This window comes from Erpetoichthys calabaricus, chromosome 16 (assembly GCF_900747795.2).
Source record: "Erpetoichthys calabaricus chromosome 16, fErpCal1.3, whole genome shotgun sequence".
Classification (NCBI taxonomy): Eukaryota; Metazoa; Chordata; class Cladistia; order Polypteriformes; family Polypteridae; genus Erpetoichthys; species Erpetoichthys calabaricus.
Window position 1 is genome coordinate 67408268 of NC_041409.2, and position 72089 is coordinate 67480356.

General features: G+C 37.3%; 3 protein-coding genes across 4 annotated transcripts in view; 1 reads left to right on the top strand and 2 right to left on the bottom strand.

Moving 5' to 3' along the window:
• Window positions 1–6339: 6339 nt before the first annotated feature.
• On the bottom strand, window positions 6340–36535 carry LOC127526039 (tubulin polyglutamylase TTLL5-like). Its single transcript, XM_051919981.1, has 5 exons — window positions 36321–36535; window positions 29467–29653; window positions 25025–25131; window positions 19082–19164; window positions 6340–6450 (listed from the first exon to the last, which is right to left on the bottom strand). Exons 2-5 carry the CDS (start codon window positions 29526–29528, stop codon window positions 6340–6342), a joined length of 363 nt encoding a protein of 120 aa, XP_051775941.1. The 5' UTR covers window positions 29529–29653; window positions 36321–36535.
• Window positions 36536–36728: 193 nt separating this feature from the next.
• Window positions 36729–46223, top strand: erg28 (ergosterol biosynthesis 28 homolog). Its single transcript, XM_028821844.2, has 5 exons — window positions 36729–36800; window positions 37311–37466; window positions 40125–40215; window positions 41777–41895; window positions 43858–46223. The coding sequence occupies exons 2-5, from the start codon at window positions 37334–37336 to the stop codon at window positions 43944–43946; spliced, it is 432 nt and encodes a 143-aa protein (XP_028677677.1). The 5' UTR covers window positions 36729–36800; window positions 37311–37333; the 3' UTR covers window positions 43947–46223.
• Window positions 46224–69873: 23650 nt separating this feature from the next.
• The window catches only part of LOC114666543 (feline leukemia virus subgroup C receptor-related protein 2-like), an 84415-nt gene continuing 82199 nt past the window's right edge, over window positions 69874–72089 (bottom strand). For both annotated transcript variants that reach the window (XM_028821442.2, XM_028821443.2), the window contains one exon: window positions 69874–71694. Coding sequence is in view for 1 of the 2 variants with exons in the window: in XM_028821443.2 (XP_028677276.1) it covers window positions 71632–71694 (63 nt within the window). In the remaining variant the exon portion in view is untranslated. The remainder of the gene's footprint in view (window positions 71695–72089) is intronic.

The window sequence follows — 72089 nt, forward strand, 5'->3', positions numbered from 1 at the left end:
CCGGAGCTTGTCAGTTCAAATCCTGGTACTGACACCACTGTGTGACCCTGAGGAAGTCACTTCACCTGCCTGTGCTGCAAAAAACAAAAGTAATGTAACAAATTGTACCTCAGATGTTGCAAGTTGCTGGAATAAAGGCATAAGTCAAATAGATAAATATGTATTATACACATAGGAACTATACCTCAGATGTTGCAAGTTGCTGGAATAAAGGCATAAGTCAAATAGATAAATATGTATTATACACATAGGAACTATTCATTTATTTTCAGTTAAGTCTTCTGCAGCAAACCTTTATAAATGAGGGTTTCTCCTTTTTAGATAGTGCAAACTGTTTCTTCTTCATTGAGGTTTTCTCTTGGAGAGCTTTTTTCATTTCATTGAAAATTAAAGCAGCAGCTGTCAAAATATATAGCTTTCTTATTCATTTTTCAACATTGTGTAAAATAACTTTATAAAGTAACATAAAAGGTTTAAATACTGGTTATCCTTTTACACTAAAATATTACTAAAGAGATACAAAAAAAGTAAAATGCATATGTTCTTTTTCTTTAAGGAGATTAAATATTACTGAAGAAAGAAAAAAAAAAACCTAAAACAGCCAAATGGGGCTATGCATACGAACTTAAAAGGTTTAAATAAAACAGAAATATATACCTTTATTTTTACTTCCTTAACTTGTGGAGGGTGTATCCTGTAGCAAAGCCCTAACTTTTTTCGTGAAAGCCCGTTTCAGTCAATAAGTCTTAAAAACAGGTGTAAAGATATTGACAATAAGCTACGCAAACCCACCAAGACATGGAATCATTTAAATCAAGGCGCTGCGCTACCTTCTTCCAGATCGGCCCCAAGGCGTTCATATTTTTCCAAAGCAGTTCTGGTCTCCATCGGCATCTGTAGCTGAGTTGAAAAACAGCATCCCATACTATTAGTTAACGATTAACACATTTCTATATGTATTGTAAGCATACAATACAACTGATAATATGTTGCGCTTATTTATCTGGTGTACCGACATTTTTGCGCGTTTAACGGCTGAAATCCAACGTTGTTTGTGCCCTTCAGAATGAAAACAGTTTGCATTTACCTTTTTAATAAAAGGCGAGCTTTTAAGCCTGAGAAATCACCCCATAAATGCACACGTTTAATTGCACATGTGTTAATATGTATGCTTACACAGTATTAAAAGACACTCAACAATTAAAGTCATTTACCTTCGTTCCCGCGTTCGAGTCGTGCTGTAAATTCTTACTGTGAAATATAAATGACAAATAATTTGGTGAATGAACTTGTGAAGAAGGTGGAGCTGGAGTATTATGTCACTTCATTAACGAAAATGCCGCGATGTGCGGAAGGGCGGGGGGAGTGTGGGGGTTGACGGAGAATGTTTTCTTCAGCGCTCTTTGGGGCTCTTCCTTGTTTTCAGTTCACGTGATTATGTAGGAGGCGTGATGACGCGATACGCGACTCCGCCTCCTCCATTACAGTATATGGACAAAAAAGAGGTTCCAGTTATGACCATTACACGTAGAATCTCGAAATGAAACCTGCCTAACTTTTGTAAGTAAGCTGTAAGGAATGAGCCTGCCAAATTTCAGCCTTCCACCTACACGGGAAGTTAGAGAATTAGTGATGAGTGAGTGAGTGAGGGCTTTGCCTTTTATTAGTATAGATTGTCATGCTGCATTCCTCAAAGCTGACTGCCAGTTACTTACAAGAGTATGAAAAGGTCCCATATCCACATCTTTATTGCTGAGTCCCAGCACATCTCCATTCACAATATATTATATGACAATACTATAAATTAATAATTACCAAACAGTCAATCATATGGTTTGAAACATGGTGTGCATTTCTGGAGCTTTTTGACAGAAACTCCATAAGACACAAAAAAAAAAACACATAAAAATGAAAGTGTAATTCTATTGTGCAATTCATAATGCCACTTTATGCATCTATACAGAAGGAATGTATTCACAAGCTCCTAGAAAGTACCTGCACATTATCACAATTCAGAAAACTAAAGGTAACAACAATCACCTTGCAGGGGAAACATTTTCACATTTTTGCCCGCATACACTAAAATAAATTCCATTACCTGAATGCATTTGCCACCACTTCTTTTAGTCATTACTGTTTTGTCAGTGTGTCAAGTAAAACTTGTTTTTCATTATTTGCCTATATAATACAGCAACCATGAAATTTTCACTTTTATGCCCTTTTCTCAGTTGCTGTTGTAAAAGGAGGTCTGGGCTTCATTTGCGAGTGATGTGGTCATTCAGAGGAGGCTGCACAATGAGACTGTGTGTGATGATTAATGTGCTAAATTTTTAGGGCGGAATTTGATTTCTCTTTACCATAACACTTCACTCACTTTTGAAACAGAAAATTTGTTTTATACACCTTAATACTGGCTTGTTTGCAATAATGTACAAAAAGGAGCAAGAACACTGAACTGTTGCAAGGTAAGGCAGCATATCTGCCAATATTTCATCTCTTTAATACCACTTCCATTTTTCAAAACAACAAAAAAAATAAAAAGTGCCACATATATTTAAAATTTGAAGGAGAAAAGCATTGTAACAATGTATAATTTTTGCAATTAGTAAAGTAAAACAGACCTTCAGAATGTTTGCATTTAAATAAGAAACCTGAAAGTTTGTACTGAGGGCACTACCAAACAGTCATTACTCTGACCTACCTATTAGAATACACATGTAGTTATGTAACCTGTCTCTACTTCTCATGGTTCATGGCAATATGGTTACAATTTTTCATGTCAAAAAAATCTAACATTATACGGGTACAGTATCAGGGCCTGTCCCTATATCACACAGCTCCATTACTGCTATCTACAGTTACACCTAATACATTCCCTCAACCATCTCGCATACGGCTTACAAAATAAAGGTTGTACTTGCTTCCTGCAGACTACTATTCACTCCTCTACCCCTTTTCTTTGAGTAGTTTCACCTTAGTGAAGAGTTAGATTTCTCATAGTTTGAGTATATGATTGTGCTGTTCAACAATGAAAAAATGTTTTATCACATTTTCTATTTACCTTTATGCCAACAGTTCTGAAATGTACTCTAGATAAGTGAATAGTAATGTCTGCTGTAAAACAATTTTACTCTCGTTTACTTCAATATTTCTTTATAACACTTGCATTTATAAAGATAACCAAGGCTACTGGACAACTGAAGTCTAAGATCAACTAACCTAGCCTTTTTATTAAATATCTGAGCTTTTATTTATTTCATTTCCTGTGGAGGAAATTGAAGGTAGAAAATCTGGAAAAGCACAAATAAAAATGGTTGCAACTTAGCAAAGCTTCTCAAAAGGAAAAAATCGAACTATGGTAGTGTTATGGGTCACTGACTCTACATGACTATTCCAAACAGAGTTGCATATATTTTTAATCAGCTAATTTTTATCTCCAATGTTTTCAACAAAAGATTACCCAGCTCAAAATGGACAGATAGATGATTGAGATCAGGATAACATTCAGCATTATTTGCATTTACTAATACAATGAAACCTTTGCACAGAACTGAAAACTGCATTTTTTATCCTTCTACTTTTTTTACATTTGTAATTCAAATTGTCCAGTTCCAGGTGGCATAATTGAGAGACTTTTCTAAAACATATGCAACATTGCCATTGAATTATTTATTAAATTGATTGACATTTACTATATTCTACATATACGGTAAACAAAACACAGTTGACTGACAAAGACAACTGAAATAACTTACCAATGGTTTCCGGCTCTAGCTTTTCTGCCAGGACATGATAAAATGGAAAAAACTCCCTTTTATGAACCATACCTTTAACTGACTGAATGGAGCTTATGAAAATGAACTTAAAAGTTAAAAGCATTAGACTGTGAAAATACATACTAAAAAACAAAAACTAGATAGTAAACATGTTTGTATAGAAAAAATATCTGCAAATTAAAAAAAAAACCTTAAAAAAAATCTGAAATTACAGTATGTGCCTATTAGTATTGATCTATTAATGTATGCATTCTATCAAATAAAACTGCTTAAAATAAACGTTTGAGAAAGACCAAAAATGAAGCATTTGTGTCTGTCTTTGAGTTGTACACATCACCTAAATTCCTGTGGTCATTTATTGTGTCCCAACATTTTCAGCTTATTATAATACTAGATTTTAGAGGAAAATATATTGATTCACACTTCTGCTGTGAATCAGTATTTTTCATGTCTATTGCAAAACCAACAGTGTAACTCAAGTCTTTACCAGCATGACCACATACTCAAAAGTGTAAAAAATTTTTTTTTTAAAAAGTCCAACCAATCAGAACTTGAGCATGAAAGAGGCTCTCCTTATTTGTTTCATAACACTGGCAAAATCTCAGCCTTTTAAGACTGACTGTTAATACTGATACTAACCTCTGACTAGTCAACTGATACATCACTCACTGAAAAGGATATTAAATATCATATTCAGAATAAGCTTTATTCTGTTATTCAATTTCATTTGGAATTGCCTTTTCTTCAAGATCGCATTGAATTTTGATTCCGTTTTTGGAGATACATTGTGACAACACAATGTATAACTGCCCATGAGTAAATATTGTTTCTTTTTCTCTAATAAATAATCCGACTTTTTCTAATGTTTGTCCCTGTGATTTGTTAATTGTCATAGCAAAAGCTATTCTCATGGGAAGCTGTAAATATTTTAATACGAATGGCATATCAAGGTCTCCTTTGGTGTCTAATGTTATTTGTGGAATTTATACTACATTACCTTTCTTGTCACCTGTTAAAAATTGCATCGCTTCTCCGTGATCATAAATATACGCCTGACCGAATTGTGTTTTCTTCTAAATTAAACTTGTTGTTTTAATTGTTGCAGGACCACAGATTCTCATAGCATATGGTCCATTATTGTGTAAATCTATGTTTTGAGAATTGAATGATACAAAGGCGAAAAGGTTATTGTAGACTTGTATATTTTGCCTGTAGTATTTGTGGATTCTGCTGTGGGCTGGCGCCCTGCCCAGGGTTTGTTCCTGACTTGCACCCTGTGCTGGCTGGGATTGGCTCCAGCAGACCCCCTTGACCCTGTTTTCAGATATAGCGGGTTGGGAAATGACTGACTGACTGTTTGTGGATTTCACTTCCCCAAACATCAAATCTTTCAATTCTCTTGGATACGCCTCCTCATTGTGTATAAACAATACTTTTCCCTGATGGCAACTCAAATTAAACGATCTACAAGTCTCTGACTTAAACTTCAAAGCCTTACAATATTTCCGTACTTCTGACATATCACCTATGTCCATACATTCGATCTCTATTCACCTTTCCGTTATTTCACAGAGTAATAGTTTCTCTGTTATCTTTTTTTGATATTTTCGAATTTTTCTGCTTTTATATGCTGTAACTTGTTCTGCATGTATATTATGCCTACGATTTTTTTGTGTCTTTTGAATTCCACTGTTTTCATTATCTATAACCTGCTCTGCATGTGTTTGGCCCCCTCATTTCTGAACCTCTTTATGACGTTTTTCTTTGTTTTCTACTCTGTCTTTTATTTCTGACCTCACTTTGTACTGATATTTTTTCAATTATACCTGGTCTATGATGATTATTTTCCCTTTTTTCGAGTAACAATTTCCGTTTGTTTGCGCCATTGCGATCTTTACTATCGTTTTTTTTGATACTTTTGAATTTTTCTGCTTTCATATTCTTTATCTTTTCTGCATGTGTATCGTGCCATCGTTTTTTTGAGCCTTTCGAATTCCACTGCTTTCATAATCTCTTACCTGCATTTTTTTTCTCTCCAACGCTTTTGGGTCTCTCTTCTCAGTGCCGCTCTTTCTTCTTCGCTTAGTCTTTGACGTTTCATCTAGAATGTATTGTCCTTATACGCTTTATATGACCTGAGAGCACAGGATCTGTGTCTGTTAAAAGCCTTTACACGACTGAGAGTTTTGATGACCATGGTCTTATTTGAAAATGGTTGTAAGTAGTGCGTGACTTGCAAGAATCTCATGTTCCACGTCCCCGCAAGACGGTCTTGGGACAATCTCTTGGTACCAAGTCTCATGTTTAAGGTCCCCGCGAGACACTTTGTGGCCAATCTCTTTCGTCTCGCGGGTCTTTTAAGTATCTTCAGAGAAGATCACGTCTCGTCTCCCTTCCAAGATTTTTTTTTTTTTTTTTATAATTCTGTATATTGCTTAAGAAGAAATATACAGAATTATCTCTAGTATGTAAGATCATTTGATGCACACATCAGAACTTTCTTGGCTCTTTTTGTTTTTTTATATAAACTTTTTTGGTACATTCATTCCAACATCAAGCATACCTACCTAGGAAAATGGTTCACCTTCTGAAATTCCAGGAGACCACGTAATATAAAAGGCTTGGGATGTGATCCTGTCCACATCAGATTGAAGTCATTACTATTTGGATGCACCTGCATTTAAAGCAAAATAAAAATCACAGATTTCTTTATTGCTAAACACATTTTTATCTGATAATATCACAGACATCTCTTTATTCATTTACCTAAGACCTGTTTTAACAGTACATCCCTGTTATTCTGCTCACTTAAAATTAATGCAATATGAGATTTGCTTGAAAAGTTAAATCGATAGACAACCACTTAAACACCCCCATATTTCGCTACAGATATTATGAAAGAAATCTGTACAGAGATTTTTCTGATTTTATATACATTTGTAGTGCACCTTTATAGGGAATTATCTTTACAAAACAGAGCAATATTATTGTTTGGGGTATCCTTCAAACGCCTTCAACACTATCCAACCTCTGCTCCTTAGGGACAAGCTGACAGAGATGGGAGTAGATTCATACCTAGTGGCATGGATCGTGGACTATCTTACAAACAGACCTCAGTATGTGCGTCTCGGGAACTGCAGGTCTGACAATGTGGTCAGCAACACAGGAGCGCCGCAGGGAACTGTACTTTCTCTGGTCCTGTTCTGCCTATATACATCGGACTTCCAATACAACTCGGAGTCCTGCCACATGCAAAAGTTCGCTGACGACACTGCTATCGTGGGCTGCATCAGGAGTGGGCAAGAGGAGGAGTATAGGAACCTAATCAAGGACTTTGTTAAATGGTACGACTCAAACCACCTACACCTGAACACCAGCAAAACCAAGGAGCTGGTGGTGGATTTTAGGAGGCCCAGGCCCCTCCTGGACCCCGTGATCATCAGATGTGTGCAGAGGGTACAGACCTATAAATACCTGGGAGTGCAGCTGGATGATAAATTAGACTGGACTGCCAATACGGATTCTCTGTGCAAGAGAGGACAGAGCCGGCTATACTTCCTAAGAAGATTGGCGTCCTTCAACATCTGCAATAAGATGCTGCAGATATTCTATCAGACGGTTGAGGCGAGCACCCTCTTCTACGTGGTGGTGTGCTGGGGAGGCAGCATTAAGAAGAAGGACGCCTCACGCCTGGACAAACTGGTGAGGAAGGCAGGCTCTATTGCAGGCATGGAGCTGGACAGTTTGACATCTGTGGCGGAGCGACGGGCGCTCAGCAGGCTCCTATCAATTATGGAGAATCCACTGCATCCACTAAACAGTATCATGTCCAGACAGAGGAGCAGCTTCAGCAACAGACTGCTGTCACTGTCCTGCTCCACTGACAGATTGAGGAGATTGTTCCTCCCCCAAACTATGCGACTCTTCAATTCCACCTAGGGGGTAAACGTTAACATTATTCAAAGTTATCGTCTGTTTTTACCTGCATTTTTATTGCTCTTTAATTTAATATTGTTCTTTGTATCAGTATGCTGCTGCTGGAGTATGTGAATTTCCCCTTGGGATTAATAAAGTATCTATCTATCTAAGCATATGAAAATCCTAGTTATCTCAACATGATTTTCAACAGACATAACAGGGCCTAGGCCTCATTTTCTTTTAAAGCAACAATAAATGATTTGTTTTGCCAGCATTAACAGTGATGGTAATACTAGGTTTAACACATTATTCAACACTACTCATCAGAATGTTTGATCTTTGTTTGTGGCCAATTTTACAATGTTAGTGTTGACAGGAATTCTGAAGACAGAGTATAAGCTGTGCCTAGCCACACAGATATAAGTAAAAAGGTAATAAAGCAGGGGCCACCAACACTTCCCATGCTATACCTATGTCAAAAAACAATAATGATATACTGCAACCAGTTATCACCCGTTATCTGACCTGATGGTCAGAAAACCAAACATCCAATTAGGGTAGCTGTAGCCAAGACCCAGACTGATAAGCTTCAAGATCAGTTTACAAATGACTGTGATAAATGATGATAAGTAATCAGCAATATGTATATTTTATTGTCTAAGTAAGACAGAGCATTGTGCATTACAAGGGAAATTTCATCCTCCTTGGACCTTTTGAATTAATAATCAAATTGGTGATGACCTAAACCAGGGCTTAACCTAACTTTATAAGCCAATGCAGTCCTCCAAAATGTTGGGCCACCTGGTCAAGGTCCACCCTTCCCCTAATATAAATCCAATGCTCGATATGATCCTGAATCATGGTTTCTGCTATTAGCAGCCTCACGGCTTAGACAACAGTAGACATATTATTCTTAACAATAGCATGTTATTGACAAATATGTGATTCCATGGTATTCAAACTTTTATCTTGGCAAGCTACCTCCATTAATTGATTTTTTTAATTAAAGTACCACTTTTTTTTTTATTTAAATTAAGTACTAGGCACAACTAAAAGTGAAATTTCTTTAATCCCTTCACTTATATTACATTTGCAAATTTAAACATAGGAGTATTCAAAGTTTTATGTGTGGCTCTATGCCAAATACTTTAATTATTTTACTGTAAAAACAAAAGTGTGATTTGATACAGAATAAAAAAAGCCTTTAAATAATTTACTTTTATAAAACGTAAACAGTACAGCTAAACATCAATCTAGATTAAAAATAGATCACAGCGCAAACAAACAAATTATTATCCGGTGAAATAACGGAACAGAGAAAAGAGATTGAATATATTGTTCGGAGTTAAACTAAATCAGAGACTTGTAGATCGTCTAATTTGTGTTGCCATCAGGGAAAAGTAGTGTTTCTTCCCAATGAAGAGGTATATCTGCAAGAAATAAAAGATTTGTTGTTTGATGAAAGTGAAATCCACATACGCGAGTGGCAGAGATGTGAAGCGGCTTAGGCGTAGCGCAGGCCGGGGGTTGGCAAGTGAATCGCAGAGGGCGATTTAATAAAAAAAAAAAAAAAAAAAAAAGTCGACACAAAAAACGCTTTGCCTCATGGCTGCCCAACTCTGCCCAAACTTCAGCCTTTTCCTGTTGTTAATAATTTTTAAATGTGTTAAACTTGCCTGAAACAAAAGTTTCTTGCTGTTAGTTAGTTAGATATCATCAATTTTATCCACCTGTAGTTTCTTCAGTCCTGCATATCCCCCTTATTCTTAAATATCAGCACCAGTACACTACTTCTCCACTCCTCAGGCATTCTCTCACTTTCCAAGATTCCATTAAATCATTAATCTGGTTAAAAACTCCACTGCCATCTCTCCTAAACACCTCCATGCTTCCACAGGTATGTCATCTGGACCAACGGCTTTTCCACTTTTCATATTAATAACACTAAAATGAAATATTAAATATGTGCATTATTAATAATTGTTAACATTTTTCTCTCCTCATTGTGTATTCTTACACACTCATCTGCCAATTTCTAAACCTACTGTAAAAATGATAATACAGCAAACAAGTTTACCAAAACTAAGAATACTGTGATGTTTGCAGACTGGACTAGAGAGACAGAAAGCAAAAAACAGGTTGAGAAACAGAGCACTCACATGTTACAATGCTCTCCTTTGCAAATATCTCTCAGTGTGCCTCAAAGAGGTGGAGAGTGGTACAGAGCTGCTACCTAGGACCCCAAGGGCAAGAACTGGCATAGGCAGTTCACATGGAGTAAGATTAAAGAGGTCAGGTGAATGACCCGCTGCATGAGATGGACCAATGAAAGTGTAACACAGTCTAGAACAGAGACTTGGGTCAAGCCACTGTGTAACCAACGGTCCTTATGAAGGCCCCTCCTCTGCTCACCTTATATTTTTGGTGTTTCCTAAGAAATCACCTGACAGCTGCATGCATACAGCTCCATTTGTGAATTGCAGCCCTTGTTCTGCTAAGTAGTACTGTATCAGTGCAGAGACATTTCCTTGTTTATTTAAAAACTATCCGGAAATATTTAAAGACAATCGTGGAACTTTGATGTTCTTAAAAAAATTCAATCTCACCATATGTGCCAGAGCCACACAAGCACAACCTGGCAGATAATACATTCCATCAGAATGCACTTTGTATAACTTGTTTAAATGCTACTGTGTGAATTGACTGATCAACATTAACTACCTATCCTAAGCATGAAAATAGCAGTTTCATTTAAGCAGAAGGCAAAATGATCTATTTACATGCAGCAGACATCTAGCCTATATAGACTTTAACAATACAGCTAACAACACCACCCTACCAGCAACTTTGCAACTACTTACTCTATAGTCTCCATATTAGACTCTAACAGTGAGAGATGAAGCACCAGGGGCTGGCAGCAAATGTGTGGTAGGTTTACAGCTCAAAGTGAGCATAAAAAAAGAATTCATGTCATCAGGGAGAAAGGTGTTGATGGCATCAACTGCCACCTCATTAGTTTCATAATTCGTACACCTGCTACATCAGGTACAGGTTGTATGTACTATAAATACTTTTTGGCTGTATGATACTCTGAAATTGCCCTTTAGGTAGATTATTGGCTTTTTATAGCTTATACCTTCCATTCTTTTTATAAAATCTGCTACTAAAGAACCTATAATCTGTGCTACAGACTCTCTGCACAGGATGTGCATCACAACAGATTCAGGATTTCAGTAATTACTCTCACAGCTACAAACTGATGTATGCATTTCTTGATGAAGTCTGGAATCACTTCTGCATTCAGGCTTAATGGGCAATCTTTGGAAACAAATTAGTCCACATTCTCCCTGCTGACTTCTCAGCCTTCTAAGTTTAGCAGTACTGTACATGCTTTTCATAACAGACATTTTACACTATAGCTTCTGCTTGCAAACAGAGAGAAGGAATACAGACAATTGATTTTATTCAGCAAAATGAGGACAATATATCAAGTACTAAACACATATAATGCTTGTGCAGAAGTTGCTATGGATGTCAGCACTGCTGGTGTCAGGAAATAAGCCGATTTTTAAAATTAAATTGGCCTAACTGAAAACACCATATAAGAATAAGTAGTACATCATGACTGACAGTTTCATACAGGATGATAGTGTTATACAGTTAGGTCCATAAATATTTGGACAGAGACAACTTTTTTCTAATTTTGGTTCTGTACATTACCACAATGAATTTTAAATGAAACAACTCAGATACAGTTGAAGTGCAGACTTTCAGCTTTAATTCAGTGGGGTGAACAAAACGATTGCATAAAAATGTGAGGCAACTAAAGCATTTTTTAACAAAATCCCTTCATTTCAGGGGCTCAAAAGTAATTGGACAATTGACTCAAAGGCTATTTCATGGGCAGGTGTGGGCAAGTCTGTCGTTATGTCATTATCAATTAAACAGATAAAAGGCCTGGAGTTGATTTGAGGAGTGGTGCTTGTATATGGAAGATTTTGCTGTGAACAGACAACATGCGGTCAAAGGAGCTCTCCATGCAGGTGAAAGAAGCCATCCTTAAGCTGCGAAAACAGAAAAAACCCATCCGAGAAATTGCTACAATATTACGAGTGGCAAAATCTACAGTTTGGTACATCCTGAGAAAGAAAGCAAGCACTGGTGAACTCAGCAATGCAAAAAGACCTGGACGTCCATGGAAGACAACAGTGGTGGATGATCGCAGAATCATTTCCGTGGTGAAGAGAAACCCCTTCACAACAGCCAACCAAGTGAACAACACTCTCCAGGGGGTAGGCGTATCAATATCCAAGTCTACCATAAAGAGAAGACTGCATGAAAGTAAATACAGAGGGTGCACTGCAAGGTGCAAGCCACTCATAAGCCTCAAGAATAGAAAGGCTAGATTGGAGTTTGCTAAAGAACATCTAAAAAAGCTAGCACAGTTCTGGAAAAACATTCTTTGGACAGATGAAACCAAGATCGACTTCTACCAGAATGATGGCAAGAAAAAAGTATGGAGAAGGCGTGGAACAGCTCATTATCCAAAGCATGCCACAACATCTGTAAAACACGGTGGAGGCAGTGAGATGGCTTGGGCATGCATGGCTGCCAGTGGCACTGGTACACTAGTGTTTATTGACGATGTGACACAGGACAGAAGCAGCCGAATGAATTCTGAGGTGTTCAGAGACATACTGTCTGCTCAAATCCAGCTAAATGCAGTCAAATTGATTGGGCAGCATTTCATGATACAGATGGACAATGACCCAAAACATATAGCCAAAGCAACCCAGGAGTTTATTAAAGCAAAGAAGTGGAAAATTCCTGAATGGCCAAGTCAGTCACCTGATCTTAACCCAATTGAGCATGCATTTCACTTGTTGAAGACTAAACTTCAGACAGAAAGGCCCACAAACAAACAGCAACGGAAAGCCGTTTCAGTAAAGGCCTGGCAGAGCATTAAAAAAGGAGGAAACCCAGCATCTGGTGATGTCCATGAGTTCAAGACTTCAGGCTGTCATTGCCAGCAAAGGGTTTTCAACCAAGTATTAGAAATGAACATTTCATTTACTTTACTTACTTACTTTTGAGACCCTGAAATGAAGGGATTGTGTTAAAAAATGCTTTAGTTGCCTCACATTTTTATGCAATCGTTTTGTTCACCCCACTGAATTAAAGCTGAAAGTCTGCACTTTAACTGCATCTGAGTTGATTCATTTAAAATTCATTGTGATAATATACAGAACCAAAATTAGAAAATAGTTGTCTCTGTCCAAATATTTATGGACCTAACTGTATAATACAATACATTATGCTGTCTTAAGAGTCTGCTTGTGGCCGTTTTTTTTTTTTTTTTTTTATTTAAACTAGAACATGTACAGTGGATATAAAAAAAGATATATAAAGACTTTTTATATTCACTTTATGCAGTTGTGTCTTCACACAGATGTAGAATACACCAGAAAGACTGGCAGAGGTAAGCTTATTTTGTGTGACTAAACACTGGCCAAAAAATACTAAGTAAAGTTTGCTGAAAGCTACAACATTTAATCTCACTTGCAGGTCTCCTCGTCTTACTCACTTTTGAGAACTGCATTAATGTCCAGATGTGGCAGTTAAATGGTTTGTCACACAAAGACCAGGGGCCTCATGTATAAAAGGTGCATACGCACAGAAATGTTGCGTAAGAACGTTTCCACATTCAAATCGCGATGTATAAAACCTACACTTGGCGTAAAGCCACGCACTTTTCCACAGTACCTCATACCCTGTCGTATGCAAGTTCTCCACTCGGTTTTGCAGACTGGCGGCACCCAGCGTCAAAGCAGCGCTACTGTTCCTGTGTGGTTACCCTTTCTTAGATCCATATCCACGACGGCGGCTTTATCAAATACACTGAAATTAACCGCATATCGTTAATAAATTTAATGCATCTGATTGTAATTAACCTGTAACAATATAATGGTCCACAGAATGGTCAAACTATTCTAAATACCATAACTGCTGTAGCTTTGTTACTCTCACTGCACCTTCTTCTTCTTCTTCTTTCAGCTGCTCCCGTTAGGTGTTGCCACAGCGGATCATCTTTCTCCATATTACTCTCAATGCATCACTCAGAGTATTTATATCACTGTATCCAAGTGTGAATCACAGATCTACAGCGATTGGAAAGAGAATTATCGGTATACAGCATCAAGCACTCGCTGCCTCAGCTTCACAGCCTTTCCTGTTCAGACCTCGCGGTTCACAAACAGTTTCATCCCAAGAACTATACACGCACTCAATCAGTCCATCAAGTGCTCCTTGTAGAACTGTTTGCACTTGCAAGTTACCATGAGGTAATTGTACTTATGATACAGTTATAATATTGCACAACCTGAGCCACTTTATAAAGCATGTATTTACATATGATGACGATATCATTTTTAAGATGAAATGCAGCAAAATATGTTGATTATATTATACAGATAAAACTTTAACTACACGGTGCCGCAGCGCTAGCGAGCTTGACCTTTGTTCACGGTTTGTTCCTGCCTCGCGCTGTTTTCATGCTGTGGCTGGAGCGACACTGGAAGTATAGATGGATAGAATAATTAAACATTACGAAGATATTTCGATGTTCCTTAAAAGTTTTGAAGAATCGGCATTCCAAGCTTACAGATGGCTTAACGTCTATTACAGAGCTGATTGTGTGGCGATTGGGTATTTGGAAAAAGAAAAGTAAGGACAGGAATTGGGGGTTAGTACGTTTGAAAAAGACAGTACTTCTGTAATAAAGCATGTCATTGAAGGTTGCACATGGCGCAGCAAGCATCTTGCTGTAAGACACTGAACAATCACTGTGCCACCGTGTTCCCATGTTTAATAACATGCTTTAACTTATATCATCATGAAAATGATATCACGTATACTTCTCAGTATTTTACTTACTCAGAGAGCTGTAGTATTACGAACGTAACGGATTCTGTGTCCTGTCGGAGGAAAAGCACGTAGTGATTCAGGCACACAGAGCACATATAAGATCAAATACACAACAAAGCATTTAATGTGCTACTTTAGTTACGATGGGATTTGAGAAACTAGTAAATTAAACGATTTTAAGATGAAGTTTATGATGTTCTACTTTAATGACAAAATACGTGATTAAAGTGGAAATTTCGAGATTAAAGTTGACATTTCGTGCTTTTTTCACACGTGTGTGCCTATTTTTTTTCACTGTACCCTAATAAGCTTTCATATGACACTCAGACGGTGGGCTACGAGTCGCCTTTTCACGCCGACTTTGATATGTGACAACTTTTTTATTTCGGGCACTGTGTGACTTTGTGAACTTGAGCTTTCGAGTTTCTCCGACACACTGTCACTCGATCAACTTCCTTTTGTTGCTTATATAATTGTTTAAACCAACAAATAGTAAGTTTTTCTTTGCCTCCATTTAGTATTCGCTGATATTCTTCTATTTTTCCTCGTACTTTTGCCATTGCCTTTTCACAGAACGCTGGGTTTAAGGGCTATTTATATTGATTTGTATTCAAAGAGGCATAATTCTGGCAGGAGTTGGGGCGGGACAGTAAGTGCGTGCACGTGCGTTTATTTCCACACTGAGCGGGATTTATGTAGCGGAAGAACGTGGAAGTTGGCGAACACACAGATTCCTGCATCTGGATTTTTTTCTGCGTAAGCACATTTCGGCTTTTGTGCTTATGTCATGTTATAGTGTGAATTCTACACACGGCGTTATGCATGAGGCCCCAGAAGAGTCATATAGGTCCTAAATACTAGCATACATTTCCAACTTTTACTCTCAGCTCCAAAAGCACTTTTCCATTTAATGTAATTATAAAAAAAATAATTTGAAAGTACAGCAAATGCAGTAATAAAAAAACTCAAATGTTATGTTTATTTTACATTAGTTTAGTTTTTCATAATGCTTATTGAACAGGGTTATGCAATTTATTGCACCAACGGGGTATTGCTTTTCACTCCTAAACGGACAAAAGAGCTACTTGATCAGACTTGTAGAGAAAAAGAATTTCAACTCTCTGTTTAACACCAATATGTACAGTCAGGTACTTCATAGTACACTAGGAGAGGGTTTAGATCACTAGTCACATGGGGGTCTTTAACGGCAGGTTCTCCATGAACTTTAAATAAAAAGCTCTAGACAAATGTATTACTAAGCAGTTTCATAAATGAAATGCTTTGCAGAAGTGATGTCAAAATTTTTTGGAACAAGGAGTATTTTGCCAATATCAATGATATGAAAGACATCCTATAGCCTAAAATCACTTGCATAATTCCATACTGCAGCTGTCATATTTAATTTTACTATGTGCACTTACGAGAAAGACACTAACATTCAAATTCAGTGTTGCTGTATTTCACTCTCAAAGCTCCAGATTTCAGGAAGTGATCCAAAATAAACCCACTGACATATCTGAAATGGGACACATCACCAACTACAAGGAATTAAGGGGTTGCCTTTATCAAAGCTATGTTGTTCAGGATGATATTAACATGGATTTCAGATAGGGTCGCTAACATTGGCTGAGACGTGATGGAAAATTGAATTTTGAATGAGTGAGTGTCAGGAAAAACAATAATTGGAGAAGTTTAAAGGAAACAGACAGTGAAGGAGGAGGATAGAAATAAAGATCTGTATAGTTCCAATTCAAGTCGGAAGGGGCATCATATAGTGAATATAGTACAACGGATCCCTGTGGCCCCAGCTGCAATAAGGTCAGGCAAAAGTCTAACTTTTATAAATAAATATGCCTGAGTACAGGAAGGGTAAATTTAAAGTTTGATGAGGTGCCATCATTTTCTTTTCTGTTGCTCAGTTACATTATTGCTCAGTTACATAAACTTCTAAAATCAAATATTACAACAGCATTAATGAAAAGTGGACTCTAAATTAAATTCAGTTGTGACATGGCTATAGCAGATTAATGAAAAACATAAAATTATTAACTATACTGTTGCAGCAAGAAAAATAATAAAATATAAACTGGAACGGACTGCAATCTTTCAGCTAAAATGACCTTCAGGAATGTTCTTTTCTAAAACGATCAATGATTGCTTTAGGAGCTGCTGGAAAAGGGATGGAATAGGAACAGTAGTCCTTAGAGCTACAAGCCATCAAAGGTAGCTGAGACAGGAGTTAATGAACATTACTCTCGGCACTATATAATAGAAATGTAGCTGCTAAGTGACTGAAAGTATAATAACTCAGTCAGTCATCGCTACAATAAGATTAGCTTAATTAGAATGCATTTTCTAAGAAAAAAAAAGTCATCCTGTCAGTGGAAATCCAAAATCTGGTTACAGCAATTCCATTCAGAAAATATTGATTGATTACCTACTGCTGGCAAAGGGAATGAAACATATGGGGGAAAAAAAGTTTGCAAAAGTGCTCTCGGCTGCACCATGGTCTGCAGGTTGAGAGCATTCGCATCAGATTCTTGGAACATGATAGAAGCAAAAACAGTGTACCAGGGTAGAGGCATTCACTCGCATTAAGTATATCATGCTAAGAATATCTCTATGTGTAAAACAACCCACATAAATTTTATAACAACGGTGTAGTAAAGGCCAGATGTGCATAAGAGTAGGTATTAGAAGAGGACACAGACAGATATTTGCAAACACCGAAGCATGTCACATCCAATCCATAGGGAAGGAACAATTCTCCTTCTGTTGGTCTGGGAGATGCAAGCTATACATTTAATCTGCAACCCGAATGTCACCGGTGTGCAATGCTTAGTCGGCAAAACCACTGTGCACTATTCTGAGATTGGTACAAATGGTGCTGTGACCCAGATTTTCAATATGGCCATGGAAAGTAGTAGTCCAAGCATACATATTAACAGGGGAGCTAGCAGAGAGCTCAGCCTAAAAATGCACACTTTGAAGCATGTATCATAGTGCTTAGAAAATGTCCCATCCACTGAGTGGGAGGAATTCACCTATTGCTAAGGGAGATGCTAGAGGATCTATGTAATGAGCAAAGCTTAGCTAGTGTGGGATATGGCCGGCCTGTCATCTCGGCGGGCGGCACGGTGGCGCAGTGGGTAGCGCTGCTGCCTCGCAGTTGGGAGACCTGGGGACCTGGGTTCGCTTCCCGGGTCCTCCCTGCGTGGAGTTTGCATGTTCTTCCCATGTCTGCGTGGGTTTCCTCCGGGCGCTCCAGTTTCCTCCCACAGTCCAAAGACATGCAGGTTAGGTTCATTGGCGATTCTAAATTGGCCCTAGTGTATGCTTTGTGTGTGGGTGTGTTTGTGTGTGTCCTGCGGTGGGTTGGCACCCTGCCCAGGATTGGTTCCTGCCTTGTGCCCTGTGTTGGCTGGGATTGGCTCCAGCAGACCCCCGTGACCCTGTGTTCGGATTCAGCGGGTTGGAAAATGGATGGATGGATGGTATCTTGAAATTAACATTATTTTTGTTTTTGTTTATGGGGTTGTGTTAAACAAGATATGTGGAATGTTGCTCATGAGGCATCAAAGATATGCAATTACTAGCACTAGAACCAAAGCAATTTTTAAATTATTTTTTGTAAGCTGTTTTTTGTTAGCTGGGGAAGGGAGTTTCTGAGAAATAAATCTTATCTAATTATTTATACTTTTTAATTGACTGAAAAATTGATGAAAGGTCTAATGTAAGGGCTTTAGCTTGAGCAACCCTAAGAAAAAACAAAACAGTTAAATGTGAAGCAACCAAGAGTCTCAATTTACTTGGGCTTTTATGCCTAGCTTGAAGATTTCCACTGTGACTGGTGATGAGCTGTTTGCAAGGTTCTTGGTGGCATACAGTAGGAAAGATATTTTCTCTAAAGCAGCCTGTCTGCTGGTAAAGCTGGTTTGCTTATCTCTGTTCTACACTACTGAAAAGGTAAGAGCTGTGGAGAACCTTTCTGGTGATTAAATCTTAATCAACCTCTGCTTCCCTCCCTCTATCTGAATGATTGTGTTTTCCCCATCATTTATTTACCCACTGTGGTGTCTCTCCAACTGTTTTTTCGCTATTGTTCTTGGCGGAATATGACATCACCTACAGTCTTCATCAAAACAACAGATATTACCCAGGGTCTTAGTTTGCTTAAATTTTGCAACAAATCAAAAATTTAAGAAGTTTTAAATCATTTTTGAACAGTATTTAAACAGCATTATATCATTACAGATCATAAGCTTAACCCCACTACCCCAGATAGGAGTTTAGCTCAGTTGAAGGCTTCCATATTTCTCAGCAGGAACTATGGCCAGGTCACATAGGTTATTAGATATATTTACAACTTCCAGCATAGAAAATTTGATCATAATTAGCAAGATGCCGGATCATTTTCTTAACATCTCTCTAAAATACTCTACACTGGGAGAGTGAATACTTACCTCATGAAATCCATGAACCGTCAATATGCTGCGAACCAGCCTACTCTCAGTACGAACAATTTTGTAGGCTAAATGATAGCGAGCTATAGAAAAATAACATGAAAGGAAACAGTTAGGATTACAAGAATAATTAACATTTACTTTGGTCAAAATAAGTTGTTTTTATTAATGAGTAAAAGCTTAAGTTCAATAAGTTCATGATTTCAAACAGAGTTAAAACATAAATGGAAAGAATTTTATAAGTGTATTTGTTAATGTTGCTAACACAATGCATTTACAAACATTATACATTAATAAAAGCAGCAATATATGAAGAAAGAGAATAGGCAAGGATGAAAAAAAAAATTCTATACTGTAAAAGCTAAGTTTGTTCTATAATTTACAGGTCCATTCAAAGCTGGTAGAGAGTGTATACTGAATGCTGCAAATATTAGTGTAAGGACTGTAAGTACCCTAAGTTCTTGTCAATAAGCCGCGGCTTATCTAAGGAAAAAAGTTGTGAAAATGAAAAAATAGAATATCGGCTTATACATAAGTCCGGCTTATACATCCATCGCGGGGGTTGCGTTCCAGAGCCACCCGCGAAATAAGAATATCCGCGAAGTAGAAACCATATGTTTATATGGTTATTTTTATATTGTCATGCTTGGGTCACAGATTTGCGCAGAAACACAGGAGGTTGTAGAGAGACAGGAACGTTATTCAAACACTGCAAACAAACATTTGTCTCTTTTTCAAAAGTTTAAACTGTGCTCCATGACAAGACAGAGATGACAGTTCTGTCTCACAATTAAAAGAATGCAAACATATCTTCCTTTTCAAAGGAGTGCAAAGCAAGCAGTCAAAAAAAAAATCAATAGGGTTTTTTGGCTTTTAAGTATGCGAAGCACCGCCGGTACAAAGCTGTTGAAGGCGGCAGCTCACACCCCCTCTGTCAGGAGCAGGAAGAGAGAGGAAGAGAGAGAGAGAGAGAGAGACAGATAAAAAAAATCAATACGTGCCCTTTGAGCTTTTAAGTATGCGAAGCTCCGTGCAGCATTTCTTTCAGGAAGCAGCTGCACACAGCCCCCCTGCTCACACCCCCCTACGTCAGCGCAAGAGAGAGAGAGAGAGAGAGAGAGAGAAAGTAAGCTGGATAGCTTCTCAGCCATCTGCCAATAGCGTCCCTTGTATGAAATCAACTGGGCAAACCAACTGAGGAAGCATGTACCAGAAATTAAAAGACCCATTGTCCGCAGAAATCCGCGATATATATTTAAATATGCTTACATATAAAATCACAATTTAAATGACCGCTACGCGCTCGTGTTGACTCGGCGACGCCCAGAGCAGAAAGAACGCGCTCCGGCCGCTCCAACCGCGCCATGCGGGGAGTGAGAGAGACGGCAATATCTCACACTCTCTCCCCCCTTAAAGAAATTAAATGGGCGCGAGTGAGACCACTGACCTCCCTCCCTTCTATTAGTTATAGGTTATAGTACGTTCGGCTTATCCATGAGTCCGGCTTATCTATGATACGATTTTATTTTAAAAATTCGTATGATTTTTGGTCTCTGGCTAATACATGAGTCCGGCTTATAGACAAGAACTTAGGGTATATCTGTTAAAAAATTACATTAAATTTAAATCTGACTGCGAATGTGACAAGGGACACAGTTGAAAGGAGAAGGAAGAGAGAGAGATTATACCAGAGGAAATGGGCAATTCTTGTTAGTGTGCAGAAACAAAGGGTTATGTAAAAACAAAGAGAGAGAGAAAGATAGAAATAAGCTACTGACGTCTGCCATAAAATCAAACAAACTATACCTGAGCATACTGCCCCCAAGTAGAAACTGATTGATCATGCTGTGGGTTTAGGAAAGGTAGTATGGCGTATGCCTTAAAGACCTGTCCCTATAAGGACTACTAAAGGCTTATAGGTACATGGGTATAATGGGTTACTTGAGCACTAGCCTGTTGTTCCCATAGCCAAATAAGGCCCAGAAGTAATTGCACAGCTTGGCCACAGGAGATCCAGGAAACTACCTCAAATGAAAGGTCAAACTGAATCCATAGTTAGAAGGAGAGTTTGGGTGAGCTCATTAGTGGGGTTGAAGACAGGAGTTCATAAGCTAGGGAAATGGTAAATGAGAAGGGACTGCTTTTTTGAATCGGAAACTGTGCAGATAGGATTTCAATTGGATCCTGCTTTACTTTCTGCTCTACCTCTGTGTGACCTTCCCTTGTATGTTGTAAAATAAATGCACTATTACAGCCTGTGTCTCTTTTGAAAAGAAGATGTCAGAAATGTGCTCTTCACTGACACCTGTTATATTTAAATTTGAATTTTAGCACTAACTGCACTTATATATAGAAAAGCAACAACAATAACCTCTTTATTTTACATAAACATTATAATTAATTCTAACTTCTGCAGACTAGTTGATACAAACCAACAGACAAGAAACACAAAGTAAACAGTCAGACAATATGCTCAAGTAGCACTCATGCACTTTGTCAGTATAAATAACTGTTTATGAGCCTGAGATTAGTAGGTCAAATACATACTATTAGTGCAACTGTTTATTTAAAGAAAAGACTGCCTAAGAAATGAAACTGCCTCAGAATTAAATGGTTTCTGTTTTGATATTACAACATCATCATCATCAGCCTAACTCAGGGGTCCTCAATCACAGTCCTGGAGGGCCACAGTGGCTGCAGGTTTTTGTTCTAACCTGGTTGCTTAATTAGAAAGCAATTCTTGCCAATAATTTAATTTCATGACTTGTTAGTGCTTTAACTCTGCTATGTCAGTTAATTCTTATATCCTGGATTTTCTTTCCCTTTCTAATGATATCATCCAAATGATTTGAATGCTAAAATGGATGAGTAATTCTCAGTCCTTCACTTTTTCCTCTTCAATTTCCTTCCAAATATTTAATTTAACTCAACAGTGCATGATTACACACAGGTGTAAATGGTAACAAGCTAAATGGAGAAATCTCTTCTCTCTTTTGTCATTTGCATGTTATTGCTAATTAGGAGCAATTAAAAGCCAAGAATATGGCTGTTTAAGACTAAAATAAGCAATAAGGGTTCAAAATCTTAACTAGCGAGACAACTAAAGTGAAACAGAAGTGTTACTTGAGCAATAAGTGCTTCTTATTAAGCAATTGGGTTGGAGCAAAAACCTGCAGCCACTGCGGCCCTCCAGGACTGTGATTGAGGACCCCTGGCCTAACTGAAGAGAAAGGAACAGACCAGGGGCCTCATGTATAAACGGTGCGTACGCACAGAAATGTTGCGTACGAACGTTTCCACGCTCAAATCGCGATGTATAAAACCTAAACTTGGCGTAAAGCCACGCACATTTCCACGGTAACTCATACCTTGGCGTACGCAATTTCTCCGCTCGATTTTGCAGACTGGCGGCACCCAGCGTCAAAGCAGTGCTACTGTTCCTGTGTGCTCATCCTTTCTTTCTTAGCTCCACATTCCTGACGTGACTTTATAAATACACTGAAATTAACTGCATATTGTTTATTAGTGTAATGCATCTGATTGTAATTAACCTGTAGCAATATAATGTGCCAGGGAATAGCCATAGTATTCCAAATACCATAACTGCTTTAGCGTTGTTACGCTCACTGCATCTTGTTCTTCTTTTTGCTGCTCCCGTTAAGGGTTGCCACTGCCGATCATCTTTTTCCATATTACTCTCACTGCACCACTCGGAGTATTTATATCACTGTATCTGAGTGTGAATCACAGCAGCAGCTGATCGGAAAGAGAATTATCGGTATACAGTTTCAAGTACACACTACCTCAACCACGGCAAAAAGTGTCAAAGCCTTTCCTGTATGGACCTTGCGTTTCAGAAACAGTTTCATCCCAAGAACTATAAACGCACTCAATCAGTCCATCAAGTGCTCCTTGTAGAACTGTTTGTACTTATAAGTACAATCACCTCACTGTAAACTTTCACTACAGTTATAATATTGCACAACCTCTGCTACTTTATAAAGCGCGTATGATGACAGTATCATTTTTAAGATGAAATGCAGCAAAATATGTTGATTATAGTATACAGATAAAACTTTAACTTCATTTAAATAATCTGTATTGTTAATAATTAAACATGTGAGGACACGGTGCCGCAGCACTAGCTAGTTCACGGATAGCTCCTGCCTTGCCCTGTATTATTGCTGGTGCTGACGCGACACTGGAAGGATAGACGAACAGAATTAAACATGTACTACGAAGATATTTCAATGTTCCTTAAAAGTTTTGAAGAATCAGTGTTCTAAGCTTACAAATGGCTTAACGTCTATTACAGAGCTGATTGTGTGGCGATTGGGTTTTTGGAGAAAGAAAAGTAAGGACAGGAATTGGAGGTTAGTACGTTTGAAAGAGACAGTACTTCGGTAATAAATTATTTCATCGAAGGTCACACATGGCGCAGCAAGCCTCTTGCGTGAGATATGAACAAGCACTGCGCCACCGTGTTCCCATGTTTAATAACATGCATTCATTCCTATCATCATGAAAATGATATCACGTATACATCTCAGTATTTTAATTATTCAGAGCGCTGTAATATCTCGAATGTAATGGATTCTGTGTCCTGTCGGAGAAAGAGAAAGAACAGAAGCATGTAGTGATTCACACACATAGAGCACATAGAAGATCAAACACAGAACAAAGCATTTAACGTGCTACTTGAGAAACTAGTAAAATAAACGATTTTAAGATGAAGTTTATGATGTTCTACTTTAATGGCAAATAAACTACGTGATTAAAGTGGAAATTTCGAGATTAAAGTTGACATTTCATGCTTTTTTCCCAATGTGTGCCTATTTTTTTTGTCTGTACCCTAATAACCTTTCATATGACACTCAGACGGTGGGCTACGAGTCGCCTTTTCACGGCAACTTTGATATGTGATTTCTTTTTTATTTCGGGCACTGTGCGACTTTGTGAACTCGATCTTTCGAGTTTCTCTGACACTCTGTCACTCGATCAACTTTCTTTTGTTGATTATACCACTGTTTAAACCAACAAATAGTACGTTTTTCCTTTGCCTCCACTTGGTATTCGCTGAAATTCTTGTATTTTCCCCTGTGCTTTTCCCATTGTCTTTTCACAGAAGGCTATTTATATTGATTTGCATATTCAAAGAGGCGTAATTCTGGGAGGAGTTGGGGCGGGACAGCAGGCACGTGCACGTGCGTTACTTTTCACGCTGATCGGGATTTATGTAGTGGAAGAACGTGAAAGTCTGCGTGCGCACAGATTCCTACATCTGGATTTTTCTGTGCGTACGCACAATCCCGCTTTTGTGCTTACGCCATGTTATAGTGTGAGTTCTACGCACGGCGTTATACATGAGGCCCCAGGACAGGGGATCTTGACAATTCTAAGAGCTTTCATGCTACAAAATGTTGATGCAATTCTAAAAATAAATCAAATGTATAGCCTATTTCTCCTTGATGATAACTTTCATGGCCAAGATGCCACATCAAACCTTACAATGAAATCTTAATTTCCCCCACAAAATCTGACATACTAATCAACATGATTAAATTTCTAACCAAATATACTGTATACCTTAAACACAGGGTAATTTTCCATAAAAAACACATTGCGAAACAGATAACACTGTGGCTAATTAAAAAGAAAAAAAAATCTAGTCCTTTAACCATAAAATTGCAAACATGTATTTCTTCAAATCAGATAGTAGTGCTAACAAACGTATTGTGGTTCATAATGAGAAGTGCAACATAATGAAGTGATCTGTAGTGTTTCTTTATCTATAAAGTATCCAGTCACCAGTTGTCCTAGCTACTCAAAGTTATTTGGTTGCTTTGAGAATGAAAGTTTTACTTTTTATAATCCTTGCTGCACCATTTTCCAACATTTCTGAATCTACCACCTCTTACCAGTACTAACAAACACTTTCCTTACCTCCAATTGAACGAACATCATTGTCTTTGGTCATGAGAGCCTCAGCATGGAAAATGAGAATAGGAACTTTCCGGTTGTTACCACTCCAAGCAATGCAATGATGAGCCCTGAAAGAAAAAGAAAAATACACAGGCCTGAAAATACCACATTTGTACTGCATTTTGTGAAAAGACAGAATTAAAGAAAGTTATCTTTATCATATTAAATCCGCCCTTCATCTTTTTACAGACCCCAAAAAAAAACCTGCACCAGATATTGCTAGATGAGGTGCCAGACCTTTGAAACCTTTTACTGGAAAAGGCAGGTTCCAAAAAATGAATAAATGCGTAATTCAAGTGAACTGGTATCTGTATACTGTGAATCAAGAAATATAAATGCTTCCACGATTGACTCCCATCCTTAAGGGGGGGGGGAGAAAAAAAACACGGAATACACAGAATAAAACATTGATTTCTACATTATTTGAAATTCAATCTACTTCAGATATTTTTCTGTAATATACAGAATCTTATTTAATAAATGTAAGTTAACAAACCAAAGACTGCTTTGGTTTTCCATCAGATCTCAACAAATGCACACAAAGATAAACTAGAGAAATATTTAATCTTGAAAAGACTTGACTTTCGAATACATCTTGTAATTACAGTAATGTTTAATGGGGAAGAAGCTTACTATGACCGGAGAAGGAACTTAGCATTATCTAACTTGATAATTTACTGAACAAATACATAAAAGCACTTAACCGGACACACTGTATCTACAGAAGATTTATTAGGATGACTTTGTAAACTGTGTTCAAGAGCAGCTGTGAAACAGGCCAGTATTTTTGGGGGTATACTTTGTTAATCCCAAAGGGGAAATTTTCTCTCAATCTTTTTGGTGTTGTGACCCACCAAGGGTGGTGTTGCCTTTACTGAATCAAACACGATCATCAGAGCAACCCACTACCATTATGAACAATAGCAACTTGCAACATACCGGCAGCAAGCCATGACCCAAAAGTGGGTTGCAACCCAGTGGTTGAGAAACACTGAAAAAAATCTATAAAGAATTGTAAAAAGTACCTATACTATGTATGACATGCATAACCTGGTAGCAGAGACATTTGGGTGACCCAGGTACAAAACATCATCAACAGCAAAGAAAGCATTATTATTCTAGGGTACAGGCCAAACTATGAACAGTCCACTTAAAAATATTTGTGAGTATATATGCAATGTTATGAATTACTGCATTAAAAAGTAAAAAACAAACAGTAAGGCAGTTCTCCCAGTTCAGGGCTTGAATTTCAGTAAGGGATTTTGGAAAAACACATTTATTACTTAAAAATTCAACATGGTTTAACTTAATAATCTGGGAAAAATCTTAATGCATTTGTCAAGCAAACAAAAAAGGTAGCTTTCTTTCTTATCAATTTTATTTGTTTATGGAATTTTTAAACAAATAAAATACTTGATTGGTACTTGCCTTGATGATGATGTGACCAATCAGCGATTAGCTGCAGTGGTTTCAGCCTTTAGTGTCACACATTTGAGTGAGGAAGTTGAAATGGCTACATAAATTGACATTTAATACTGCACCACACATTGCCTTTATAAAAGAACAGGAGCTTTAAATTCATCCTCACATTGTAATGTACATATGCTATGGTTGTGTGTGTTCAATCATTCATCCCTTTTACAAGCAGCTTATCCATTTCACGATTATCAGGAGCAGGTGCCTATCCCAGTTAAATTATGTGTGAGGCAGGCACCACTGGATTACATTTCTATCCTTCGCTGTGTTTTTGTTATCAATGTAACATTCATTAGTAGAACAACTAAAACATGCCAAACATGGTAAAAAGTACAAACACCACCAATGTGGAAGGAGTAGGAGCAAGTAGAACACAGTCTCCAATTCAGTAGCAAATAGTAGATTAGTACATAGGCAAAGGCAATAGCAAAGTCTGATCAGTTGCTTCTGCAAATTGTGTAATGTTTCACTGACCCAACTGAACAATTTTCTTATAAACTCATGGATTTCACACTTTAATGTGTTCAGATACAGAAATGCATTGGGATGGAAGTGTGCAGACAGACTTGCCTGAGAATTCTGGGGTGCCAGTATAGGAATGTGGTAAATGAGGATGGACATTAAGAATCCTTGGGAGCAAGACACTTAGTGGACCTGGGAATGAGAAAATGTTGCTTCCCTCCCAGAATTATTTGAAATCATTGCCATCTGTGCTATAAGGGTCACCCTGTCTTTCATCCCAATGAAGGATATGCTAACTTTGAAATGTTTAGTCTACCTTTGCCACCAATAAATAAATCTAGCCAAGATGTCTCATGTTGTTGCTCAGGCTTGAAAAAAAGACAATGGGTCTAGCAAAAGGCCTGTTTTTGTTTTTCTGATGTTTTCTGCAGTTAACTTGACTGCTTTTCATCAGTACTCTTAGCTAGTTGTTTTGTTTCAGGAGTGAAATGCAGAAGGTCTACAGGGATTGTAAATACTGGACAAGTACAAAATATCCATTTATCTTTTCATATTTCTCTGGTTTCTTGGGGCGCTTTCAATCTGTTATCCTTAAAATTAACTTTTTTAAATAAGTTTTTTTTTTTTTAAATTGTATGCTTTCATTCCCACTCTGGATGCATTACACTTACAGTACTTTGGTCTTCCACCCAAAACACATATGCACAGTCTACAAATACAAGACAAATACAGTATTTTAAAATGATTATTGTTACCATGAAGGTATACATATGTGTAGAATGAGCCTATATATATGATCAGTTCTTTGAAGTTGTGTCCACTGTACAAGAAACTGTCAGGGGCACAGAATAATAGGGAGTCTCAAGACAGAACATAAAAAATCCACACTGAGAATTAGGGAAAACTTCTGTATGCAAAGGAAAAACAGTCAACATGTACACATATTTAAAATAAAAAGCCGCAAGAAATAATCATTAACAAGGCTCAGCGTTGAAGGCAGCCAGTTTGGTAAATGATAAGGATGCTTGACTCTGCGTGAGAGGTTTGGGTCTTTGGGAAACTGGCACAACGTATTCAGGTTGACAGGTGATAACAGATGTATTCTTTTCAGTTACAGAATGATGGACGAGGAGGAAATGACCCTGGAAACCCAATCCTTTACAGACTACTTGTTTCAGGGACGTAAAGACAGGCATCAAAGTCCACTAGAAGAGGCTCTAGCCCACTTGCGGCAAAAGAATGGCACTCAGATTCAGAAGTGATTGAATGGCTAAACAAGGCATGATCTGGTGAATTATTTTAATAGTCACTTTTCTCCAAAAGCTTATTGCTCAATAGCCAGGAGATGACTTGGGGCTTTTGAATAGATAATCATCTCAGATTTAAGCTATGAGTCAGGAATGTTAGCATTAAATTACCTTATTACTATAAAGCAATTCATAACATTAACAATGTAGGAAATGCACAATGCACACTAAGTATATAATATGCTGCTTTATAGTCCTAAAACAAGGATGCAAACTGAATTTCTACCAAAAACAAATTTACATACATGTTTTTGGAGTTTCCAACAATCTCTATGATAATATAACTAAAAGAATTCATCATAACCAGAGCTAAACAAGACAATTACTTTTAATTTCCCACATTATCTTTTAGCCTTGTGCTCAATATTCTGTGTCAACACTGTAATAAGAATGACTGAAAAACTACTGAATCCAAACACATGTATTAAATAAAATTTTTACTCTCTGAATTCTCAACACAAACACGTTTATTACAGCTAATTATCGTTACAAAGAAAAAACATCATGCTGCACTTAAATATTTGTTGTTAAACATTTTGTTCATCAGTAAAATACAACAAGGCAATTTTGTGACATGGTAGCTGAGCATGTGCACATTTGTATTAAGATAAACTTTAACTCTGTCAGGATGAAGAGAAAGTCATGGCAAATTCCAACCTGGATTATTACATACCTCAGATTAACAAAACAAATCACCTATAATAAGGAAGCTCATTTATCACAAGTTACCGTCACATTAATTCTTATTACCCTTCTTTCCCATTAAGGTTTACACCAGCCTATCTCATTAGAAAGTAAGGTAGGAGAACAATCAGTTGTAAAAGGCAGTATTACATTTTATTCTCATGCACAGGCACTTAACCCAGTCAACAGTTTTTCTTCAAGAGCTTTTTTAAGTGCAATATATCACTTAAATATTTAACAATATGATGAATTCTTTAATAACACAGACATAAAAATGTTTGAGATATACTACATTTTCAATGCTGGCTTGAGTCATAGTTTTTTTTTTAAAATCTTGCTCATGAAGATCACATTTATTTAAAAGTTGTGTGTGATTTAACCAATTTTATAAAGCCATCTAATTTCATATGAAGCCAACCAATAGTGCAGTACATTGATATAAGGGAAAAAAAGACAAAAAGCCATTTGTCTTACCCCTGTTCCTCTTCCTCAGATGATGACTCTAAATCCTCTTTATTCTGGTTTACTGCAGGCATTTTCAATTACCCATCCACAATGAGCAATCTGCTTCAATCCTTGTGTATCAGCTTCTTTTGCTTGAGAACATCTCTTTTGATTTTAGGCAAATTTGCCTCAAAAGATTAAATTTCCCACAGGAAAACTAAAATAAAAAAATACCTGTGTCAGTAAAAATGGCTGAACCAACTTTTTATCTATTTTTGTCTATGCAATTACTGTACTATTAAAATACATATGCACAGATATTTTGCTTTAAATATGCAATCAAAGTGGAACCTAATTTTTTTTGTGTTTACATTACCCAAAACATTTATAGCATGATATTTTAATGAGTCTGACTTAGGTGTTCATTTTTATTATACTTACATTTATATACTGTATCTTGCTATCCTTGTCTTTTCTAATTTGTATGTCCCAGTCAGCCTGCAGGTGGTGTGACTGTGTTATACACTATAGTATTTATGTAAATACACACATATATACATACACACACACACATACATACATACATACATACATACATATCTCAACATGAATATTGGGTTCCAGATTTAGGACAAATGATATGCATAATGCATTATGACTGTTAATGCTTAAAAAATTGTGTCAGTACCCATTTCTCCAATACGAAGCTATTCAACAATGCAAGGACAAAGACTTTAGAAACTTTTGCATTTGCAGGACTGTACAAATTCTTTAGCTTCCCAAACTTTTAGAGATCCTACCTTTTTTATATGAATCTCTTCTGCCTCAAAAACAATTCAAAATATGACTCATTAATAAAATCAAAATTCCACTGAAGAGTTGGAAATGTCACTAATATCACATTAAAAACTGACAAGATCCTCAGTAGTGTGATGTTAGCATACCAGTTCATCTAATGGAGAATACAAGAAAATCTAGAGAGACAGCAATGAACTGCAAGACCTGATGAGAGACTGCAAACTAAAAATGTTGCGAAACAATCTTTGAGACTGTAGGAAAAACTAGAGATTGTCTACTGCTCATGCTGACCTTCTTCCCTGCAGCAAGTTTTGACTTGGTCCTTCTCCCACGCTGGTCTCACAAAGCTCTCTAGCACTTTCAGAATAAGGGAATTATTTGGAATTGGCACATGTGTCTTAGCAACCTCCATCCTGGCAAACTGAAAAGTTAACTGGATGTTGCACTGCAGCCTAGACACCATTCACAAAAGTTGCTCTAAATGGCGGTGTTCCTCAAATGCCATTCAAAATCTTGCTCCTTAGTTTTTGTTGTGTCTAACAACTCTCAAGAGCAACATTAGGATTTTCAAAGAAACATTTACTCTGGTAAATTAAAATAGAAACATAAGTCAGCACAAATCTTCACTAAAACCATACACATTTGAAATTAAAAAAACTTTCTTTATTGCATGCTAAACATAAATTTTACATATTGCTTTTTTGTTGTGCAAGATACATAAATAGCTCAGTTTGCTTAGGAATGTTGTTTAATACCCAGGCAACAATCAAAAAAGAATAACACGTTGACAAAAAAGATCACTTCTTTCTTCACTACACATTTTTCTTTAAAGCGATATTAAATGATTTACTTTTACAGTATGCATTAAAAGGAACTTTACCCCCAATAAATCAGCTCGGCGTAAAACACAACATTTTAATAAAATGCAGTTTTTGCAAATAAACACATAATGTGATGGCAAGTATATTATTCTTGTTAGGCAGATGGCATCCGAAGAACAGACATTGATTAACTTTTAACAATTTATTGAAGTACAAGTTACAAACCAGCCCTTATTCTACCATATCTCAAATGATAAACCTGCTAAGCAGTTATTGATTTTTCTGAGACTTCATGAGACTGCTCCAAATGGAATGGGGTCAATGAAAGTTATTAAAACATATACTCATAAATTGAATGCTAAATGTTTGACTTTTGCATTAAAACATGTCAGAGGTTTACTTAATGTTAAACAGTATTAATATCTAATATTTTCAGCCTATTTCATTCACTGGATCCTAGCCTTATATGAACCCCCCTCCCCATTCACCAACAAGTCACAACCAACAGCTGCAGTATGAAGGGACAGCGTATTATTCAGGCCACCCAACATTAATTACAGAGTTAGTGACTGAGTATATTATCTCCAAGTAGATGCCACCAATATAAAATATTCACCCTTTATAGTAAGCTACTGATGATCCCCAGGGCATGTGTGATGTCCCAGTCTACAACACCGAAGCTACTTCATGTAGAAAGCAGTAGAAAAAATGAGGATAGAAATAGGTTCAATGTACAAAATAAACCTAATTATAATTTGCCATTTTTCCAGATTCATAAAATAGCACATTAATAAGTTCTAACACAATCACAGCAGTAAAATATGATAAAAATTAAACTAGATGCATTTATTAATTGAACCAGCAATTCCCATAACATTTCTTAGATAACAAGAAGACTGAACATAAAATATTTCATGTATGGTTTCAACTTGGAATAAAATTTAGCCATACACTAAAAAAATTAAATTATAGCAGTCAAATGACATCAGGCGTCAGAAATACACAACATGCTTCCATAAGCTCTGCTGATTTCCAGCTTCACTACAGAATCATTAGCAGTTACAACTGAAGTGTTACATTAGCATATGATTTCAACTATAAAACAACATGCTGAGTTTATAATTTATTTTCATCATTAAATTTGTCTAATTCTTAGTTCCATTTAAGAGCTTTGACGAAGTTTCTCAATAATCTACAGTCATGCCTAGATACTTCACACTTGGGGGCATTTTTCAATACTTTGTACACAGAATAATTAAACATATAGTCTCTATTATTTGTTTAAATTCTTTGGTATCAAAAGTTAGAAGCATATCATATATTGATAAAAATATATATATAGGGCTATTCAAAATGAAAGCAGATTTCAGAAATTTCAAACAAACTGTATAAGACAGAAATAAACACATTCCACACATCACTGGATAAAGGAAAGTTCAAAGTATGGTCCTATGGTCCTTGAGGTTGCATGCACTCAACATGAGCACCATGTGTAGTACGACAAACATCAAAACGGTAGACCATTTCTTGCCACACACGAGTCAACTGGTCCCTAGTTACTGAATTCACAGCTTCCTCGACTTGATGTCACAAATCTTGAAGATTAGTGGGCACAGGTAGAACACTCTTTCTGTAATGTACTCCCATTGATAAAAATCGCAGGGAGGTCTGGAGACCCGGGAGGCCATAGATAATGAGCAAGATCTTGTTGTCCACCTCTTCCAATTCATCGTCCTGGAATTGGTGTTGTTCAGGTAACACCGGACCTCCAAGTGAAAATGAGGCAGGGAACTATCTTGCATGAAAATGAAGTCATTCAAATCTTGAAGTTTGAACTTTCCTCTATCCAGTGATGTGCGGAATGTGTATCTGTCTTATACAGTTTGTTTGAAATACATTTTTGAAATCTGCTCTTTCAATTTGAATAGCCCTGTATATAATATCAAAGCTCTTTAGAAAATATTAATGTTACTCATCCATCCACTTTCTTGGAAAAGCTTACCCAGGGCAAGGTCTCGGGGGCTAATCAATTTTAAAATATTAATAGGCCATAGGGCATCACATACTGTAGCCATATATGCAGTGATGTTGTCTAAATGGAGCAAGCGGAGGACAAAATCTCTCCAAGAACAAGGGGTTAAATTTCAACTAACTGTCAAGCTCCAGACAGTGTTTTACTATAGGCGTCAGTTAGGAAAGCCAACCTAGGAAATCTGCAAAAGTTCTCAGATACAAGTATGAAGGTCATCAACAGGTCAGACTGGCATCTAAGACGTCAACACAGACAATCATTCTGAAGCTAACTGACCCCTAGGAGTAATGGATAGAGAAGGTCAACAAGAAGAAAATACCCTAGTACAAGGACTTGGTCAACAAGTGTCACAGAAAGACAGAATGGGTGTGTATGATGTGTTCCCACCAAAGTGGGCTCTCAAGGTTTTGCAGGTCAGTCTCTCTGCTTAGCCCACAATCTTCTTGGTAGAACAGGAGCATACAATATGAAAGCCACATAGAACACCACTGAGGTAATGGAGATGGCCTAAAGATGGCAGGGGATCAAAACAATCCATGAACAAGAACTGCTGTTTCGACACATGATAGGATTTGATCGGTCCTGGCCAGATCAACTAGGAGAGGATCTCTGATGCAGAAACACCTTTGACACCCCTACTTACATCAATGATGATGTGGATGTGTATTTTAGTGATGTTTGTAACATTACCTATATATTTGTTGATATAACGAACCAAATGAATTTTCCTTATCAGGCATCAAACATTAACGTAACTATGTTTAACAGCATTTTCAGGTATTGAAAATTACACTTATCTTTCAATGTAATGCTGTACATATATATATTAGAAACTACATTCTTGAAAATAGATTTTAAAAAGACATTGAACCATTAAAGCATCTCAACATAAAATAAAAAGTTAGTGCAAGACAAATTCTGGCCCAAAACCATGTCAGTGAAAGATCTTGCAAAGAGTAAAGGGTGTGCAGTAGAGCGTGGAAAAGATTATTTTTTTTCCTTAGCTACAGTATATACTATGAATATGTATTGCAGCAGCACTTCCCCTAATTCACAAATGAAATTCGAGAACTCTGCAATGTTACTAACACAAAGTAACAGCATAAATAATAAGGAAACATAACTAGGCTACTAGCGACAGATTTGTTTGCGCTGTAACCGCACCTGTTCAAATCATGATACAGTCACTGTCTGAACTGGTTTTTCTAAGGGCACTCTAGGTTTATGAGACATATCCCAAATCATGCATATTAAGTAGATTGGAAACTCCAAATTGGCCCAATATAATGAATTGTGGGCGAGTATGAATATGAGTGAACCCTGTATTGGTCCCTGCCTTGCATCCCTTGCAACACTTTATGCTGACTAAGTGGGTTGGATAATGGATGGATGAATAATCGGGCTAATGTACTAGAAGTTTGAGGTTGGTGAGTCATACCAGATAAAGAGAAATAGACATACAAACATCTTTCCTCAGGAGTGTAGTTTTTATTAGATATACAGTAATCCCTCGCTATATCGCGCTTCGCCTTTCGCGGCTTCACTCTATCGCGGATTTTATATGTAAGCATATTTAAATATATATCGTAGATTTTTTGCTGGTTCGCGGATTTCTGCGGACAATGGGTCTTTTAATTTCTGGTACATGCTTCCTCAGTTGGTTTGCCCAGTTGATTTCATACAAGGGATGCTATTGGCAGATGGCTGAGAAGCTACCCAACTTACTTTTCTCTCTCTCTCGCGCTGACTTTCTCTGATCCTGACGTAGGGGGATTAAGCAGGGGGGCTGTTCGCACACCTAGACGATACAGACGCTCATCAAAAAATGCTGAAAGATTATTTTCACTTTGCTCCCTTCTGTGCAGCTGCTTCGTGAAGCGACATGCTGCACGGTGCTTCGCATACTTAAAAGCATGAAGGGCATGTATTGATTTTTGGTTGTTTGTTTTTATCTGTCTCTCTCTCTTTCTCTGCTCCTGACGGAGGGGGTGTGAGCTGCCGCCTTCAACTGCTTTGTGCCGTGGTGCTTCGCATACTTAAAAGCCAAACAGCCCTATTGATTTGTTTGCTTTTCTCTATCTCTCTGACATTATCTGCTCCTGACGCGCACTCCTTTGAAGAGGAAGATATGTTTGCATTCTTTTAATTGTGAGACGGAACTGTCATCTCTGTCTTGTCATGGAGCACAGTTTAAACTTTTGAAAAAGAGACAAATGTTTGTTTGCAGTGTTTGAATAAAGCTCCTGCCTCTCTACAACCTCCTGTGTTTCTGTGCAAATCTGTGACCCAAGCATAACAATATAAAAATAACCATATAAACATATGGTTTCTACTTCGCGGATTTTCACCTTTCGCTGGGGGGTCTGGAACGCAACCCCCGCGATGGAGGAGGGATTACTGTATTTTATTACATTCATATGGACAACATTGACATTTAAGCTCTGGCCACACAAATCCCTCAAGTCAATTACATTGTTTTTCTATTTTAAATGAACTCAAGACAAATAGGTCTTTAACTGACAAGAGCCACCTCATTATTTTGCTTCTTATTAGACCATAACCCTCAAACGCGAATCGCCGACCGCCACATTGCTTATTGATCTTCCAACGTGGGGATATCATGAGAATGGTGGATACAAACTAAGGGGCTCTGGGCAAAGTGTTAAAGGTAGGCCAAGAATTTCCACTGTTAAAAATGCACATTTGCATCACTGACACATACTGTATATTCCAATATAGAGCAGCGAGGTACAATAAATGCCAGCTCTGGACGAGGCAGAGTTACACCGCGGGGCAAATCTGAGTAGACAATCTAAATTGCGATTCTTTGGAAAGTGTGAAGTTTATTTAGGGCGCCCAGCATTTCAAACTGTATGTAAAGGAGAGACTCTAAAACCGACTCTTTCTTATGGAGATTATAAGCCGCTATTCTCTTGAACACGGTTTATACCTTCTAAATCCTCTTTAGTTGTTGCAGGCAAGGGCACATTCACACACAAACTCGACAGCTACTCACTCCCATGACCGAAGAAAACCGCCGAGTCTGAGCCTTGCAATAATAATAATTACGCATGCCGGTCAGACCCCGTCTGGATTAAATACAGTGCTCATTCTTCAGCGCGAGATGACTCCTTTAGTTTCAAAAGTATTTTAGCAGCTTTACCGCCACTTCCTCAGCGCTTCTTCTCAGCGAGCATACTTTTCATATCTTTAATTTCTTAGTTACTACTAACCTCAAACCGTAGATTTCAAACTTCTTTTGTTTCCAACAGGTTTATCCGTGAAGTGCTTTTCATCTTACAACACACCAGCATCACGCCATCGTTTAAAATTGTTGTTTTAAATAAATTGGCGCCCCTTGAATCTCATTCGGCTTCGTTCCTACTTGTAACTACAACAACCAAACGGCAACCTTCAATGAGCGCATGCGCACGTTCCCGGACGCTGCCTTACGACAGAGCGTGAGCGCGTCGCTGTAGCAACCGAGCCTCCTGGGCCCAGCTCTTCGCCATTGGTCACTTTCTTCCATAAAGGGGATGCCACAAGTGAAGTTGCGCCACCGGGTGACCCGTGATGTCATCAGAATCTTCCTCTGCTATTGGTTCCTGTTGTTATCCAACGGCTCGCGTGTTCGTGCAAAAGCTAACCAATCAGAGATGGAGGCGGGACTGAGCGGCTCTTCTGATGGTTCGCTCAGCAGCAGGAGGTTTCTGGTAAATTTGGTTTTTAATTTGTTATATTTTTAACATTGATCCGATGCTTTTCTATTAATTTAATGGCCATGTTTTCACATGTGTTTCCTAAAAAGTCGTTGCAAGGCTATGATATTTAATTCGTATGAGTAAATAAATAGAACCGACCACCGGAGAGGTTGGCGAGGTGTTTGACAGCTCAAATTGGTGCTGCGGTTTAGAAAATGGACAGAAAATGTCAGTTAAGTACGTCGTACTGTAGAGCCTTTAATGCACGCGATGTTTTCCGCGTTGTTTTTACCATTTTCTTTAAACATGAATATTGAGACGCTAAAATGCGTACTTAATTATATGTAGTTCTCGGGGAATACTGTAGTATTATAGTTCCATAAGAGCGCCGCCAAATAATAGACCACTTCTTAAAAGAAGAGAATAGACACAGGTATCCAGTCTTGGACTGAATTGGATATGTAATGTAAATACCATGGAAAAATGAGATTTGTAATTATTTTTTTGTTTTCTTTTTACCAGGTTGCTCCTTTAGTCCCATAGAAATGGGTAGGTTCTTAAATGTTCTTCGCAGCTGGCTGGTAATGGTGTCAGTGATTGCCATGGGCAACACAATCCAGAGCTTTCGGGATCATAGCTTCCTATCTGAAAAACTTTACACGGGGACCCCTGAGTTTGGTGGGTAATTCTTTGATTATGTGGTGCACATTTCATTTGTGAAGTAGTATACCTCTGTCATCTCTACACACTACATGCCACACACTGCCTCTTACCATCTTACAGACTAACGTCCTCAGTTCTTTACCTGTCATGATGTACAAGTAACTAACAAAATGAATATATGCTTTTGTAAATTATTTTAGTAGGACAGTGGGCAGTGACATAATGCCTGGACAGCTGAATAGGCAGGCACAACATCTTTCGTACTTGAGAAATAGCACATTATTTTTTTCATAGTAGTAGTGAAAAATGCTGTCCTAGAAACCACTCTAGTATCTCTATGTTCTTAACAGGGTTGAAATTTGATGTATAGGGATAGACCAGGTACCTTCCCTTGTTACCTTGCTCTTCAAACCATTGATTCACCTTTCATGCTCAGTGGATGGGTTGCTTTGTCATTCTGTGAGATTTGACTGCTATTGAGATAGAAGGTCTTCACTGCAGGATAAATATGTGCTACTTTGTTGTTACAGACAGTCTGGAACATGTAGAGAGTACAGTGTACAGTAATTCTTATTTGCCTGGCCAACCGACATTGTATGTATTGGGATTTACCATGGCTATTATGGAAGTCGTGGATCTAAAATCACACCAGTACATTCAACTCTACATTATATCAGAGCTATCTGACCTATTCATATTCATTGGGGTGAATGGGCATTTGGCCTGAATATTTCTTCTGTCACAGTGATTAGAGTCACTGCCTTTCATTTCCAGTGTCCTGAATTTGAACCTCATCCCAGTCACTTGTTATGCCTCCTATGTTTTATACAGATTCTCCACTCCCCACCCCAGAGACACATAGGTTAGGTTAACTGGCCATTGTAAGTTTAACCCAGTATGAGCATGAGTAAGTGGTAGTTGCCTTTTGGCAAATGCTGATAGTAACGGCCCCAGCCCCTGCAACGCTGAAAAAGATTTAATGGATCGTGGAATTTCGCTGCATGTTTTCCAAGCATATACTAATATACCTTTTAAGAACAAGGTGAAGGGTGACCATATGACTTTGTTTGGTCCACTGCTTTGTAACACTTTACTCACACAAGTGCATTTCTATGTAGTGTGTCTTTGCCATTGAACACCTGTTTGTGAGGTATAATGTTTTAGAAACCTAGAATAGGGAAGGTGACCGGATGGCCCTGGTCAGCCAAACTCTTACTTTGTGTTTTTCCAGATGACTATGGGGCCCAAAAAAGTTATTTTCTTTAAGAATGCATGTCAACCTCTGGTCATACTGGCATATGTAGAATGACTTTTTATATTTTAAAGTAATCTCTTTATTTTTTTATTTCAACAGATGTGTGCTTATGAATATTACACACTTTTTTGGTTACTGTTACACCTTTTACATGTATATAAGCAAGCTGAGCCTGTCTTCACTGAAGACCACACAGTGAGATTAAATTAAATTTCCCACTGAATGTTCAAGAAAAAATTCTGCTCCTGCCTTACACTAACACATAGTCAAAAAAAATCCATATTTCTTGGTTTCACATCTCTTTTTTGCATCCCAAATCCAAGTTCAAACGTCAAGGAGTTGGTACTTCATCTAGAGCTGGCTTTAGCTACAGATTCCTTTCCTTCAGACTTCCATGTCAACATCACCTTAGCCACTGTACGCACCTTGAACAGACCTCCTCACTTGATGCTTTAGCCTGACAAGCCCCACCAGTCTGTCCACTTTCATAATCATTGAGATCTCTTCTTCAAGTAGTCTACGTAATGAACAAGAAGTACTGCCCTGAACATTTTATGAATTTCATGAACTATGACAGCATGTCTGCTCACCCATTCGTTATCTTAACTGCTTTCCTAGTTCAGGATTACCTCAATGACTACTATGTAAAACCTTGATTGTGCTGCATGCATCTTAAACTCCTTCTTTAATATGTCTCATTAATTGTATTTATTTTTTGACTTTTCATATGGTAGTGGGCATTTGTTTTGTTACAATAAAATAAAAAAATAACAACCTGTATTTAATATAATTAAATATTCCCAATTTACTTCAGTGTTTCCATTATTTATAATGTACTTTTACATTGGCCCTTACATCTGCATACTTGTCAAATTTGTAAGAAAGCTTTGAGTCTTTTTATGGTATATCTGATTCGCAAAAGTTTTAATTCAACTGCTTCCAACCTACAGTATATATACTGTTTTCAACAAATGAAGTGAGTTAGTATTTTATGTTATTTCAATTACATTGTGACCAATTTTAACTACAAACTGAAAGGTCTGTAAATACACATTTAAAAAAAGGAGGCTTATTTATGATTTATTTTTGAAAAAAAATGACTAGCAGCAACAACAAGAATAGTGCAGGAACAAAAACTGGAGTGCTAGTCCATCACTGTACAAATTTGGCCAAACCAAGCTAGTTTAGCTAAATATTTAGACTGGGAAAGCAGGAAATCCTCAGTAATATATGGGAGCTTACAGAAAGCGAAATTTCATTAAATAATGTATAAATCCTCAATATGTGTCAATATCCTAATGTTTCTTTATTGCTTAGTACTACCTTCCATCTGTTGATAATTTTGGTTTTTGTGATATTATTTTGGATGATAGTGCTTTAGTTTTCTCAAGCATTTGCATTCTGATTTTTATTTACAGTGAATGGTCTGCAGGCACGAACATTTGGAATATGGACTCTCCTTACATCAATAATACGCTGCGCCTGTGCTGTAGACATACAAAACAAAACGTAAGAAATTAGTTTCATGGAATTTAAATTAACCGTTCAGTTTTATTTTGAATTCTATCTTATTTAGCTGTGCTGTAATGTACAGTATATTGTAACCTCTGTTCAAAATACATCAAGCATTTATATTTAAGCATATTATTAAAAATATAACTCTTTATTTGTTTTTGGGCAGTGTAGTAGTACAGTAGTTAGTTAGCTTTCTCCCAGCTCTACAGTCCTAGATAGGAATCCTACACCCCGTCATTCTCTGTGTGGAGTATGCACCTCCTTCCCATGTGTTTTTGGGGTTTTCCACAGGTATTCCAGTTTTCCTGTCACCTCCCAAAGCCCCAAATCACAGGTGAGTTAGCAATAATCAATGATTGAGGGTGGATGTGTTCACAAGTGTCTCTTACAATGGAGTGGAACTTCAGGGTTAGTTTCCAAAACCTGTGACCCTGAACATTATTAAATGGGTTTGATGATGGATTGATAGATTCAGAAAATTAGCAAACGTCCTCCACAATTGTATAACAGAGGCATTGACTATTTCATGGAGTGTTTAATTGCATTTACTTGGGTTATTCATTCCATTGAGGCACTTTTTGGCATGTACTTCTATATGAAGGAACATCTGATAGTATAACATAACAGTCTCAACATCACTTAATCCACAATGGAAAACAATCCTAGACACGGCACCATTTCACTTTCATTTCAGTTTAGAGCTGCCAAGTAACCTTACCTGAACATCTTTGAGGATGCTAGAGTAAAAGAACAGTACCAAGAGAAAAACCCCAAGCAAACCTGGGGAGAGCTTGCAAATATCACACAGAAAACAAACAGCCACAGAATATGAACCGAGGATGCTGCATCACTATGCCCCCTATATAATACATAAATTAAAAAAATAAAACAATCCATAAGGGGACATGTATTTAAATATATTTCATCTTAGAGTAGGCTTGGTGTTTACTTCTGAATGTGTGTGTGTGTTTTCACCCTGTGATGGACTGGTGCCATAAATAGGTGTTGTTCCTGCCTTGCACCCAGTGATCACTGGGATAGGTCCTAGCTGCCCCGTGACCCTGCCCTGGATCAGTGAATTACAAAAAGGGGCGGATGTGAAAGATTTTTAAAATAGTTTTATTTAGGGTTTTCCCTGAAATTGAAAGTGAAGCCTTGTCTTACAAAATGTGCAAATGTGTTTTTTATACTTTGTCCATCAACAGTATCCATTTTGATCTCAATAACTCCTACAGGAATTATTTATAGGTCAACATTTCAGAGGAAAAAAAAGATAACTTTATAACAAAGGGAAAACCTGATACATTAGTTGTGATATCTCAAAACATTCTGCTTAATTTGGACATTAAATTCCCTGTGACTCTTTTTTAGTTTCAGATTATTAATTATTATAATTGTTTCTGTAAAATCTAAATTTAAATTATTTTGTTATTCAACTAACATGTTTATTCACACATTTAACACAAAAGGTTATGCTATACCTTTTACAACTCTTTGTTTTATACATTGTTTTTATATTTCTATTTTTTTTTCTTTTCCAAATGTCATGTCGTAGGTTATATCACATCACCCTGTGGACGTTTGTTTTGGCTTTGGGTCATTTTATGTCTGAAGCATTTATTTACAAAACTGCTCCACTTACAATTGGTGTTATGGCTCCACTCATAGTGGCAGGTAAGAAATTCTGTAATTTTATTATCGTATTTTTAGAAAATTCTGAAATATACAAGATCTCGGGGTTATGCCATAGCACAGGAGTACTATTCAGAATGACAATACATGAGTAGAATTATGTGAGCTATAAACACTAAGGGAATGGAAGAACATAATCCCTATGTAACATTTCAGTTGTTCACTTGTATGTCCTTTGCTTCTGTACAAGTCTGAAAAAAAAAAACATCAAGACACCTGTATTCTCAATGTGGTAAAACTTCAAATTTTTTTAAATTTTTTTTTATTTTTAATGTAAGTAATACTGGGGCCGATAAGCTGTTAAATTTTTTTTTTGTTGTTCGTTTTGTGGCCAATATGGGGTAATAGCTGAAGCAGATGAACTTTAAGCTAGGTATGCATCAAGTACAAATTGATGTTTTCTGTGTCATAGGTGCCAGTTCTCATACCAGATGGTGTGGTTGTGTGCATATGAACTGATGATTCAAATGAGCACTGACTAATTACATGAAGTAAACAGGTTTTTTTTTTTTCCCAAATAATTATGACCTATGCAAATGATGTTAGTTTCAGGAACAAATAAAAGTACAAAACATAATTCCTTTTGGTTATTTCTGAATTGTATTTAATGGGAATATGCTTTACTAGATTCTGCAACATTCTTTCAGCTTAAGAGTGAATCACATACTCAAGGAAATTAAGGGGAAGTGCATTTAAGACTGAAGTCAGGAGGCACTTCTTTACACAAAGAATTGTGGGAATCTGGAACAAAGTATAGACACTTGGAGTTCAAGCAGAAACTTTAGATAGATAGATAGATAGATAGATAGATAGATAGATAGATAGATAGATAGATAGATAGATAGATACTTTATTAATCCCAATGGGAAATTCACATTCTCCAGCAGTAGCATAATGATACAATAAATAATATTAAATTAAAGAATGATAATAATGCAGGTGAAAAACAGACAATAACTTTGTATAATGTTAAATGTAAACGTTTATACCCCCGGGTGGAATTGAAGAGTCGCATAGTTTGGGGGAGGAACGATCTCCTCAATCTGTCAGTGGAGCAGGACAACGTTTAAGAAGAATGTGGATTAGATACAGTTTAGCTATTAGCTGAACAAACAAGTTTGGTGGGCTGAATGGTCTCCTCTCATTTGTTAAATTTCTTATGTTTCTTTTGAATATCAGACTAATAGAGTGATTGTTAATTTTCCAAGTAATTATCTTGATTAAGTGCATTAACCATCTATAGTTTAGACAATGTGGGTTTTTTCCAACTTGCTTTAAGTTTAAATAAGGAGCATAACACAGTTATCAGTCTATTGCAATATACATATTTTTATAATATTTAACAAAGATCATTTGATTGCCTGGATGGATTCTGGAGTACCAAATCTTTACAGTAGAGGATTCTTGGAAACCCAAAAATCATCAGTACAAGTAATAATAGCATAATGAAAAATGCTTATCAGTTTTTAATCAGTAATGTCTGCAGTTGAAATCAGTTTTATTGTTATTAAGAGAAAAAAAAAAGTTAGAGCCTATTATCCTTCCTTGAAGTAGGCTTTTTATCAAGAGCGAAAAAGATATATAGTGCAACGACACATTGTGCCTGGAATCCCCAGACCTAATTATTAGTGCAGTGATGTTAAAGACTAGCAGGAGGCAAGAACAGAAGCTTACAATACAAACTGTCATTCCGTCTCATAATTTAAGCTTTCTTTAAACGTTCATTGTATCTTAATTCAGTTCACCCACTTGGCAACATTCTGATTCTTTCATAATGGTTTTTTAAAGGTAACTGCATTCAATTGCTTTGTTTCTAATGTAGAGAGGGCGTTTAGCCCAGGCAGTGTGCACTTCTGTTACACAACTGTCCTTGAAACAGTTGTTACTATTTGAGCGATATATTTATTCTCTTTAAATTTGAATGTTTTATTTCCTTTTATGCAGGGTTTTCAATTATTGGAATGCTTTTTGGGTTCCAATGTATGGCAGAGCCTCAGGATGCAGTGGTAGCTCGGCAGAAAAAGCGAAACTGAGGAGGTGGATGAGTGACACCAGCTGAACGTTTCTGGACTGCTGAAACAAGTGGCTGCACGGTGGAGCATTTTAACAGGACACTGTCATATGCTAAGTGATTAGGAGCTCCCTGTACATTCCTAATTCAAGTGACACGCACAAACAAAAATCAAGGTGATGGTGTTTGCATTTTAATTTCTTTCATGTTCAGGGTATTTCATATTCATCCTGCTTTTGTACACACCATATAAATGTGATCCAGAGAACTTTAATGCCATCCAGTGCAGTGCCAGGTTCAAGCTGACCATCTTTTGTGTATTAAGGTTGAAGTCTGGCTGCTTCCTTCTGCATGTTAGCAGAGTTCAATGGGCACTGACTAAAAAGGGCATAAATCAAAGCTTGGATCTGAAGAACGTGATTCAATGTAAAAAAAAAAAAAAAAAAAATGTCAAAATACAGGCAAATTATTAATTTGAAAATGTACTGGTAAAACCAGTTTGCCAGGTTACTAATATATAAGTTGTTTTCAATTCTTATAATTTTTAGGAGGATTTAAACTGATAAGTTTATAACTACATTATGATCCAGACAACATACCGCGGTGTTGTTTGATGGTTGAAAAGGGCTACATAAGGTGATCACATTTAAATATCTAATAATAGTACAAGCTTTTGGCTTGTGCAGAAGACAAATTCAGGAGCTCATCTAATCCATGCTGAATAAAGCACACAGGCAGCCGTCTTCTCATATGAATGCTGGTTTATGAGAATCTGAACTAAGTAAGTGTGGTCTTCTGGTTTGTCTGCTTCAAAGAAATTGCCTATTCATATAATTTATGAGAATTTTGGGACATGTGTCACAGATGTTGTACTCTTAGATAAGTTGTACCTTTTGCATCTCTTGACATTATAAAACCTACACTGTACTGTGCCAGCCAATGATTACAAAATCAACAAGTGCCCCCACAGACTCAGTAAGGGTATAGTTCTAACTTTGTAACTGAAGAACAACTCATTTGAGTTGCTAAATTCACTCTGTGTAGATGACAGTGAAGATCTGCAGGGAAGGAAACTCATGAACTGGGATATCTGGCATGGGAAATCTATCACTGAACAGTATTAGGAACCCCCTGTCTGTTGGAAGCACTGGCTGCTCGTTCATTTTAGCCAAAGGGTTTTTTACATAATCATGTTTTCCATGCATGTGCCCAACATGCCTTCCACAGTGTGTCCCTCCCTTGAACGTTTCTGCTTTGTTCAGGTTGAGGGGGTTATAGGTGTTCTGTTACTTATTCCTCTCAAATTTAGAATTTGACATTTCTGAGACTAACCCACTTTCTAGACTTCTCCTTTTAAACATAGAATTACTATTCTCTATTAATATCCTACTCTAGAAAAATAAAATGTAAAAATATAATCTTATCCCTGAACCTTGAGTTAACAAATTACAAGCCTCTAACTTGCCAGTCTCACAACAGTTTTGTGAAGTAATAGAATCTAAAATTGCTGTACACTTTAGAAGTTTATTTTAAATTAGGGGTAGTTAGTGCTGCCTCTACAAATCCAGTGTTCAGTGCTAAAATCCTGCGCTGCTCCTTTTCATTGTGGAGTTTGCATGTTCTCTCCAATTCTCCCACATTCAAATACGAGTAAATGCATGTTCAGTTAACTGGCCCTTTCATGAACGAACGTGGATGTGTGTGTGATTGGCCCCAGTGATGGACTTGCTGAATGCCCACTGCCATGTGCTTGTTGAGTATATTTTAATAAAACATACAATGTTATTTCTAAAACAATAAATATTAAAACAAATTTTTTCTGATTTAGTTTATGCTTCCTTGTTTCAGTGAGTTATGACTTTTTATGTACTTTCAGCAGCTTTTGTAAATTAACATACCCACCACAACATTCATCAAAGGCACATATCACTGTGGCTTACGCATCACAATCAATAGTAGAAAAGCAGATTAAAAATCAAAAACATAAAGCAAACTAAAACAAATAACAGTAGAAGGCAGTGTAGGAGGAGGTCATATATGATGTAGTAGCTATACAAATGGCCTGCATTTTAAAAATGAAATTATCTGTAAGCAAACCTAGTTGTGTGCGACTTGTGTTTGGAATTTGTCAATGCAAAGTCTCTTGGCACTTAAACTAATGAGGGGGAAAAATATAGAAAAGAAAGTCACAGGTTTATTTGATACTCTTCAAGGTGAATGTCATCCCAATGCATTTCATACATAACAATTTATTTGCTACAGTATATAAACGTACTAAAATGTACCCATTTCTATTTAAGACAGCAGTTGACTCTTGTTTTTGAAAATCAGTCTCCCATGGAAACTAATAGAAGCATTCATGAAAATGTGGCAAATGAGTACATTTTACAGCAATAATGGACATGCTTTGAATTACTGCCTGTAACCTTGCTTTAGTTGTCTTTTTTTCCTTTAGTTGTATGCATTTTTGCCATATATTGAGCATTTTAAAAGAAACATTTGATGCAACTTAAATCTGGGTTTCTGGTATTATTTAACACTGCTTTCTAAATTCTTATATGAAAAATCATCTTTTTATTATAGATCATGTATAAAAACAAATCCAAGAACTCAGAGAGAGATTGCATGCTTTATAAAAATATTTTTTGAAGACAAAATGGCCTTTGACATTAATCACATTTAGAAATGTTGTCTTCAATAAAAGCTTAAATCGAAGTTGACGTTTTCTTTTACTGCTGTTCATTTTTACAAAAATCTTTGTACAGACACAATTTTTTCCATGCATAACATTTTCTTGTAACTATCTCTGAATATGTATAGTATTGGTGCAGTACTTGTTTCTTCCAAATCCGGTGCCCAGGTGCAGTCAATTGCTATCTGTGTTGACTATGCAAGCTCTCCTGGTGTTTACGTGGGTTTTTTATTCCACACTCCCAAGTGGGCAGTCTAAATAGGCTCCAGATTAGTAAGTGGGTCCTGCAATGGATTGGCATCTCTGCCTGGTTTTGTTCCTAGTTACGGTAAATAGGTGTGTGACAGTATCCTTTATAGTAAAAGGGTTTGAAAGCATGTTCATTTTAAAAGAGCAATCGTTTTAATAGTTTCTAGCAGGTATAAATGGGAAGCACTGTGACACAGCAGGTAGTGTGAGTGCCACACAGTATTTGAAATCAGTTCAGTTCAAACTAAAGGAGGTTCTGTGTGGAAGCTGAATGTTCACTTTCACATTCATTTGCTGAACCTGCTTATTAAAGAGTCATTGGCAAGCAGAGCCCATCCTGTTGTCTTTGAGCTAATGGTGAATATGCCAGGCCACTTCTGCAAATAACCTACCCTGGGCTAACTGAAAATTGCCAGTCCAGCATACAGAGATCTCAGTCATGTAAAACAAAATCCCACGTGTCCAAAATCCACACAGACATGGAGTTGATGGGAATTCAAACTTGGTCTGCAGGTGCAGTGAAGCAGAGTGCTAGAAATTGTGTGGTCCTCAATTAAAATCTGATGAATAATATTTATGTCTAGTAATGTCTAGTAATTTAAAAAAATCTTCAATGTAATGATTGACCATTCATGACCTATCCAGACATATCATTTTTGTTTGTCACATACAAATTATGCATACAGTACAATGTGTAGTGAAATGCTTATGGTACAGAAAATCAAAGAAAAAAAATATATATATATAAATAAATATAACAAATAATATTATAACCCCTCCGAAATACACATAAAAATATCTGGCTTGAATGAGTCAACTATTCGTGGACTTACTGACAGAAAAACATCAGATGACCTTCCAAAATGGAAACAGGCGCTCTATGGTGCACAATATTCAGAGAATCAAACTTCCTTTTAACGTCGTTTTTATTAATGAGGTGTTTTTAATTAACTTAAGACTGCATTTAAAAATGCCCAGCCATGGGCACTGACAGATAATCTGTTAATCTGTTTATATTGAATTCAGTTTTTCTTTTCTAGGTATCTTATTGTTTAATAGTGTCCAGTCTTGTTCAGTTATTAATACTGACTTTGCCTTTATTTTTGCCAAACTAAGAATGTCTTACACTGCCACACGTCAAATGACTTCCGTCATGTACAGTAATATGATTTCTGCCAGCAGATGGAGCAAAAGAGACAAATTTAAATTAATAAGAACAGATTTGAGTTGATTTTTGAGTTATACTTTATTAATTCCCAGGGGGCAAGCTGTCTTTTTGCATGACCTTTCTGGGGTCAGAGCGCAGGGTCAGCCATTGTACAGTGATCAAGGAGCAAAGATGTTAGAGAATGGAGATTTAGTATACTAATATGTTGGGGTTTGTTTTCTTCCTTTATATACCATGGTGTGATGAAACGTGTATATCACTTGTGCAAGAAAAAGCTGGTCAAAAGCTGTTCCGCAAAGATACAAACTTAATAAATAACAAAATTGAACTTCATTATTCTCTACAAGTATATTAAAATGAGCAATTTCACTTGTTGACCAATAAATAATGGCAAAATTGTCAGATATCATAGGTATTCGGTTGAAACATAATAAATGGGTTCAGTACTATTAGCATTGGTACATTTAGGTTGATCGTTCTATGGATTTTTTTTAAGATAGTTATGGAATTTCTTTAATAAAATAATAAAATTGCAGTGAAATCAAATAATCTGAGTAATCTGAATTCAGATGCTGAAGAGTTTAGTTCACACTCAGGATGATTACAGAGAGCACTAAAAAGCACAATTTAATTCCCAATTATCTTCTTTTTTTTTTTTTTTTTTAAATGGAGATTCATGAAATTTGTCAGTTTGGCATGCCCCATTTTTAATTGTTTAGGTCTCAGATTTCATGAAGTGGTCCGTTGATGAGCCCCAAAGGTGTAGGCCAAAGGCTGGCCAAGTCCCCCACATGTGGCATTCTCCTATAATGCACAGCAAATGTAGTCCAGGTCTGAAAATGGGGCACCTCCTAGAGTCTGAAAGTGGCCATGCTCTTGGTGACAGATAGTCGTGCTCATGCAACTCTTTCCCCTCACAGTTGTGGGCCCCTTACTAAAGCATTAAGTACACAGTTGTGAGCAGTCAACAGGGGGTATTGCTATGAGAAGCTGAAACCATCAAAATTTTCCATTTTTTATCACCTGTGCCTTTGTGGTATAGCATGGCTAAGAAAGAGGGCTGTTTTTAATAAATAATTTAATTGGCTGGCGCTTTCTCCATGGGTGTGTGCGCTCACGCTGCTGCGGTAGATTAGTGGAGTAACTGGAGTGAAACATACAGTGGTGTGAAAAACTATTTGCCCCCTTCCTGATTTCTTATTCTTTTGCATGTTTGTCACACAAAATGTTTCTGATCATCAAACACATTTAACCATTAGTCAAATATAACACAAGTAAACACAAAATGCAGTTTGTAAATGGTGGTTTTTATTATTTAGGGAGAAAAAAAAAATCCAAACCTACATGGCCCTGTGTGAAAAAGTAATTACCCCCTGAACCTAATAACTGGTTGGGCCACCCTTAGCAGCAATAACTGCAATCAAGCGTTTGCGATAACTTGCAATGAGTCTTTTACAGCGCTCTGGAGGAATTTTGGCCCACTCATCTTTGCAAAATTGTTGTAATTCAGCTTTATTTGAGGGTTTTCTAGCATGAACCGCCTTTTTAAGGTCATGCCATAGCATCTCAATTGGATTCAGGTCAGGACTTTGACTAGGCCACTCCAAAGTCTTCATTTTGTTTTTCTTCAGCCATTTAGAGGTGGATTTGCTGGTGTGTTTTGGGTCATTGTCCTGTTGCAGCACCCAAGATCGCTTCAGCTTGAGTTGACGAACAGATGGCCGGACATTCTCCTTCAGGATTTTTTGGTAGACAGTAGAATTCATGGTTCCATCTATCACAGCAAGCCTTCCAGGTCCTGAAGCAGCAAAACAACCCCAGACCATCACACTACCACCACCATATTTTACTGTTGGTATGATGTTCTTTTTCTGAAATGCTGTGTTCCTTTTACGCCAGATGAAACGGGACATTTGCCTTCCAAAAAGTTCAACTTTTGTCTCATCAGTCCACAAGGTATTTTCCCAAAAGTCTTGGCAATCATTGAGATGTTTCTTAGCAAAATTGAGATGAGCCCTAATGTTCTTTTTGCTTAACAGTGGTTTGCATCTTGGAAATCTGCCATGCAGGCCGTTTTTGCCCAGTCTCTTTCTTATGGTGGAGTCGTGAACACTGACCTTAATTGAGGCAAGTGAGGCCTGCAGTTCTTTAGACGTTGTCCTGGGGTCTTTTGTGACCTCTCGGATGAGTCGTCTCTGCGCTCTTGGGGTAATTTTGGTCGGCCGGCCACTTCTGGGAAGGTTCACCACTGTTCCATGTTTTTGCCATTTGTGGATAATGGCTCTCACTGTGGTTCGCTGGAGTCCCAAACCTTTACAAATGGCTTTATAACCTTTACCAGACTGATAGATCTCAATTACTGCTGTTCTCATTTGTTCCTGAATTTCTTTGGATCTTGGCATGATGTCTAGCTTTTGAGGTGCTTTTGGTCTACTTCTCTGTGTCAGGCAGCTCCTATTTAAGTGATTTCTTGATTGAAACAGGTGTGGCAGTAATCAGGCCTGGGGGTGGCTACGGAAATTGAACTCAGGTGTGATACACCACAGTTAGGTTATTTTTTAACAAGGGGGCAATTACTTTTTCACACAGGGTTTGGATTTTTTTTCTCCCTAAATAATGAAAACCACCATTTACAAACTGCATTTTGTGTTTACTTGTGTTATATTTGACTAATGGTTAAATGTGTTTGATGATCAGAAACATTTTGTGTGACAAACATGCAAAAGAATAAGAAATCAGGAAGGGGGCAAATAGTTTTTCACACCACTGTACCTGTACGTGAGGATGTGGCCTGTCTTAGTTGCTTCTTCGGCTTCCTGTGGTGCGTGATTGAGATGCTACGTCCACAGAGGCACATAAGAAAGAGCCGACACATGTAAGGAGACATCAGAGAATAAAAAGACAGATTGAGAAAAAACATAAGAAAGGAGGAAGAGAGAAGGCAGGAGAAACAGAGCCTGTACAAGTGAATGAGACAGAGAACGCAGACAGCTGGGAGGAAGTCCCTCAAGGGAGCATGTGACCAAACGCTTTGGGGCTGATAGCCACTACAGCTAAGCAACCTACAAGCTGGAGTGACCAATGCGTGCTGCTCAGTTGGAGTGACCCGCCAAAGAGAGGCGGTGTGGCTGCAGGGGAAGGACAGGCTCAGTGAGGCATCCTGCGGGTGGTTCCATGGACCGCAGAGGCGTGAACCTGGCAGTTGGAGTCAGGCTTTGGTGTAGTTTCCTGCCAGGGCCACAGACAGCTACAAGTGGCCTGAGCCTAAGAGCAGCGTGTAAGGTTGGCTGAACTACCGATCAGGCACCTCCTTGGCTACAATAACCTGTTAGGGTTAAGCTAAGGAGACATCAGTATTAAAGAAGTGCACCAGGGCTCAAGTTTCCTGCTGTTTTAACTTAGATTTAATGGATTGTTTGACTGATTTTAACCTCCACCTGGACACTGTTCTTTTTATGGATTTATTATTAAGAATTTGCACTGCACTCATGAAAACAGAGTTGAATTGTTTTAATAAAAGCACTTTTGCACTTTATGCACCTACCCCTTGCTTTGTGTTGTATCCTCATCTGCCGGCCCATCCCCTTGCTTCATGTTGTTTCCTCATCTGCCGGCTCATCTGCTTACATTATCGATGGTGTCAGGTTCAATAGTCTCCCAAAACAGAAGTAGGAATGTGAAGCTGACCCACACCATCACAGCCTGTACACTAAATAACGTTTATAAAACAATATAGGCAGATTAAACCATTGGTTTGGTATAAACTTTGACTGTAGAAATAACTTGCATTCAGCTCTGTGATGAACAAATTCCATGTGTCTTGACAGATCCAAACTCCCTACACACAAAAGCTTCGGGTACAGTGTACCTAAGTGCAAAACAGTAAACAAAAACAAAAAAGAAACTTGGCTAATCAAATGTTATAAGTAAACATCACTTGACAAAGCTGGCTTAGTGTCACCAAGTACCGTGATGCCTTCCAAACTATGTTGAAACAAAATAAAACTTGGGGGAAACTGTAGATTAAGAACATTTTACCACCCTAACTTGATTTTTGGCAGGCTGAACATAGCTGTGGTTTTTGGTGCTAAAAATAATCTGGCCCAGGGGGTCAAGCAATTTTCTCCACAAACTGATCACTTTCATTGCCAGCACACCTGTTTCTTATAGAAAATTCATAAAAAATATAACATCAGTGCTCACCTGACTGAATCAAACACAGCATAAACATCCATTAAGATATTAGACTGAAAGTGGATGGGTTATTGACAAGGCCTTTTTCTCGGTGAATTTTTTAGGTGACTTCCATTGCTTAAAAAAGGCACAGAATTGAAAAAAAGGATTAAAAGAAACAACGTGGTATCATATACAGCTAAAACTTTCTCTGCTTTAAATGTAAAGTGATGGCATCCTGAAAACAGTTAGAAATGTAAAAAGAAAATAATGAATACATTTGAAAATCTTCCAAATTACTTCTTGAAACATTTTTAAAAAGGGAATGTTAGTGTCTTTATTACTTTATATAAAACTGGACATTTTTTTCAGTAATTTAGAATGTATTTTCAGAATAGACAAGGTTTTAAAGCTTTGGGATTGCAATAAGAGGAAGGAAGAAATTTGATGGAATGAATGGAGTTAAACAGACAGGAGAGACATCATGTCAGAAACAGTAAAATTGTATTTACATATGTTTAAAACATGAAAGTCTACTGAGATACTGAAGTCAAAATTTTGAGGCATTACATTACTTGTACCGCTCCACAGGAAACATTTCCACCCCAGGATGGCAAGAGTATATTATGCGCTACTGATCCCTACAGCAGCAGCTAAAAGAACAAATGAGTAAAGGATCCAGAGCACAAGTGACCAACACTGCTTCCCTACTAGCTACACAAGAACAAAAATACTGTTCTCTCCTTTTTTATGTCTGTTTTTGCAAGGGTTACGCCGAGCCATACCTCAATACTGTGAAACATCTATCTCACTCTACCTCTTCACACAACCATGCCTGGCCCTCTCCCATGTTCTCCATAAAAAAGTAAAATGATCCTCTATGTTGCCAAGTCCTCTTGCCTCGCATAAATAAACCCGGGTTCACCTAACTCCTCCTGTAGTTTCCACCATAATGTCCAAAACTTTCTCTCTGGTGCTGTTTCTTGCCTCTCTTCTACCCTCTTTCTTGCTACTGCACCTTCACCTTTTTATGTATGGTCAGCCCCTTCCCCTTTTAGCATTTATTGGCCCTCCGAGTCAGGTACTCCTTTCCTGGTAATCCACACGTTTCTAATATCTAATCAGATTCTTTACTGTAATGATTTAATGGTACAACCAGACAATGACACTAAACAAACATGCCAATTGTTACATACTTATCCCTATAAAACTTTACAATTAGGCAAGTAACTTGTCTCATGAAGCTATATATACAGATATGTAACGACATTGCCTTCAAAATACCTCAAAATATCCTAATTAAATTTTAAGATAATATTACCTATCCCACAGGAATGGTTACATAACGCATACAAAAATTAACAAACAGCCAAATAAAAGTAATGGTGAGATGCACTATCTCTGCGAAAATATACTTTTAACTTGTAAAACTTTATACTATTCAAGTTTAAGCCAGATGTTGCAGGTATCAGCTCCGGCTTCAAAATATGTCTCTGTTTACAAGAGATTTCAAAATGGCTATTGTGCTAACCCACTTCCATAAAATAGAAAATTAAAATATTAAGTTTTAAGACTAATGTCTCATTTATACATTGTAATATTTAAAAGTATTGAGAGCTACAATGAAAACAGTGACCTGGGCCCAATGACTCTTGTTCAGCAAGCTTTACACAAACATATGTACAGTCATATGAAAAAGTTTAGGAACCCCTCTCAGCCTGCATAATAATTTACTTTCAACAAAAAAGATAACAGTGGTATGTCTTTCATTTCCTAGGAACATCTGAGTACTGGGGTGTTTTCCGAACAAAGATTTTTAGTGAAGCAGTATTTAGTTGTATGAAATTAAATCAAATGTGAAAAACTGGCTGTGCAAAAATTTGGGTCCCCTTATAATTTTGCTGATTTGAATGCATGTAACTACTCAATACTGATTACCTGCAACACCAAATTGGTTGGATTAGCTTGTTGAGCTTTGAACTTCATAGACAGGTGTGTCCAATCATGAGAAAAGGTATTTAAGGTGGTCAATTGCAAGTTGTGCTTCCCTTTGACTCTCCTCTGAAGAGTGACAGCGGGGATCCTCAAAGCAACTCTCAAAAGATCTGAAAACAAAGATTGTTCAGTCTCATGGTTTAGGGGAAGTCTACAAAAAGCTATCTCAGAGGTTTAAACTGTCAGTTTCAACTGTAAGGAATGTAATCAGGAAATGGAAGGTCACTGGTACAGTTGCTGTTAAACCCAGCAGGTCTGGCAGGCCAAGAAAAATACAGGAGCGGCATATGCGCAGGATTGTGAGAATGGTTACAGACAACCCACACATCACCTCCAAAGACCTGCAAGAACATCTTGCTGCAGATGGTGTATCTGTACATCGTTCTACAATTCAGCACAATTTGCACAAAGAACATCTGTATGACAGGGTGATGAGAAAGAAGCCCTTTCTGCACTCACGCCACAAACAGAGTCGCTTGTTCCATCATGCTGTGGGGCTGTGTGGCTAGTTCAGGGACTGGGGCCCTTGTTAAAGTCGAGGGTCGGATAAATTCAACCCAATATCAACAAATTCTTCAGGATAATGTTCAAGCATCAGTCACAAAGTTGAAGTTACGCAGGGGTTGGATATTCCAACAAGACAATGACCCAAAACACAGTTCGAAATCTACAAGGCATTCATGCAGAGGGAGAAGTACAATGTTCTGGAATGTCCGTCATAGTCCACTGACTTGAATATCATCGAAAATCTATGGGATGATTTGAAACAGGCTGTCCATGCTCTGCAGCCATCAAATTTAACTGAACTGGAGAGATTTTGTATGGAAGAATGGTCAAAAATACCTCCATCCAGAATCCAGACACTCATCAAAGGCTATAGAAGGCGTCTAGAGGCTGCTATATGTGCAAAAGGAGGCTCCACTAAGTATTGAAGTCACATCTCTGTTGGGGTGCCCAAATTTATGCACCTGTCTAATTTTGTTATGATGCATATTGTATATTTTCTGTTAATCCAATAAACTTAATGTCAATGCTGAAATACTGCTGTTTCCATAAGGCATGTCATATTAAAAGGAATTTGCTACTTTGAGAGCTCAGCCAATGATAAACAAAAATCCAAAGAATTAAGAGGGGTTCCCAAACTTTTTCATATGACTGTATGTTTTATTGAAAGGCCTGCACTGGCAAGATATTTAAAATGAACACAAGAAATGTGCAATTGAAGTTTAAGGAGTTGGCTGGCACCTCCCACTCTACTTTGTGCAAAACGGAACGAAAATGGGGTAAAAGGCATACATCTTACAGCATTTTCAATCAAATACAGACATACAAAAGAGTCAAGATTAACCAACTTTGACCAAAACTGGTACCCGGGTGTTTTCTGGGTTTCAGATTACAAATCTGAAATTGTTTTACGTAGGTACTGTATCAGGGTCATTACTTACTTTTTGTTAGAATCGATAATTTCAACTGGTAGTGCTAAAGAAGAAAATGTTTTGTTCCATGTATTCCTATGATACCCGCTGACATACCCTTTGATTTTAAGTGACTGCAATATCCAGTGTGACTTGTATTTGCTGTTAGTGTAAACCAGCAAGCCTGTGATTCTCGAAAGAATCGCAAATCCAAGAATGGCAATCACCTCATGGAGGGTGGGTGCATCCTGGGAAATGTCATTTAATTAAATAAACATATTTGTACTAAAGCGGTTTCTTTTTGGAGCTGTGACTCATGTGGTTGTGGTGTTTCAGAAGTGCATTGTAGGCGCCTTGTTTCCATCAGGACGTAAATGCATGACAATATCGCGGTGAAACGGAGGCTCACCGTCATCACTTTGAAACACAATTGCCACTTCATTAACAATGGGAACATTATATCGTCTTGGATCCTGTTCTTTGTCCTTTATTAGCACTAAGGCAATTGTAGTTGGTGCCACACCGTCCACCTCTGCTTTTGTATTGGCTTCTCTTTCAACCTCATGTAGCATTTTTATAGAGTTTGCTAATGGGTGATTGTTTATGACTTCAGCTACATTTCTCATTATTAGCTCTGTGGTTGATATACTGCGTCATCTAGATGTAACACGTACATTTGGGCACATTTGCGGTGGTGATTTGGCTCAGGGTGCACTGTTCCAATCCAATGCAATATTTGTCAACACACGCGAAAGCAGTATGGGCCATTCCCAGGGGGGAAGCCGGTGCGTGATGAAATATCATGGAGGGTAGGTGCGTCCTGGGATAGTTCATTTCACCGCGCTTCTGTTATTGTTTTTCTTCATGCAGTCTCGTTTTTGTTTTTTTATGGCTGTGTCGTCGTATAGTAGGTGGTGTGGCCAGTCGCGTCCGGGCGGCTGTACAACCTGGCGTGCACGCTTTACTTCAGGTTTAGTTCACAGGTCATAGGCATGGTAAAGTTTCAATTTAATTCAATAACTCCATTTGAACTAAAGCGGTTTCTTTGTGTGGGCGCCTTCGTTCATTGTTTTTATCCATGTTGTTTGGGCGCCACTACTGACTCTGGGAAGCCGCCGCGTTTTGGGAAGCCGCTGCATTTGACTCTGGGGCGGGCGCCACAGCACAGCATGTTGTGTTATTTGGTTTTGGGCGCCCCCTACTGACTCTGGGAAGCCGCTGCGTTTGACTCTGGGGCGGGCGCCGCCGCGTTTTGTGATGCCGCTGCGTTTGACTTTGGACTCTGGGGTGGGCGCCAAGGCCGCAGTGCGCATGCGCCTCGGTGCGTCCGCCGTGCATAAATTAACTGTGGTTTAGTAAGATAGATAAGGCTGAAGGGCAATCACTCGGTGTAGCAGGCTTTAACTTAGAAAGTCCATGTTTTTCCCATGGTCAACTGTATATTGCTTGCTCCAGAATGGGCATGCCAAAAAACACATTTATGTACTGGAGGGGTAAACCAAGAATATTGTATATCACAAAGCATTAGATTAATTAATTAGCCATATTGTAATAATACATTTATGTACTTCTTATAGAAGAACAAAATGATACAGTAAGTATATGAATTTGTAAATTAAATACATACGGTATAAAGTGAGACATATGGAGCCTCTGTAATAAGCTGCTGCTTATACAGCACCCGGAAGATCAATCAATATCTAATGAATTTCTAATTATCAATGAATTAATTCAAATATTTTACTGTATTATCTTCACATTTCCATAAATGCTGATGTACTAGACATGAGAATCCCAGGCAACACCAGATGGTTTAAGCTACTTAGGCAAAAAAAAAATTAAACCAACAATTAGATTTGACTAATGACTGATTCAAATACTAACTGTTCATCCTATCATTTAAGCCTGTAGATATTTATTAAACTTGAACTTATTTAGAAGACTAATAGCAGTTAGCATAAAGGAGTATTTGAACTGGTTGTTTTTTGTCCTTGAAACCTCAAACATGTGACCTGATGGCAACAACTGAAACTGAGAATGTGGTGGGTGAGTCCTATCTCTGCTTTCCATAGTACTCGTTTATTAAACAGGTCCGTGAAATTTTACGGTTAAGACCAAGTTATTTTTAGCTTCATTTTACAATTTTGACTTATTCTGATTAAGTTGCTTACATTAAGATTTCCAAACCAGGCTAGCAAACCATAAGCAAAGACAGATTCAGTATGAGATTTATAAGAGTGACATAGTGGTCGGACTTACATTGAAAAAACTCAACTTCCTTGAACAGTAGAGGTGCTGCTGTCCCCTTTTGTTCATGGCTTTGGTGTTTTCCTTTAAAGTCAGTTTGGAGAATACTATTGTCCCCAGATATTTATAGCTGTCAACAATCTCCACTGCTTGGTCTTTGATGATTGTTCCTTGTAGATGAATGGTGTTTCCTCGGAACTCAATTGTTAAGTTCCTTAGTTTCTGTTTCTATAATATTTAGGTATAGAAAAGACTCATCACACCAGTTAAAAAATCATCTACCACTGGACCATGGTTAGGTTCATTCTCATGTAGCAAACTAACTATCACCAAGCCATCAGCAGACTTTAAGATGAACCTGTTTTCAAATTTACTCAAAAAGTTAACAAAACAACTTCTTATTCTCCTAAAACACTCCTTTAATCAATTTTCAAACCTGTCTTTTACAGGTTAACAAAGAAGTAGAATCCTACCCATGGTACATTCATCCACACTCATATTATAAAGATTATGAACTTGGCCAGCATAGTGGCACAGTGATTAGCACTACACATTTCCTATGCCCAGTCATCATCTGTGCAGAGTCTGCAAGTTCTCCTATTAATGTTTCTCCAAGTACTCCAATTTTCTAACTGGATCCTAAATGTATGTGTGTGTGTAGGCCCTCTGATGAATGGCACAAGGTACAAATCAACCCCAGATGACTTGCACATCGAAATTCAGACAAATTAAAGACACTAATTTATGCATGTGCAAATTTGGAAGGATAGCCCACTCAAACACAAAATTATATGTAAATGTACTACGTGAAAGACTGTAAAGCTGTAATGCACAAACAGAAACCCTTACAGACATGAAGAAAACATGCCAATTCCATGCAGACAGTGAGCAGACTAGGATTTGAACCTGGTGCCCCCTTAAGCTGTGAGGCAGCAGCCACTTCCCTCTGTATCTCAGTACTGTATCTCTAAAGCACTGCCTTTATTTATCTGTTTGCTCGTTCTTTAGGCACACCTCTAAAAACCTAAACTTTGGCATACAGGCACCTCTCATCATAAGTCAAGCTTTTGATAGATAATTTTCGGTGGCAAGGGATGGCTTGGAGTCAAACGGACTGTCAAATACTTCAGGGTGATCTACTGAGACATCAACAATGCCACCCAGGGCATCATGGACACATGCCCTCCAACCAAGAAGTCTGGGTTCAATCCCTGCCCATGATGTTTAACTTTTTCCCTAACCAACCATTTCACTTTCTATTTTTGTCATGTTTCCAGGCAACCATAAATAATAATTTTTAAGAACTAAATGCAACATGTTTAATGGTATGAAGTTTTATAATATTTAATTTCTATTTTTTTTCTCCACCACCTACCCTTTTTCTCACCCAGGCAATACTGGGTAACTCAGTAATCTAATACACAATGTCACTTAACATCCTCAAAACCACTGTCACGCATGCACACCTGGGATCACCTTCCTGTTTCTGCTGAGGCAAATGGTACCACTCCAGAATGAGAAGGGACACTCATGCCGTCTCTCCTTTTCCATCCGCAGCTCTGAGAAGCCGCATAGTGAAGGCATCTAACTGGCCATGGAATCCAGAGCTGGTCCCACCCCTTCTAGTCAACCTCCAGAGGATGACATCTAGCATCAGAACCAGAACACACGCTGGAGTAAGCTCAAACAACTGATCTGTGCTTCCCCAGTCTAGGAAGTATTCATTTGTTGGCCATTTACACCCTCCTTTCCATTTGTGTCAACATGCACAGGGTTTTTTTTACCTTGGAAATTAAATGGGGATAGCTGGCTGGTGCCCCAACTTTCAAAGTGGCTTATGCTATTCTTTTTCTGGTCACACCTTTCGATTCAAATTGGAGTCATGGAAGACCCAAGTCTATTCTGGCAAAGACAAAATACAACCCTGAATAAGCCACCAGTGCTTTACAGGACCTACTATTCACTTCAGAATCATCAGTTAACCTAAAATGCATGTCTTTGAGAGGAAAAAACAGGAGTGCCTGGGAAAACACCACACCAGCAACAACCAGGCAGAGGATTTAAACCCAGAATGTTCCCCGAATTGACATATTCTTGGCATGTAATTTTACAAAAGTTAACTTTCACTTTGTATTTCAAATCTATAAGTCCTGATTCTTTGTTCGTTGCAACCCCATTATATTTATATAACACTCACATGTTGCTACTCCATAGTCTAAGCAGTTGGCTGATAGAGAAGATCCTCTAAGCATGCAATGGAGTGTTCAAGATGGACATGTTGCCTTTTGGCACATTTAGACCTCTTTTCTCTGGTTCGGCACACATTGACATTTTGTTCCATGGACTGAAGGTCACGATAGAATTTAACATACAGTATATCCATTGGAGCAACAGCATACCAAAAGTCTCCCTAAAGCACTCAAGTTTATATTAATAATAGTTTATATTAAAAAAAACCTCACAATAAGACAGCTGCTTTTCATATGTACAGTAGCAGACTGACTTCCCATACTACATGCACTACAGGCACTGTGGATGAAATGGCGTTCTGTCAGGAATTGCTGGCACACCTGGAGTGCCAGGTTTGTTTCTGGTACTGGATACCATGTGACACATGACTGACAAATTTAAACCATGACTCTTAAAGAATGACCTCTGGACACTATAAGGTCAGCCACAGTTCTTCTGAGGTATAAATAATCACATGTACAGTATAAGCAGTCAACTTTATTTCATAAGCACCTTTCCTGTTTATTAATTTCAAATAGGTAGACAGTTTTTTGAAACAGAAAATGAGACATGGTCAAAATACATGCTGAGACTGAAGCCAAAAATCAAATCATACTTTGGACAAGACAAAACAAAACCTGTAAATCAGTGTCAGAAAATGTTTAAGGGAAACATCTGCAAACACAAATGAAAATATGTGCACCAGTGCTGATCTGTCATATTATCAACATCAGATATAGCAACCCCAGTCACCACACCCTCAGCAACTGACTGCCACATCTTGCAGTAAACAAGGTGTCAGAAATGGCACAAAATATTTTTTAACAAAGAGAAATAAACTTTTTTTTTGTAAAAATAAACTGGATATTTGGTACCTTTATGCTCAAAAGCCCCTAAGACATAAAAAAATCAGAAAAAGCTCTAAATACGGCTAGAAAAAACTAAAAACACTAACACCCTGGAAGACATCTTCTTAAAGCTCCTTAAGCTACAATGCATCTTAATTGCTCTTTTGTAAAATCCCACTGACTTTGGATAACACTATATCAGAGAAACACTTGAACTTTATTTGTCCAAGGGAGAAACTTCATTTTTACAGAAACTCATTAAATAAATTATTAAATAAACAAATAAATACATATATACACACTCACTATGGTCTGAACACACATCAGAATGACTAAAAAGAAAGAAAACTTCTGACTTAGCTCATAGTGAGGCATTATGTAGACATATTTCTGTTGGTATAAAGGAACCCCTGTTGCATTTCTTGACACATCTCTGCTGGGTAATTCACTGGCTGAAAGTCCTCAGTATTAGTATGTCAGAGAAAACATGTACAGCATTGTTCATAATGAGACTCAATTTTATTTTCATTCTCTGCTTTGCTATCCTCCTAAGTGGGGGAGTTCCAGAGTGCTTCCCATAAATGGTCCTGCCCTTTTAATTAGTTTGTTGATTCAATGGTCCTCTCCTAAGTTGATGTTACTGGCCAGGCACACCACAGCATAGAAAATCGCACTGGCCATTAAGATTGTGAAATATGTTACTACCCACATTACAGGAACGCAGTCTGCTAACAAAACAGAGTCTACTCTGTCCTATTTTATATAGCTCCTCTGTGGTAGGAATCCAGTCCAACCTCTCACTGATGTGGACCACTAAGTACTTGTAGGAGTGGACCAACTCTACGTCCACTCCCTGAATACTGACCAGAAATACAGGCTGTTTAGTGCAGCAAAAAAATTTAAAAAAAACAGTTGCATGGTTTTGCTTGTGTTAAGTTATAGACAATTGTTCTGGTACCAACAAACAAAGTTCTCCACTTGACTCCTATACTCTGCCTCTTCCACCTTATCAATGCACCACATAAATGCAGAGCTATCTGAGAATTTCTGCAAGTGACAAGACCTGGTGTAATATTTATAGTCTGAGGTGTACAGTGTGATAAGAAAAGGAGACAGACATAGTCTCGAGATCTAACTAGATTTTGGGTGAACGGTTCAGTTTCAAGCCATTTAGGTTTAAACTTTTTAAAGCCAATACCAGGAGCCTCAATTCAGAAGTTCACAAAATTTACAATATGCATTTAGGAGTTTGAAAGAATGACTTCTATACTGTATATTTTAAATTCAATCCATACCTTGAGCTTTGAACTTTTAAAGTTCAAAAGTTCCAAACGCAGCAGTAACAACAGATAAATCCAACAAAAAAACTGATTGCATTTTATGCCTTTATTAAATTACCAGAATGTCTACTTTTTATGGCATGTATTTACTTTTTATTATTTAAAAAAGGGTTTTCCTACTTCAAGTTTTGAACTCGGTACCTTCAGTACTGTATATGAGCTGAGGTTATTGGCCCCATGACCATCCCAGCCACATGACAGAAAATGCAGGTCTGCAGTTCTTCTCATCTAATTTTTAACATTTTAAATAAAACAAACCATTAGTAACACAATTAATACAAAATTACAGGTGAAATGTTTCATTAATTTTTCAGATTTTAGATGAAAAAGTTACAAATATACAAATACATTTCAGTTCTATTAAAAAATGCAACTAATATTTTTTTATATTTTTTTTGTTCTTTATTTCGTCTTATACAATTTCTCGTATTAGAAATTTGTTAGTTTTCGCATACCCCTTGGGGTCAGAGAGCAGGGTCAGCCATTATACAGCGCCCCTGGAGCAATTACAGGTTAAGGGTCTTGCTCAAGGGCCCAGCAGAGTAGGATCTCTTTTTTTTTTTTTTGGCAGTTACGGGGATTCGAACTGGCAACCTTCAGGATACCAGCGCAGATCCTTAGCCTCAGAGCCACCACTCCACTATCAAGAGCAAAAATATAAAAGTAAACTTTAGTGAAGCAACTTACACCTTGCACATTTTGGGAAATTAACACCATATACTGTACTCTACTCAAGTTCTAAATATGAACATCAGATTTTCTTATACAGTGCCCTTCACTGAAGCCAGCTTACACAGCTACAGAAGCACATAATCAAGACACAGGGTTTGCCATAATGTGAAAAAGTACAGTATACACTCTTTCAGTTTTTTGTTTTACATAGCTTATTACTTATTAAAAAATAATTTAAAGTCTGTAGTTGTTGTTTTTGCTTCTCACCTCAGGTTACATTTATCTAATTTAAGGACTTGGTGAGGACTAGATGATAATCCACTGCATAATGACAAGCACAAATACAACCCACACCAGTGCAAACACAAGCTGTGTTCCACCACTACATATGCAGTTATGAGTCAAAATATATGTGTGTGCACAGGAAAGAAAAGGGGGTTTGCAGTAACTATCATTACATACTTTCAACTGGAATACATTTACATAACCCTGCGATATAATCAAGACAGAGCACAGAGCTAGTACACTAAAGCAAGCTTGGCATTAAAGAAACACACAAGAATTATGAGATTTGCCATTCTAAATTTATAGTTGTTATCAGAGATCACAGAGAAAAAAGTTAAAAGATATATCGAGTACAGACTGAGGACTTCTTGAAAAGAATGAGAGGTAGGCAGTAACACATAAAACTTGAAAAGAGTTAGGTTACAGGATGTGAATTACATTTATTTGGTTGTTTTAGAAAATGGGATGTTTGAAAAGAAATATTGCGATCACAAAAAACTGGGTAAAAGTAAAGCTTGAGTGGTACTGAGGAATGTGTGTGAAGGGGATTTATTATTCTGAAATATACTGTTTTAAATTGGAATGGTGAATAATTCTCCTTCATGGTTGATAACTATGTAAATGGTTTAAAATCTGATGAAAAAAATTTAAAAATGATTGAAGTTAGCTCTTTGAAACATAGTAATATTAAAATATTGCTGTTAAAGCAATTGCTGAAAGCAAGAAATATATGGTGAAGAAAAAAAGGGAAATATCAGTTGTTTAAATTGAAACAGCTCTGAATTAAATTGGAAAAACTAGTTTTCAACATGTCTCTAAATTTGTTTATTTATACATTGTCATCAATGTGCCTTCTGGGCTTGACTGAAGTACGCAATTCCACTCCTGGGCAAAAGGGGGCAGTGTCCCTAACTGTACCTTCTTTTTCTCCTACAGCAGTGAAAAGACACCCAGTGAGGGTATACAAAGAAGACTAATTCTGTCAAAAAGAATGTTATGGAGTGTTTGTGTTCGTTTTGGTGTTTATGTGATGTTGCTTTTATGGAGTACAGGTGGTTAAGAGGATTTGTTTAAATGTATAGTATGTATATTGTTTATGGGGATATTCTTAATAATACTTTTTTAAAGCATGACAATGTGGAAGACGCTCATCTACATGGGATTATAGGCAACTTTCACATAAAATCTCTGCAGACATTATATTAATATTGTTGACTAGTAAATAAATACATAAATTGAAATTTTTTGCCAACAAAAGTCCCAAAAACACTTCCAAAAATGTGCAATAGAGGGGGAAATCCCAATAAAAACCTCAGCTAGACAATCTTTTTTATTTTATAAAGATTTATTCACAAAAAATGCTCTTCAAAAACAATGAAGCTCCATGGAGCACAAAGGCAATAGGTTCTGCCCAAAACAATAAGGCAATCCAATACAAACAAAAGACTGAAAATAAAATCCCAAGAATAGTTGAAATACAGAGTGAAATGAAAAAAATCCAGTAAATCACCAAGCACATTAGATTCACAAAAAATAAACAAGAATTCACCACTTCAAAGTGCATTCGAAATGAAACACCACTAACTATGGGAGACCCTCCGGTGTTATAGGGTAGAGAGCAATACCTGGCAATGATTGTCAGGTAGCCTCTTGGGGCCCACTCACAAAACAATATATAATAAGATACAATGGAATATAACAAAGGCAGCTTATATACTGTACATATACAAAATCAAAAATAAAGAATTAGACATATATAAACAAATGACCTATGTGTGTATGGAGCAGACCTCTCTGCTCTTGCTCAACTACAGCCGCTAGATGGTGCATTTTTCAGTGCTTGCCTGCACCTCAATTCTCACTACAAAAGACCTGTGTACAGCAAACATCACCGTGCAACAACAACATCGTGCTAATGACACAGATTAAGAAACACAACATCAAAATGAAGCAAATGCCGCAGCTCAACAATGTGCAAGTGAAACACCTCAGCAACGGAAGGCATGTCTTGAAGTTTTCACTATAAACATTGTCTATCTGGAGGTACTTTCTCAAGACAAAGATTAATAGGACTCATATGCCAGCAATACAGCTAAGATATGGTATCGCCAGTGTCTTCTTATGAAAGCCAGTGGGGCAGAAAGCACAAGTGGGTCCATATCCTCTGCACTGGGTATTTCTTAAGTGTTAGGTGACACCTCTCTAAGTTCATGAATATAGTAACACTGCTAGGGAGTCTTCAGGTTGTTTTTTGTCCCGAGCACCATATGCAGCTAGTGATGCACATAATTGGCATAAATAAAATAATCAAGAATAAACAAATAATACATAAATTATTAATTTGAACCCCAGCCAGAGGAGTAATCCTGGCTGAAACATCACATATGGTACTAATACTTATTTAGCTCTCTCTTGTCTCTTGGTGGGCACAGTTCTATTCCACCTGTTCCTGCTAGGTTTGTCCTACCCTTCCACATTCCACTTTCCAATGGTGCAGGTTTCCAAGTAAGATCTATTCCCATCTACCATGAAGATTCCCCCATTGCTACCAACAACACCTACTTTATCTATGAACAGAAAGTTTGGGGTGTGTTACCTGGCCTATTAATACTACATGTGGCTGTTTATGATTCCTTATATACTTCCCAGGTATCTCCACAGCCTCTCCATTACAGAAGCAAAAGGATAATCCCATTATTCCAACATATTCCTAAGTGGCTCGTATGTTTTTAAGTGGTGCCAATTCAACATACAGAGAGGGATAAATGAGCTAGCCCAAACAATAGAACTGGTTACAAATGTAGTGTCAGACTTCTTGTCCCAGGTGTCCGCTGGGCTTCTGGCTTTAATAAAGGTCAACTCACAAAACTGATTAGCAATGGACATGTTGCTGCCAAACCAGGAATGCACCAGTGCAGTGTGCAGAGAGTGCAGTTGTGGGCTCTCATTGCTCTGCTCATATGCCCAATGCCTCCTCTAATCTTTCGGATTGACCACATCCATAATGTTGTCAACTATCTCAGCAAGCTTGTTCTTCCTCAGCAAAAGTAATGAAGATTGTCTCTTCATATAGTTACTTGCCTGAGGACGGAAGATTCTTTGGTTCCTTTTGGACACAGGATGCATCCTTCTAATTGTTAAAGTGCTCCAACGTTGTGTAACATCTGTCTGTAAAAAGACCTCTGCCATCGTCATTAACTCTTTATTGCCCTACCTCCCCTCTTTTTCTCCCTGGCCCCCTCTCTATTATCCATTGTCTTGATGCAACTTTCCTTGTTTTTACAACTCTGATGAGATTTCTATCTGAACCCCCATATTCTGCTCCCCACTTATTACTATCCCACTGTCTAGGTTATCCTCTAAGACAGAAAGAGAGGAATTTAAGAAAATGATGTTGCTTTAACTTTATCATTTAGTAATCGCTTATACATTTCTACATGCTCCATAACTGAACATGCTGCCCTTTCTGAGCCATGTCTTTTTATACTAAGAAATTATATGACATTTGAAACTTAGATAATCTCCGTAGTTTTCCTAAAGTGTAACAAGACTTCTTTGTAAGCTTATTTTCTAATTAGTCAGTACAATGGCTAAAAAAATAATATTCCTCTGTTCTGCACCGAATAATGAAGCTAGTAATATACAACCCTTGCTCCTTTGAATTTCGCTGTGACCAGATTGGTGCTTACTTGCACGAATAAACATATTAATAGCAATGTCTGGCTGGTCTTGTTTCCTTCACAGTTACATCCTGAAAAACCTTGTGATTTCTTTTCAGCATCATTGTACATGCATAAGGCCATTAAATGAACAACCTTAGATAAATCAATAAACAAAATAAAATGTAAAAAAAAATATTATTAAAGCTTAGTTCCTTAACCACTAGGCAACACGGGTTACAAACAACTCCTAAAAAGAAGGCTAATTAATATATGCACCCATCAGGGAAATAAATTATGTGTCATGAAATACAAACAAATCAGTAAAAGCCAATATATTATTCAGAAAGCATTTAAAAACAATGCTCTACAATTATCCACTTAAAGCTTTTCAACAGAATTTGAAAGCCAATTTGGAGACATAGGGGAAATTTTTTAATTTTGTTTTAATTATTAGAAAGGTCTATAAGATTTTCAAGGAATTAGATGAACCTCATTTTAATTTTAGAAGCTACATTCCAGTATTGTACAACCTGACAAATGAAGTAAATTAAAACAGCATCTAGGTATTAGTCAACAGAGGCTAAAATTAATAACGTAACTTACACAAAAAATATTTTGTAAGTAACTATCAACAAGATCTAAATTTGTACTTAAAAGCAGACCAGCTGCATAAAAGGAAATGTAGGCGTTTTACAGAAATAACAAATAAGACAGACTGACAATAACAATTGTACCTTTGTGAGACCAGGACTGTCTGATCTTATATTCCTCCTGCTGAGTAAGGCTATACTTTTCAGCAAAAACATTTTGTCCATTCACGCAGACTTTTAAACATCCTTTTATTGCTGTACTACTAATAGTGAGATATCTCAGATGTAAATCAGTGATCACACAGTGTCAATCCAAGAGCACTGTGTGGCGGTAATCTCTACTTTTTTATCATCAGAGGCTTTAATTGGGCTTTTATTTCCCAAGTTTATAATTGTCTTTGTCAACCCAGAAATACTTTAAATAGTTTGTTTTATTTTTCCAAGCAAATTAGCAAACTATGTCAGTTTCATACACATGATTTTTTTGTTTGATGAACATGTTATTTATTTTTTAATGTGCTGCATTTGCTTATATAGTTAAATTCTAAGAAATGTTAAACACTGAGGTGACTCAAAAGAACAAGGTGAAGAACAAACCAACTATTTAAGCATATACTGGAACTTGCTTCTGATTATGTAATTGGTTATAATAAAAGTCAGGAGTATTAATATGCATACCCATATTTACAACAGTGGTCCCATATTTTACAATACATGAAATGAAAAACACCATCCATTCAAGTACTGACCTTGCTGAATCTAAATTTAAGGTTATAGGTAAACAGAACCTATTCAGAACTGGACACAAGGTGGAGACTAACTGTGTATGAGGTGCCAGTCTGAAATATGGCATGCATACCCAGAAAGGGCTAGGATCGTGTCATCATTCACTGACATCTGGAAGAAAAACTTACATAGATATGAGAAGAATGTGTAAACCACACAGGCAGTGACTAAGATGGGATTCAAACTCTATCTTTATTTACAAATATATATGATTTATTTACATATATTGCAACGTTTAACCAACTGTCTGGGAGTTGACAGGTCATAGACCCATTAGAGTCCATTTCTTAAAAAGGTGTCTCACACTAGAAAGTACACAGTTCTTTCAAGAGCCAGGATGAGTAAACTGACATCTAGGGTGATATCCCTTATGTGCCCAAACAGTACTTTGCATTACTTATTTTTTGAGTCCTGATGTTAAAGTAGAAGGCGACCTACATGGAAAGGGTGGGATCCTGCTGCATCGTTGAGAAGTTAGGCAGTACTAAAGCCACCAATGGTATCTGGCTGTTTACTGGTAAACTGGAAGTGCCAGAAGAAGCTAGGAGAGCCCCAGCACATTCAGTGGGCATTCCTTGTCCCAGAGTTATTCTGGATTTCCAACCCAGGTTGAAGTGCTAGTGGCACACTGAGCTTGGATTTAGGATGAGTTTGAGCAAAGGTTTGACTCATAGATATGGCAGTGAGGAGAGAGAAATAAAGAGTTTGGAAGGTGAGTAGACGAACTCTTGGTGCTTTCAGAACTGCAAATATATTATTTCTTGTTATTGAGCCAAACAAATACCTTATGTTTCTGTTTGTTTTTTCCTGTTATATTCTCCCCATGATCATCACTCTCACATGCGTCCTGCAAAATATAATTACTATTTTTAATAAAGTTTAGGACTTTGGAGCTCATTTCTCTAGATTAAGGTGGTACACAGATATGTACCTGTCATATCATTTATATAGCTTGCTAGAGAAATAAGCATTTGACTTGACATTTGACATTATATGAGGCAGAAAGCTTGATTTAAATAGGAGCAGACAGTAAAAGAAGTAGAGCAAAAATAAACACAAAGTGGGTTATACAGTAAAACACAGACCTTCAGCTTGAAAGTTTAAAAGACAGCAGAGGAGAGAAAAGGTAAATTGTATGGAGACAAAAATTACCTTCTTATGACCAGTTTTTGGTTAGAAAGAAATGAATGATCTCCTCCTATTTGTCACATCTCTTATGTGTCTAAATATGGACACTGTTAATTAGTTGAACATTTTGAAAATAAAAACTGGACAAAATTCTAAAATGTCAACTACACTCTGGTTTCATGTTTCTGCCTAGTGAATCCACCGGAATCCTTTGCAAGTACAACCCATCAGTCATTTGGAGGGCTTAAGGAATTAGGAACAAGATGATTGCCTATGCCTGCCTACAGTGAACAAGGAAATTGTATTCTGATGATGTTGTCTTCTCTACCATTCTCACATCTGGTGTTTGTTTGGGCAATGTTTGTGAAATAGTGAGGTCTTCAGCTATATATACTGTACAAGTAAAAGAGTGCTGAGAGCGCATGTGCCACTCAGAATATACAGTATATCCTATATACTGTACATATATATATATATATATATATATATATATATATATATATATATATATATATAAATCCAGAAAAGGGAAAAGATGAGTCACGTATCTTAAAATAGTTTTTTATTCCTAAGCTTTCAAACCCTACCGGCAGTCATCATCAGAGGAAAATGAAAATGATTAGACATACAGGAATCAAAGGCAATATATAATAAATGGGTGGGGGGGTAGGTAGGTGTAAGCGGGGGTAATAACATGGAGTAACAGTTTACATAAACTTCTCAGAATGTTGTAATTTCATAATCTGAATGAAAATTTTATTTTTTAATCAGTTATAAGATATAAAAGTCCCCAGTCCTATTTGTAAGACTTAATGACATTAACACATAATTTAAAAAAAATGATTGACAACACAATAATTAGGATCTGGATGCAGAACTGAAAAATGCAGCAATAACCTCAGTGCTTTAAGACATGAGGAAAAAGATCCATGTGATCGAATAGGTATTTACAGTACAAGAATATCTTTCTTTCGTTATTACCTGAGCGACCATTATTTTCGAAGAAAACCAGTTGCCACTTTCACTGTTATCAGTTCCGTAGTATTAACTAACAGGGAAAAAGAACAAAAAGACTGTGGTCCTTTTCTCAATGTTAACTATATGTAGATTGAATATAGGTGTAATTCAGTTGGCTTAAAAAGTCCTGGTTGTGTTAATTGATAGTAGCAGCCTTCTTTGCCTAGTGGCAGCATAAAACTGTCTAAACGGGGTCCAAAAAAATAACCTAGTTCAGTGACCACATCACATATCCACAAGCTGACAAGATGGGCAAGCACAGACCAGAACAGAAGTTTCTGAATGCAACAAGCTATAAAAATACAGCTAGTAAATGGTCCTGAAAAAGCAGATATTCATTATCAAGTCTCTTTCGGCAGAGCTAGTCTGCAAGTTGCAATTAATATTAAAGGCCAAGGCATTGCCCTGAGCAATGAGAGAAGGAAACCATCTTGAGCATGGCTTACTGATCAAGCATGATTACTGAAAAAAACATTCTACAGAGATCCTGAAGCCGGCATTAGATGTGCACATAAAAAACAAGCAGATTCTGTAAACTAAGAAAACCAATCACCCAACTTCTTCTTGTAATATGGCATTAAACACTGAAATTGTGCCCAAACATGAAATTCTACTCAGCAAGCCAAGTACAGTACAAAAATGAACTGGGATAAAAAGAAAATTGTTTAAGACAACTTGAGCAGCTTTTCCATAATATATGTAAGTCACTTTTTGTCATTGTCTCATTTATTCTAATTTAGAATAGTATTCTGTATCCTTCTAAAGTGTTATGATCAACACATAGGTAGTAAAATGGATCCAGCCAAAAATCTTTGTTTTTGTCAAAAACAATCTGCAGCAAGATGTGGAAACATTAAGGTTTAACCAAAACTGCTATCACCTTCTTTTTGTCTGGCTTCTAAATGGCACTCTACATTTCTATTACTCCAAAAGGAAATAGTCTTGCCATCTGCCTCCTTTTTTAATTTTTCTTTTACAAAGTTTCTAAAAAAAAAACAATTAATGTTACTGATTTAAAAAATGTACATATTTTGCAGATTAGTGAAGATTTTCCTTGTTAGTGCAGTTAATTAAATAACACAAAGTCAGTGGGCACTTTGCCTCCTTTTCTTCCATATCTGACCAAACTTTGTTTCCTTCTTCAGGCAGTCTTCTGAAAACTTCACGGAGTAAACAAAATGTGCTATAGTGCTGCCGTACAGCCGACGCCTTTAGAGTTTTGCTTCCTTCAACGTAATCACCATGATGTGCTCCCTCTCTTGGTTGCTAGGCATCTGCATTTAAACAAACCATATATGAGATATACTGCAAAAATTAGCTTAAGCAGCTATTAGTAAAAATAGATAAAGATGCCTCTTTAATTCTGATAACCCATAGTGATTTCAAACTATGTGATTTGTTCAGTATTCATGCTTTATAACAGTAACTTATAAAGTCAGACCTGGATCTGTTACTTTCATTCCAATTAACTTCTTAATGTGAGAAACATAAATAATATGCTATTTTGTTTCTGTATGTATTTTATTTTTTTGTTACTAAAATAATCTTTGCTGAACCTAATTTTGATTTAACATATTTGCTATAATTTTTAAAGCATTTGCTTCCTGATGAGTTCACAGTCTGCAGGATAAAAATAAATTCAAACCATTGTAAACTGCACCCATATCAT

Bases quoted from the DNA above. Each gene is read 5' to 3' on its own strand.
- LOC127526039 (XM_051919981.1), bottom strand. From the start codon at position 29,528: ATGCCTGCAGTAAACCAGAATAAAGAGGATTTAGAGTCATCATCTGAG. The intron at 25,132-29,466 runs GTAAGACAAATG...TTTTTCTTTCAG, and splicing joins TCTGAGGAAGAGGAACAGGG to GGCTCATCATTGCATTGCTT. The intron at 19,165-25,024 runs GTAAGGAAAGTG...ATTTTTCTATAG, and splicing joins TGATGTTCGTTCAATTGGAG to CTCGCTATCATTTAGCCTAC.
- erg28 (XM_028821844.2), top strand. From the start codon at position 37,334: ATGGGTAGGTTCTTAAATGTTCTTCGCAGCTGGCTGGTAATGGTGTCA. The intron at 37,467-40,124 runs GTGGGTAATTCT...TTTTATTTACAG, and splicing joins CACGGGGACCCCTGAGTTTG to TGAATGGTCTGCAGGCACGA. The intron at 40,216-41,776 runs GTAAGAAATTAG...GTCATGTCGTAG, and splicing joins GTAGACATACAAAACAAAAC to GTTATATCACATCACCCTGT.